This window comes from Homo sapiens, chromosome 21 (assembly GCF_000001405.40).
Source record: "Homo sapiens chromosome 21, GRCh38.p14 Primary Assembly".
In the NCBI taxonomy this organism is placed as follows: domain Eukaryota; kingdom Metazoa; phylum Chordata; class Mammalia; order Primates; family Hominidae; genus Homo; species Homo sapiens.
In genome coordinates, this window is record NC_000021.9 from 7,047,796 (window position 1) to 7,119,884 (window position 72,089).

The 72,089-nt window shown below is 41.5% G+C and overlaps 1 long non-coding RNA gene across 1 annotated transcript; it reads left to right on the plus strand.

Moving 5' to 3' along the window:
• Positions 1-1,063: 1,063 nt before the first annotated feature.
• Positions 1,064-39,435, plus strand: LOC102724843 (uncharacterized). Its single transcript, NR_170986.1, has 3 exons — positions 1,064-1,265; positions 33,254-33,418; positions 37,450-39,435. It is a non-coding gene; the product is annotated as an uncharacterized LOC102724843 (long non-coding RNA).
• The last annotated feature ends 32,654 nt before the right edge of the window (positions 39,436-72,089 follow it).

A 72,089-nucleotide genomic window follows, 5' to 3' on the forward strand; every position in this document is an offset into this window, starting at 1 on the left:
ATAAATAAAAAGAAAAGGAAGAAGGAGAAGAAGAAGAGGAAGAAGAAGAAGAAGAAGAAGAAGAAGAAGAAGAAGAAGAAGAAGAAGAAGAAGAAGAAGAAGAAGAAGACATTTATGTGGTCAACAAACACACAAAAAGGAAAAAGAAAAAAGCTCATCATCACTGATGATTAGAGAAATGCAAATCAAAACCACAATGGGATACCATCTCACACCATTTGGAATGGCAGTTATTAAAATGTCAGGAACAACAGATGCTGATGAGGCTATGGAGAAATAGAAACGCTTTTACACTGCTGGGGGCGGGAGTGTAAATTACTTCAACCATTATGGAAGACAGTGTGGTGATTCCCTAAGTATCTAGAACCAGAAATACCATTTGACCCAGCAATCTCATTACTGGTTATATACCCAAAGGAATATAAATCATTCTAGCATAAAGACACATGCACTCATATATCTATTGCAGCACTGTTTACAATAACAAAGACTTGGAACCAACCTAATGCCCATCATTGATAGACTGGAAAAAGAAAATGTGGCACATATACACCATGAAATAATATTCAGCCATAAAAAGAATGAGTTCATGTCCTTTGCAGGGACGTGAATGACACTGGAAACCATTCTCTTCAGCAAACTAACACGGGAACAGGAAACAGAACACCATATGTTCTCACTCATATGTGGGAGTTGAACAATGAGAACACATGGACACCGGGAACAAAACATCACACACTGGGGCCTGTTAGGGTGTTGAGGTCAAGGGGAGGGAGAAAATTAGGACAAATACCTAATGCATATGGGGCTTAAATCCTAGACGTCAGGTTGATAGAAGCAGCAAACCACCATGGCACATGTAAACCTATGTAACAAACCTGCACGTTCTGCACATGTATTCCAGAACTTAAAGTAAAACAAACTAACAAAAATGCACTAAGGCTGAGGGGGAGTGGGGGTAGGGGCAGGAGTCAGGCGGGGGTGGGTGAGTCCTGGAGTTTTATCCAGTCATTGACACTGATGTGGGAACAGCCCAATCAGGCGCGCAGTTGGAGAGGACAGGAGAGGAGGGCGTGGCTTCTGGCGTTTGGCGGGTCTTTGTCTCTTGCTGGCGCTGGCACAGGAACTTGGGATCCGTCTCCTCTTTCGCCTCCTCCGCTTTGGGAGCCCCGGGCTACTCTTTCACAGCCCCTGTTGCCCTGTGATCTGTAGGTCCTTGGGGACGCACAGTTAAGATGACAGGACATCCTGGAAGCTGGGAAATGGTGAGTATACGGGGTTCGGCATCCCGAGAGGGGACAGCAGGCTGTGAAACCGGCAGGACCGGCCCCCACGGTTAGCTCCGAGTCTCCCGCAGCTTGGCCCTCAGTCCCCTGTGGCTGCAAGATGGCCGCTGGGCCAGCATCGAGGACCCCCACATCCGGCCTGGCCCATCCGGTGCTGTCCCTGGGCAGCGCCCTGCTCTGCGCCCACAGCCATGAGTATTTCCCAGATTGTTCAGGGAGGCCTGGTGGGTCATCAGGGAAAAACTGCCACTGGGTGTTTGCGTGGGAGGAGCTGCGGCCCGTGGGGTCCCCAGTCTCTCTTGTTAAAAATTAACGGGAGTCTATGTTAAAACGTTAACCAGTTTATCTGAACAAACAGTGATTGGTGAAATGGAAAGCACCCAGCCATGATTTCTGGTCCACCAGAGGGGCATAAAGGAAAGGCTTTCATAAGATGCATGAGAAAGCAGCCCAAATTCAAAAATTGGTTCCAGTTATGTAGTCACCTTATTTGAACTATCCAGATGGAAATGTCCTGGTTACATATTCAGAGGTTAATTGCATGTTTGCCATTGGTTAAACGTGCATTTTGTTTCAGGCTAAGATAATGCTTTATAGGAAATGTATTTGAGTTAGGTTTTAGTTTTTGTTTTTTTTTTTTTAACCTATGAACCCAGGACACTAGAGCCACTTTAGTCTAATTTTCTGCTCTTTAATTATTTTAACACTCCAGAGGAGGACTGGTTTTCTCCTGTGTTTTTTTAATATATGGCAAGTGGAACCTCTAATCGACCACCCTGTTTTTCAGCCTAACTCAGGCTTGTGGTAAAATTATCAGTTCCCACTTTCTTTGCTGCATTCTCAAATGCAACACAGGAGAACAGCTTTCCCTTGCAAATTCACAATGCTGTTAACTATTTGTCCTTTATTATACATTTCATTAAAGTTTTCTATTATTGGATTTCTTTCTACTTCTCCCTACAGTTCTGCCCATATTTGCTTTTTATATTTAGAAGCCTCCCTTTTGGGTGCATAAATATATATAGCTATATTCACTTGACAAATTAACCTCTATTATTATTGTATGGTAAACTCATTTCATGCTTGTGAGAGACATTGCTAGAAAGTCTATTTTGTCTAATTTAAGCATAACTACCATTGAACTCCTTTGGCTATTATTTGCATGGAATATCATTTTCTATCCTTTCACTTTTAGCCTATGCTCTTAATTCATAATTGAGTCTCTTGTAAGCAGCATATTACGAGGTTTAAAAGTTTCATTTATCCACTCTGTCTGCTTTAGTCTCTTTTGGCTGTTATAACAGAATATCACAGACTGGTAATTAATAAAGAACAGAATTTTATTTGACTCATGATTCTGGAGGCTGGGAAGGTAAAAGAACATGTTACTGGTATCTGTTGAAGGTCTAGTTGCTGGATAATAACATGGCCAAAGATGTGAGGGAGAGACAGCTTTTTTTTTTTTAATATATAACAGATCCATTCTTGTTAAAATTAGCCCATTCCCATAATAAGAACATTAATCCATTCATGAGGGCAGAGTGCTTATAGCTTAATTAATTTTTAAAGGTTCCACCTCTTAATTCTTTCACATTGGCCATTTTATCCTAAATTTTGGAGATGACATTCAGTCTACAGAAGTATCTGTTTAGTAGATAATTTAATCTTTTTATTTGTAAGGTAGTGATAGGTAAGCAGTTACTATTGTACATTTGTAGTTTTCTGTCCATTTTAAGTTTGCTTCTTTTTTTTCTGGTTCTGTCTTTCCTGTGGTATTGTTCATTTTTGTTGAGACAAAGTTATGCTTTCTTGCTCAGACTGAAGTTCAGTGGCATATCACAGCTCACTGTAGCCTCAATCTCCTGGGCTCAAGCAATCCTCCCCCCTTAGCCACCCAAGTAGCTTGGACTACTTGGACATGTACCACAACACCCAAGGAGCTTATGATTCTTCCACCTTGGCCTCCAAAAGTGTTGGAATTATAAGCAGGAGCCACTGTATCCAATGTGTAATTTTTGTTGTTTGTGTATGCTTTAATTACTTTCTCTTTTTCTTTACTATGTTTTTTTTTCCCCCAGTGGTTATCATGAGACTTATGTAAAACCTCTTGTATTTTAATAGTCTAGTTTAAGATGATAACAATTTAGAGTATTCTGAATTTCAGTATGTATTTACCATTTTTAGTGACATTTATACTTTAGTATTTTTCATATTGTTAGTTAGCATTTCATCATATCAATGTGAAGATTTCTTCCAGACCTTGGCTGGAGAAGGAAAGAAGGTGTGTTTTGCCTGATTCAGGGACTATAGAGAGAACCAAGTTCTGCAGGCCTGTCACCTAAGTCTCAGATGAGTATGAATTCTTTTGTGTTTTTCACAGATTTTTGCAGTGGCAGGACCAAGTTCAAATGAGTCATAGCCAAGTTTACAGTAAGATGTGGTAGTATTCTGTTTTGAACCGAGGACCATGATTGGCAAGCTTGCCACTTGGTCAAGTGCTTACCCTCTAAAGATGTCTTCCTTGGTCTTTGCCTCCAGCTGGGTGTCACAAACTCTGAACTGGATTCTAAGGCTTTCATGAATGCACTTATGTTTCCCGTGGCAGCTGCATTATGTTGTGGGGGATGTGCATGCCGAACCTCCCATTCTGTCGTCTTGCTTATGTTACTCTCCTTTATGTTTCACTTTCTCAAATGAATGTCAAGCTGGTGATTTTTAGATTCAAAAATTCTAAAATAAATTGCTCAAATTTCCACATTATGTAAGCTATTAATAAAATGTCTTGTAGGTGCTACATATTTATTAAAATTTTTGGTTGTAATTTTAAGCTCACTGCAGGCAGAAAGGAATCATTAACATTTATATTCTTTTTTTTAGTCTGTATCTAAATGATGGTATATTTTAATTCCAGATATTTACTTTATACTGCAGTAATGCTCGTCATATTTTGCAAAATTTATGTTGTTCTTTTATTTGGAAATATAAGGCTTTTTTAGCTCTTGAAATCTATATTATAGTCATATAATTTTATTATGTTTTGTGGTAAGAAGTGCAGCAACATATTGAGAACATAATAAAATTATCCTGTATTTTTAATGATTATTTATTAAATTCCTCTCATTAGAGCCTGTTATTAATGATTGTAATGTATTTTCTGTATAATTTTACTGCAATTTATTAAATTCTAATGACTTAAATTGTCTGCTTTTCATGAGTGCACACAGTTGAATGCTGTAGATATCTAAAGAATTATTTTTCGGCCGGTTGTGGTGGCTCATGCCTGTATTCCCAGCACCTTGGGAGGCCAAGGCGGGTGGATCACGAGGTCAGGAGATCGAGACAACCCTGACTAACATGGTGAAACCCCGTCTCTACTAAATATACAAAAAATTAGCCGGGCATAGTGGCAGGCGCCTGTATCCCCAGCTACTCAGGAGGCTGAGGCAGGAGAATGGCGTGAACTCAGTGGACAGAGTTTGCAGTGAGCCGAGATCGCGCCACTGCACTCCAGCCTGGGCAACAGGGCAAGACTCTGTCTCAAAAAAAAAAATAAAAAAAAAAACGGTTATTTTCCATTGTAAATCTATGTTGTATTCAGGATTTTATGCACGAAAATCTCTCTTCTTATTTTCAAGTCCGTGTTATTGTGTTTCTTTTCTTGGGAGTTATGTTTTCTCAGATCAGTTAAATGTATTTTTATTTTAAAGCTTGATATCATCAGTTGAAAGATAATTTTTAGCTCGGTACACTTTATCTCAATGTGATGTTTAATATATGTGTGAATTAGCTGTGTTTGTTGCTTATAGATATATCTGTATGTTTTTCACTTATGTAAGTATGACATCTTTTTCCTTGTTTTTTTGTTTTTTTCTTTTCAGTTTCAGATAGGCTTTTTTTTTTTTTAAGAGAATTTTAAAACAGAGTCGAAAGAAGAGAAATCAGTTATTTGTCCTCTTGCAGGGTGGGGAGACAACTTCCTTCCCCACAGGTTTGAGGCTATGCCTAAGTGGTGAGTCTTGAGGAGATGCAGAAAGGATCCATCCCAGGCACTTGGCTGGACTTAAGTAAGCATAGCCTTTAGGCCACAAGACCTGATGGTTTGGGTACTGGTCTGGACATAAGTCCCCATCTTCCCAGAAATATCATCTTTTGTCTGCAACAACTGGCTGGAGAAATATTTCAGAAAGATGTGTGTCTGGAACACCCAAAGACATACTTTTCCTTTCTCCTTGGCATAGGCCTTGCAGCACTGAAGAAAGACCAGGTTTGCAATGGAGCCTTCAACAGTCTTCATCCCTATGGAACTCAGGGTCTCATAGGGTGACAGGAGAGGAGACAAAGCTAACTTGGGAAGAGTCTCTGTCCTTCAGCTTCTCCCCTACTGAAACACTATATATTGGGCCCACAGTTCATCACAAAACACACATGCTCTCTTTCTTTCTCTCACACCCAATCTTGGGAACCCAAAAACTTGATGGCAGGTAGCTCTGGGTATCCTTGGTCTGGCATTCACCCACTGGGAATCTAAGCTGTCCTAAAGCTCTTTTCAATCACTTCTCACTGTTTCCAGGCCCATGTGGGTAGGTGTTCCAGGCTTCATTCTTTCAGGCTGATCATAAAGGCACAGTGTGGGAAAATCCCCTACTGTGATGGCCATTGCTGGGAAGCAGGAAAGGCTAAGGGCCCACTGCTGCCCAAGGCTAGTATAGATGCCCTCTGCTCCACTCATGTCCTCAAAGACTGATATCAGGTGCAGCAGCTGCTGTCTGGAATGTTATCAAACCAGGACTGCACAGGCACTGCATTCTCTGTGTGGAAGACGTAAGAAGCAGGCGAGTTGTCCAGGATGAGAGTTTTCCTCAGGTCCCTCCCCAGATGGCTGAGGTCATTGACATAGCAGCCCTGGTGGAACAAACGTGACTCATGGGCTAGGCAACCCCAGAACACCTCACACTGGTCCAGCACACCCATCACAATGTGTCTGGAATTGGTGGGTTCTTGTTCTCACTGACTTCAAGAATGAAGCCACAGACCCTCACGGTGAGTGTTACAGTTCTTAAAGGTGGCATGTCTGGAGTTTGTTCCTTCTGACATTCGGATGTGTTGAGAGTTTCTTCCCTCTGGTGGGCTCGTGGTCTCGCTGGCTCAGGAGTGAAGCTGCAGACGTTCGCGGTGAGTGTTACAGCTCTTAAGGTGGCACATCTGGAGTTGTTCATTCCTCCAGGTGGGTTCGTGGTCTCGCTGGCTTCAGGAGTGAAGTTGTGGACCTTCACAGTGAGTGTTACAGCTCATAAAGGCATTGTGGACCCAAAGAGTGAGCAGCAGCAATATTTATTGCAAAGAGCAAAAGAACAAAGCTTCCACAGTGTGGAAGGGGACCCGAGTGGGTTGCCACTGCTGGCTGGGGCAGCCTACTTTTATTCCCTTATCTGGCCCCACCCACATCTTGCTGATTGTTAGAGCCGAGTGGTCTTTTTTCACAGGGCGCTGATTGGTGTGTTTACAATCCCTGAGCTAGACACAAAGGTTCTCCACATCCCCACCAGTGTAGCTAGATACAGAGTGTTGATTGGTGCATTCACAAACCCTGAGCTAGACACAGGGTGCTGATTGGCATGTTTACAAACCTTGAGCTAGATACAGAGTGCCGATTGGTGTATTTACAATCCCTGAGCTAGACACAAAGTTTCTCCACGTCCCTACCAGACTCAGGAGCCCAGCTGGCTTCACCCAGTGGATCCCCCACAGGGTCTGCAGGTGTAGCTGCCTGCCAGTCTGGCACTGTGCACCCGCACTTCTCAGCCCTTGGGTGGTTGATGGGACTGGGTGCCGTGGAGCAGGGGGCGACACTCATCCAGGAGGCTTGGGCACACAGGAGCCCACCGATGGGGGGGAGGCTCAGGCATGGCGGGCTGCAGGACCCAAGCCCTGCCCTGTGGGATGGCAGCTAAGGCCCAGCGACAAATTGAGCACAGCAGCTGCTGGCCGAGGTGTTAAGCCCCTCACTGCCTGGGGCCGGTGGGGCCAGCCGGCGGCTCCGAGTGTGGGGTCCGCCGAGCTCGCGCTGGCCTTCAAGCACTGCACGCCGCCCTGGTTCCCACACGCACCTCTCCCTCCACACCTCGTCGCAAGCTGAGGGAGCCGGCTCCGACCTTGGCCAGCCCAGAAAGGGGCTCCCACAGTGCAGCGACAGGCTGAAGGGCTCCTAAAGTGCCGCCAAAGTTGGAGCCCAGGCAGAGGAGGCCCGGAGAGTGAGCAAGGGTTGTGAGGACTGCCAGCACGCTGTCACCTCTCAACAGGATCTGCATACTTGTTCAGTCTGGAATGAAGAGAGCAATGAAGAAAACACATTTAAACAGTTCCTCCAGTCATCTCAGGAACTCATCCATATAAGGCCTCATGGTCCCCTCAATCTTTACAGTCACTAGGCAGTCAGCATTGCTGATTGGCTTAATGGAGCTATGCACAAGGGTTTCATCCATGTCAGTGACCATACAGATCGTTCCTTGATTTTTCTCTGTCACCTCTGGGAGCAGGCAGGTCCCTGGGATCTGATAAAACTGATACTGGAGACACTTGAGCTGATCCGACTTAGCAATGGTGTTGACTCCCTCCTTATGTGTGGAGAACTCAGTGGGGGAACTTGACTTGCCAACATGCTGGGTGCAAGAACAGCAGAAAGGTACCTTCTAAGATGTCACAAACATGAGGCCTCTTCGGAGAGCACTTTGGAAACCAGGCCTTGCTTGCTAAGGACCAGGGCATCTTCCCTCCATGCCTGGGTGGTGATGGAGCCTGGTTCCATCTAACAATCCTGAGGGCTCGGCTGGCTGGGTGGGAAGACAGCGGGCACGTTGGCTGGACTGGGCTGGGGGGCATGGGCTGGGGCCTGATTCAGTTCCCGAGAGTCTGACTTCCACAGCTGTTCACATACCCCTTCTCCTTTCCATCACAGGCCGGGAAGAGAGGCGGCCTGTAGGGACGGTGGATGGCCTTGGCAGCAGCTCCCCAGGGTGCCCCCAGCCCCAAATCCCCCAGCAGGAGCTTCAGGATCTTCAGTTTGGGTCTAACCTAGGGAATCCACCTCATACTCATGTTTTTTCAAGTTTTATTTTAAGTTCAGTGGTCCATATGTGATAAGCTTTTTTTTCAACTTTTATTTTAAGTTTAGGGGTCCATGTGCAGGATATGCAGGTCTCTTACATAGATAAACGTGTGCCATTGTGCTTTACTGCACAGATCATCTCATCACCCAGGTACTAAGCCCAGCATCCGCAGCTATTCTTCCTGCTGCTCTCCTTCCCCTCCCCCATGCCATGAAACAGGTGTCCAGTGTGTGTTGTTCTTCCTGATGTGTCCATGTGTTCTCATTGATCTGCTTCTGCTAATAAGTTAGAATAATAATAGGTGGTGTTTGGTTTTCTGTTCCTGCATTAGTTTGCTGGGAGTAATGGCTTCAAATTCCAACCATGTCCCTGCAAAGGACATCATCTCATTACATTTTATGGCTTCATAGTGTTCCATGGTGTATGTGTACCACATTTTCTTTATCCAGTATATCATTGATGGGCATGTAGATTGATTACATGACGTTGCTATTGTAAATATTGCTGCAATGAACATATGTATACATGTTTATTTAAAATAGATTTATATTCCTTTGGGTGTATGCCCAGTAATAGTATTGCTGGGTCAAATGGTATTTCTGCTTCTAGGTCTTTGAGGAATCTCCACACTCTCTTCCACAATGCTTGAAATAATTTACAATCCCACCAACAGTGTAAAAGTGTTCCCTTTTCTCCACAACCTCACCAGCATCTGTTTTTATTTCTTTTTTACTTTTTATTAATAGACATTGTAATTGGTGTGAGATGGTATCTCATTGTTGTTTTGATGTGTATTTATCCAGTTATCAGTGATGTTGAGCTTTCCATGTTTGTTGGGCACATGTATGTCTTCTTTTGAGATATGTCTGTTCATGTCCTTTGACCACTTTTTAATGGGGTTGTTTGTTTTTCTCTTGTAAATTTTAAGTCCCTCATAGATTCTGGGTATTAGATATTTGTCAGATGAATAGGTTGCAAAATTTTTCTCCCATTCTCTAGCTTCTCTGCTCTGATGATAGCTTCTTTGGCTCTGTGGAATCTCTTTAGTTTAATTAGACCCCATTAGTCAATTTTTGCTTTTGTTGCTATTTCTTTTGGTCTTTTTGTCATCAAATCTTTCCTCATGACTATATCCTGAATGGTATTTTCTAGATTTTTTCTTCTAAGGTTTTTATAGTTTTGGGTTTTACATTCAAGTCTTTAATCCATCTTGAGTCAATTTTTGTCTATGGTGTTAGGAAGGGTTCCAGTCTTAATTCTCTGCACATGACTAGCCAGTTATCCTAGCACTATTTATTGAATAGGGAGACTTTTCCCTAATTCCTTGTTTTTGTTGACTTTGTCAAAGATCAGTTTGTTGTAGGTTTTTGGCTTTATTTCTATGCTCTCTATTTTGTTTCATTTGTCTATGTGTCTGTTTCTATACCAGTACCATGCTGTTTTTGTTACTGTACTCTTCTAGTACAGTTTGAAGTTAGGCAATGACCCTTTCAGCTTTTTTTTTTTTTTTTCTTAAGGTTGGCTTGGCTATTTGGGCTCTTTTTTGGTTCCATTTTAATTTTAAAAAGTTTTTTTTTTCTAATTATCTGAAGAATGTCAGTAGTTCAATGGGAACAGCATTGAATCTATAAATTACTTAGGGCAATATGCTCATATTCGTGGTACTGATTCTTTCTCTCCGTGAGCATGGAATGTTTCTCCATTTGTTTTGTGTCCACTCTGATTCCTCTGAGTAGTTGTTTGTAGTTCTCCTTGAAGATATCCTTCACTTTCCTTCTTAGCTGTATTCCTTGGTATTTTTTTCTCTTTATAGCAAATGTGAATGAAAGTTCATTCATGATTTGTCTCCCTGCTTGCCTGTTGCTTGTGTATGGGAATGCTAGCTACTTTTGCAGATTGATTTTATATCCTGAGATTTTGCTACTGCTGCTTATCACCTTAAGAAGCTTTGGGGCTGAGACGAAGAGGCTTTCTAGATATAGGGTCAGGTCATCTGTAAACAAAGATAATTTGACTTTCTCTCTTTCTATTTGAATACTGTTTATTTCTTCCTCTGGCCTGATTTTCCTGGACAAGTTTTCCGAATGGGAGTTGTAATGCGAGTGGTGAGAGAGAGCATACTTTTCTTGTGCCGGTTTTCAGGGGGAATGTTTCCAGCTTTTGCATATTCAGTATGATATTGGCTGTGGGTTTGTTGTATATGGCTCTTCTTATTTTGAGGTATGTTTCTTCAGTTCCTAATTTATTGAGAATTTTAAACGTGAAGGAATGTTGAATTTTATTGGGTGCTTTTTCTGCATCTATTGAGGTAATCATGTGGTTTTTTTATTTAGTTTTCTTTATGTGATGAGTCACATTTGTTGATTTGCATATGTTGAATCAACCTTGCATCCTGGAGACAAAGCCAATTCCATTGTGGTGGATGCACTTTTTAATGTGCTGCTGGGTTTGGTTTGCCAGTATTTTATTGAGGATGTTTGCACAGTGTTCATCAAAGACATTGGCATGATGTGTTGTTGTTGTTGTTGTTGTATCTATGTTAGGTTTTGGTATCAGGATGATGCTGGCCTGATAGAATGAGTTAGACAGAACTTCTTTGTCTTCAATTTTTTTTGGATAGTTTTAGGAGAAAATGTACTATCTCCTCTTTACCTCAAGTCAAATTCAGCTTGCTTGGTAGGCTAGTTCTTACTGTCTCAATTTCAGAACACATTATTGATCTATTCAGGGTTCAGTCTTGTAGAGAGTTTATTTTGCAAGGAAATTGTCCATTTCTTCTAGATTTTCTGGTTTATGAGCATAGAGGTGTTTATAGTATTCTCTGATCGTTGTTCTTATTTCCATGGGATCAGTGATGATATCTCCCTTATTATTTCTATTTGTGTTTGGTTCTTTCTTTTCTTATTTATTTGCCTAACTAGTGTTCCATCTAGTTTATAAATTTTTTTTTTTTTCATAAAAACAGCTCCTGGATTGGTTGAGTTTTTTTTTTTTTTTTTTGGAAGAGTTCTCAGTGTCTCTATCTCCTTCAGCTCTACTCTGATCTTGGCTATTTCTTATCTTCTGCTAGCTTTCAGGTTTGTTTTCACTTGGTTTTCTTGTTCTTTTAACCAAGATGTTAGGCTGTTAACTTTAGATCTTTCTAATTTTTTTTTTTCTTGTGGGAGAGTTTCACTCTGTCACCCAGGCTGGAGTACAGTGGCATAATCTCGGCTCACTGCAACCTCCACTTCTCGGTTTTAAGTCACTTCTGCTGTCTCAGCCTCCTGAGTAGCTGGGATTACAGATGTGAATCACCACACCTAGCTAATTTTTGTATTTTTTTGTAGAGATATGGTTTTGCTGTTGGCCAGGCTGGTCCTGAACACCTGGTCTCAAGTGATCTGCCTACCCCAGCCTCCCAAAGTGCTGGAATTACAGGCATGAGCCACCATGACCGGCCCTTTCTAGCTTTTTGATGTGGACATTAGTGCTATAAATTTCCCTCTTTTCTTGGTTTCTAGTGATTATTTTATTCTATCTTGGTGAGTAGTCAGGGAAATAATCTTAAATTTACAATCAACTTATAGTTTAAATCTAAATAATTAAGTGAGAAGAACCCTTTGTTATTTGAAGGGGATGTTTGAAGATTTTGTAACCGTGCCTTTTAGGTAGTCCTAAATTTCTAATTGTAGTTAAAAACATGCCATTTTCATTTCTAACATTTTAAGTATATGGTTTAGAAGTGGTAAGTATAGTTCTATTTTTTTTTGCAATAGGTTTTAGATAATTTTTGTCTTACAAAAGTAAAAGTGAATACTCATTAATTCTGAAACAAGTTAGTTAGCTTGCTTTAGTTAGATAGCAAGAGAAGGGTCCCTGGAAAGTCCCTGGCCCTTGGGTCAGTGTCTCATCCCTGCATAATATAAAAGGAATCCTGGAAAAAATCAAGCTGCAGACACTAACAAGGTAACTAGCACATGGTGTTGTGCTTGGAGACCTGCCCATGGCTGCACAGACAGAAAAACCTCTGGCATATTTGGATAAAAACTTGTACAAACCTCCAGCTCACTGAGATAAGGGAACAAGACCGACCTGGCATAGAAATGCCTTTGTTTGTCCAGGCACAGTGGCTCATGCCCGTAATTCCAGCAATTTGGGAGGCAGAAGTGGGCGGATCACCTGAGGTCGGGAGTTCGAGACCAGCATGACCAACATGGAGAAAAATACAAAATTAGCCGGGCATGGTGCCTCATGCCTGTAATCCCAGCTACTTGGGAGGCTGAGGCAGGAGAATCACTTAAACCCAGGTGGCGGAGTTTGCTGTGGGCCGAGATCGCACCATTGCACTCCAGCCTGGGCAACAAGAGCAAAACTACGTCTCAAAATAAATAAATTAATAAATAATAAGAAAGTACATCTCAAAAACAAAAATGAAAGAAAGAAAGAAAAGAAAAAGAAAAAAAGAAACGCCTTTGTACTTTGTGCAGTCAGTGGGCTCCCAGGAAAATGTTTCTTCTCCTTTTGTGGGCATAAGCACAGTGGGCTCTGGTGCATTCCGGTCGACACTCTCCTTTATTTGGACTGTAAGTCAGACCTCTGTGAATAATTACTTCAGCCCCTGATTGCTCCCGGGACAAGCTCCTGCGCCAAGCTTTCACTTTAGCTTCTGATAAGTCCTGGGCCAATCTAAATAGCATCTATGAATCATCCCTTCAGCTCCTGATTGGTCCCGGGTCAAAGTCCTGGGCCAAGCTGAGCCACACTTTTTTCAAGACAGCCTGTTAACTAGGCACATTTCCTTCTCTTCCTTTCCCAGTCCATAAAAACCTTGGGCCCCAGCCTCACAGAGGTCACCCCATTCAGAAACTATCTCTGCTGGCAAAGAGCTTTCTTCTCTTGCTTATCAAACTTTCACTCTAACCTCACCTTTGTGTTCACGCTCCTTAATCTCCCTAGAAGTAGAACAAAGAACTTTCGATGCTATCTCAGACTATGAGAGACTGTTACATCTTGGTGCACTGCTGAGACTACAACACTTGGTTTCTTTGAGTTTGACTAAATATTTTACATAGGTGTAATTATACAGTTTTCCTTTTTGACTGTCTTGTTTTACTTAACAGAATGTTTTCGAGATTTGTCCTTATTGTAGTACTTTTCAAGATTTCCTTATTTTTAAGGCTGAATGCTATCCAGTGAATATACGTGCCCTGTTTGTTGAATCTACTCATCCTTAAAGGTACATTTGCTTCCAGGTAGTATGTTTGTGAGTAATGCTACAGTGTACATAAATGTGCATATATCTATTCCATGTTCTGCTTTGCCTGTTTGGGATATTTTTCACACACTGATTTAGTACCATGTGTATTCCCTTGCTTTTGTTGTCTGATTCGTTGATGTTACATCCCCCAAATTATTGCCGAGACCAATTGTCATGAAGCTTCACCCTTCTGTATTGTGCTAGGAATTTTACAGCTATAGATTTTACATTATAGTCTTCATATTTTAAAATTGACACATGTAATTGTACAAATTTTGGGGAAACAATTATGTATATATGTTGTATAGCAATAAAAATCAGAGTACTTAGTGTAATTATTGCCTCATACATTTGTTATTTTTGTGGTGAGAACATTCAAAAGCTTCTTCTCTAGCTATTTTTTTATATCTTTATATATTAACTTTTTTTAGAGACAGGATCTTGCTCTAACACACAGATTGGAGTGCAGTGGTGCAATCCTAGCTCACTGTAACCTCAAACAATCTTCTAACCTCAGCTTCCCAATTAGCTGAGACTACAGGAACCTGCCTCCATGCCTGGATAATGTTTTAATTTTTCATAGAGACAGGGTCACACTATGTTGTCCAGGCTCATCTTGAACTTCTGACATCAAGTGATTCTCCTACCTCATTCTCCCAAAATGTATGGATGGCAGGAATGTGCCACCACAACTGGTCTCTTTTAGCTATTTTGTAATTTGAGATAACTTTTCATTAATTATTATTATTCTGCTGTGTAACAAAAAACAAAAACTTATTTCTCCTATCTAATTGTAACACAATACTTTTGAAGCTGCCTTTTCCCATCTCCCTGCTTCAGTCTCTGGGAACCCCTGTTGTACTCTTTGCTTATATCAACCCTTTTTTTCAGGTTCCTCAAATGAGTGAGATAATAAGATCATAAAGTATTTGTGTTTCTCTATGTGGCTTATTTTACTTAACATGGTATGCTCAAGGTTCATCCATGCTCTTTTAACTGACAGAATTTTATCCTTTCTTATAGCTGAATAGTATTTCACTGTGCATATATAGTACATTTTCCTTATCCATTTATCTGTTGCTGTACATTTGAATTGATTCCATATATAAGCTATTATAACTAGTTCTGTAACTAACATGGAAATGCAAATATCTTTTTGACACAGTGATATCCTTTCTTTTGTATATACATGCAGGAGTAAAATTGCTGGATCATGTAATACATCTATTTTTAATTTCTTTCAGAAACCTCCATAGTATTTTCTATAGTGGCCATACTAATTTACAATTCCACCAACAATGTATACATTCACTCATTTTATATCCTCATTAGTACTTGTTTTATTTATTTATTTATTTTTATTATAGCCATTCTAAATGGGAGTGAGGCGGTACCTCATTGTGGTTTGGATTTTCATTTCCTTAGTGATTAGTAATGTAGAACATATTTTTATGTTCCAGTTAGCCATTTTTGTATCACTTTTTGACAAACATCTATTAAGATCTTTTGCATTTTTTTAATTAGATTATAAGTGTATTTTATTTTGAGATTTTAAAGTTTCTTATTTATTCTGAATATTAGCCTTTTGTCATATGTATAGCCTGAAAGCATTTTCTTTTATTGCCTAAGCTGTCTCTTCAATCTTTTAGTTTTTTTAATATGGAAAAGCATTTTAGTTTGACATAATGTTGTTTGCTTATTTTTGATTTTGTTGCCTATGTTTTGACATGTTATTTTAATAATCCTTTCCCCGTCGAATGTTATAAAGCATTTTTTAGTTTTTCTCTAATAGTTTCATAATTGATAGCATTACATTTAAGTCTTTAGTTTGAATTGATTTTCATATATGGCAAGGCACAGGGGTCTAGTATAATTTTTCTGAATTTAAATATTTAAATGGCCCTGCATCATTTATTGAAGAAATTAGCTTTTCCCTAAAGTGTGTTCTTGGCAATTTTGTTGACAATCAGTTGGCTTTAGGTGCATAAACTAACTTCTGGGCTTCTTGGGCACATTAGTCTATGTGTTTGTTTTTATGCCAGTACAGTGCTCTTTTGGTTACTATAGCTTTGTAGCAAGTTTTGAAGTTTGATAAAGTGATGCCTTTAGCTTTGCTTATTTTGCTCAAAGTTATTTGTCTATTCAGAGTTTTTTGTGGATCCACATAAATTTAAAATATTTTTTCTATTTCTGTGAAAAAATGTCATTGATATTTTGATAAAAATATTACCTCCCACAGGGTCCCTCCCAGGACATGTGGGGATTATTACAATTTAAGATGAGATTTGATTGGGGACACAGAGCCAAACCCTGTCAATTACTTAAATCCAGGAGTTCGACACTACCCCGGGCAATATTGTGACAAGCTATTGGTAAAAAATATTTTCACAGATTACTCAGGCATTGTGGAATGTTCCTGTAGTCTCAGGAAGTTGGAGGCTGACGTAAGATTATTCCTTGAGTTCCCCAGGAACTTGAGGCTGCATTGAGCTATAATCATCGTATTGTATTCCTGTCTGGGTGAGAGAGTAAGACCTCTTTTTAGAATTTCAAATTTATTTTAGATTTAGGAGGTACCTACACAGGTTTTTTACATGGGTATTTTGTATAATGCTGAGGTTTGAAGTATGAGTAATTCCATCAATCAGGTAGTGAGCATAGTACTAAGTAGACAGTTTTTCAGTTCTTGGTCCCTCCCTCTCTCCACCCTCTAAGAGTTGTCTATTATTTTTGTTTTTCTGTCCATGTGTACCCAGTGTTAATTTCCATTTATAAGTGAGAATATGCAGTATTTTCATTTTCCATTTCTGCATTAATTTGCTTTGTATAATGGCCTTTAGTTGTGTTAACGTTGCTGCAAAGGAGGTTTTTTTTGTTTGTTTTTGCTAAGTAGTATTGCTGTACATGTGACACTTTTTAAATTCAATTTACCATCAATAGGCTGGACATGGTGGCTGATGCCTGTAATCCCAGTGCTGTGGGAGGCCAAGGCGGGTGGATCATGAGGTCAGGAGATCGAGACCATCCTGGACAACGTAATGAAACCCCGTATGTACTGGAAATACAAAAGTTAGCCAGGCTTGGTGGCATGCGCCTATAGTCCCAGCTACTCGGGTGGCTGAGGAAGGAGAATTGCTTGAACCTGGGAGGTGGAGATTGTAGTGAGCTGAGATCGTGCCACTGCACTCCAGCCTGGGCAACAGAGTGAGACGTCATCTCAAAAAAATAAAAAATTACCATGAATAGGCACGTAGGTTGATTCAGGTCCTTCCTCTTATGAATAGTGTAGTGATGAACCAACAAGTGCATGTGCTATTTTGGTAGAATAGTTTATTCTCTTTTGGGTATATACCCAGCGGTGAAATTGCTGGGTTGAATCACAGTTTAACTCTCAGTTATTTGGAAAATCTCCAAGCTGTTCTCCACAGTGGCTGAACTAATTTACATTCCTATTAACAGTGTATAAGTGGTTTTTTCCCTCTAAAACCCCATCAACATCTATTATCATTTTACTTTTTAACAAAAACCATTCTAACTGGTGTACAATGGTGTCTTATTGTGGTTTTTATTTACATTTCCTTGATGGTTAGTGATGATAAGCTTTTTTCATGTTATTTGGCCACTTGTATGTGTTCTTTTGAAGAGTGTCTGTTATTGCCCACTTTTTCATGGGGTAATTTTTTCCTTGTGAATTCTTTAAGTTTCTTATAGATTCTGAGTATTAGATTTTGTCAGGTTCATAGGTTATGAATATTTTTGCCATTCTGCTAGCTTTGGGGTAAGTTAGTTTTTATTTTTCTAGTTTCTCTAAGTGTGATGTTAAATTGTTAGTTTGAGATCATTCTAACTTCTTGATGCAGGTATTTAGCACTCTCAACTTTCCTCTTAACAGAGCTCTTCCTACAACCCAGACATTTTGTTATATTGTGTCTCTTCTATTTCAAAATCTTTTTAATTTTCTGCCTTAATTTTTTTGTTTATCCAAAATTCATTCAGGAGCAAGTTGTTTAATTTCAATATCATTCTGTGATTTTGTGAGATTTTCTTGGTATTGATTTTTATCTTTGTTCCATTGTGGCCTGTCATATTCTGTGAGCAGATGAGAAGAATTTACTTTCTTTAGATGATGTGTTGCATATACTATAAATGTCTATTAGTTTCAATTGATCAAGTGTCGAATCAAACTCCAGAATTTCTTTGTTAAGTTTCTGCCTAGATAATCTGTCAAACACTTAGTGGGGAGTTGCATTCCCCTACTATTATTGTGTGTCTACTTGAGGCTTATTGTAGTTCTAGCAGTAATTGTTGTATAACTCTATGTTCCCCAAAGTTGGGTGCATCTACATTTACGATAGTTAAGTCTTCTTGTTGAATTGAACCCTTTATCGTTACGCAATACCTTTCTTTGTTTTATTTTACTATTAATGATTTAAAGCTATTTTTTCTTAAAAGAGAAACAATTCCAGGTATGGTAGCTTGTGCCAGCACTTTCAGACTGAAGCAGTCGGATTGCCTGAGACCAGGAGTTTGAGACCAGCCGAGGCAACACAGCAACATACTGTTTGTACAAATTTTTTTAAAGAAACTATACAGGAGGGGTAATGTGCACAACTGTGGTCATATTTACTCAGGAGACATAGGTGGCATGACTGCTTGACTTCCGAAATTTGAGGTTACAGTGAGCTGTGATTCCACCAGTGTACTCTGTCCCAGGAGATAAAGTAAGATCCTCTGCATAAAATGAAAAAGTAAAGAAAAATAAAAAGATTTTAAGTTAAAAAAATAATTCCTAGATCTCCACTTCTTTAGGTTCACTTGAATATATATTTTTCTCCTTTGATTAGGTTATATTTCCTGGTTGCTTTTACTTACTGTAGTTTTGTTAAGGTTTTGATCAATTAAGAAACCACTACCTATTTTATCCTTTATGAAAGAGCTTTATACATGGGAAAATTGACAACATTCAGCCACAGTAGTCATACTGGGAGCTTCTCCAATCTGTTGTCAAAATGTGTCTTCTTTGGACTACTGTATGTATTTTCTTGTTAATAAGGTTTACCTCTGTTTCCTCTTAGGAGCCTTTAGTCTCTTCCCTTCGTCACTGTTGTAGGCACTACAGTCTCTGTTGTTGTAAGAAGCATTTATCTTTATTCTCAGTTGACCCAAGCTGTCATTTAAACTCAGTCTCTATTCTCATCAACACTAAATGTTAAAGGAAGCAATTTCCAGTCTTTAGATAACCCCGGTATAACTCAGTAAGTCAGAAGTTTGCATACGCATTTCACTCTTTTTTCTTTCCCAAAGGAGAATCATGGAATGGACAGATTTTTATCTAACTGCGCTGTTCTGTAGTGCACAAATGTGACCAAATTTTCTTCTAAATGTGGTTATGGTTGGCTTTTTTCTCATGTGGGGTGCTACAAACTCAACTGGCTTTGTTCGCCCAATTGTAGTTAAGTTCATATGTCAATGGAGAGAAACAGGATCTCAGGTTCTGCTTCAACTGTCATTGTCTTCTCAGCTGACCTCATTTTGTACATTAGATTTATAAAATATATTTACTTTAATCTCATCACCGAATTTTTAAAAAAATTATTATTTTTCAGCTCTTTTAGCAATATATCCAATCAAGACCCAGAGAAAACAGTACATAGAAGCTTCTTTTCAAAAAGTAATATTGGGAAGATATGGGAGCTCTGGCCTTGAACTTTTACACTTAGGAGAGTGGGAAATTGAAGGATAAGTGTAAACGGCACAAAGTATGCTATGATGAATATACCAGATACACAGCAATTACCTACAGCAAAAATGTCACTGCTAGAAGAGCTCAAAACCATAAAGTATTTTGGAAAAAGCATAATTAATGTTGATTCTTTTTTCTGAACTATATATTTATATAATTACATACCAATAACAATTTTTGAAACATATCATGTTTTTGAAACAAAATTTAGAAAATCGCAATAGTGGCCTAGGCCAGGAATATTTCTTCTAATGCTATCCCTCCCATAGTCCCCCACTTCCCGACAGGCTCCAGTGTGTGATGTTCCCCTTCCTGTGTCCGTGTGTTCTCTTTGTTTAACTCCCTATTATGAGTGAGAACATGCGATGTTAGCTTTTCTACTCTTGTGTTAGTTTGCTGAGAATGGTGGTTTCCAGCTTCATCCATGTCCCTGCAAAGGACATGAACTCATCCTTTTTATGACTGCATCGTATTCCATGATGTGGACATGCCAAGTTTTCTTTATTCAGTCTATCATTGATGGTCATTTGGTTTGTTTCAAAGTTTTTGCTCTTGTGAACAGTGCCATAATAAACATACGTATGCATGTATCTTTATAATAGAATAATTTATAATCCTTTGGGTATATACCCAGTAATGTGATTGCTGGGTCAAATGGTATTTCTCATTGTGGATCCTTGAGGAATCACCACACTGTCTTCCACACTGGTTGAACTAATTTACACTCTCACCAACAGTGTATAAGTCTTCCTATTTTTCCACATCCTTTGTTGTTTCCTGATTTTTTTAATGATCACCATTCTAACAGGTGTGGGATGGTTTCTCATTGTGTTTTTGATTTGCATGTGTCTAATAACCAGTGATGATGTCCTTTTCTTCATTTGTTTATTGGCTGCATAAATGTCTCCTTTTGAGAAGTGTCTGTTCAAATCCTTTGCCCATTTTCGATGTTGTTGTTTCTTTTTTTCTTGTAAATTTGTTTAAGTTCTTTGTAGATTCTACATATCAGCCCATTGTCAGACGGATAGATTGCAGAAATTTTCTCCCATTCTTTAGGTTGCCTGTTCACTCTGATATAGTTTTTTTTGTTGTGCAGAAGCTCTTTAGTTTAATTATATCTCGTTTGTCAATTTTGGCTTTTGTTGCCATTGTTTTTGGTGTTGTAGTCATGAAGTCTTTGCCCATGCCTATGTCCTGAATGGTACTGCCTTGGTTTTCTTCTGGGGTTTTTATGGTTTTAAGTCTTATGTTTAAGTCTTTAATCCATCTTCAGTTATGTTTTGTATAACGAGTAAGGAAGAAGTCCAGTTTCAGTTTTTTGCATATGGCTAGCTAGTTTTCCAACACCATTTATTAAATAGGGAATCCTTTCCCCATTACTTGTTTTTGTCAGGTTCATCAAAGATCAGATGATTCTAGATGTTGAGTGTTATTTCTGAGGCCTCTGTTCTGTTCCATTTGTCAATATATCTGTTTTGGTACGAGTACCATCCTGTCTTGGTTACTGTGGCCTTTTAGTATAGTTTGAAGACAGCTAGCATGATGCCTCCACCTTTGTTCTTTTTGCTTAGTATTGTCTTGTCTATGCAAGACCTTTTTTGATTCCATATGAAATTTGAAGTAGTTTTTTTTCTAATTCTGTGAAGAAAGTCAATGGGAGCTTGATGGGGATAGCAATGAATTTATAAATTACTTTGGGCAATATGGCCATTTTCATAATATTGATTCTTCCTATCCATGAGCATGGATTGTTTTCGTTTGTTTGTGTCCTCTTTCATTTCCTTGAGCAGTGGTTTGTAGTTCTCCTTGAAGTGGTCCTTTACATCATTTTTAAGTTGGATTCCTAGGTATTTTATTCCCTTTGTAGCAATTGTGAATGAGAGTTAACACATGATTTGGCTCTCTGTTTGCCTATTATTGCGTATAGGAATGCTTGTGATTTTTGAACATTGATTTTGTATCCTGAGACTTTGCTGAAGTTGCTTATCAGTTTAAGGAAATTTTGGGCTGAGATGGTAGGGTTTTCTAGATATACAATCATGTCATCTGCAAACAAAGACAATTTGACTTCTTCTCTTCCTATCTGAATACGCTTTATTTCTTTCTTTCTTTTGCTGATTGCCAGAACTTCCAATACTATAATGAATAGGAGTGGGGAGAAAGGGTGTTCTTGTCTTGTGCAGGTTTTCAAAGGGAATGCTTCCAGTTTTTGCCCATTCAGTATGATATTAGCTGTGCATTTGTCATAAATAACTCTTATTATGTTGAGATAGGTTCCATCAATACATAATTCATTGAGAGTTTTTACCATGAAGAGGTGTGGAATTTTATTGAAGGCCTTTTTTGCATCTATTGAGATAATCATGTGGTTTTTGTCATTAGTTCTGTTTATGTGATGGATTTTATTTATTGATTTGCATATGTTGAACCAGCTTTGTATCCCAGGGATTAAGCTGACTAGATCGTGGTGGATAAGCTTTTTGATGTGCTGCTGGATTCGGTTTGCCAGTATTTTATTGAGGATTTTCGCATCGATATTCATCAGGGATATGGGCCTGAAATTTTCTTTTTCTGGTGTGTCTTTGCCAGGTTTTGGTTTCAGGATGATGCTGGCCACATAAAATGAATTAGGGAGGAGTACCTCTTTTTCTATTGTTTGAAATAATTTCAGAAGGAATGGTACCAGCTCCTCTTTGTACCTTTGGTAGAATTCGGCTGTGAATCCGTCTGGTCCTGGACTTCTTTTTGTTGGTAGGCTACTAATTACTGCCTCAATTTTAGAACTTGTTATTGGCCTATTCAAGGATTCGACTTCCTACTGGTTTGCACTTGGGAGGGTATATGTGTCCAGGAATTTATCCATTTCATCTAGATTTTCTAGTTAATTTGCAAAGAGGTATTTATAATATTCTGTAATGATACTTTTTATTTCTGTGGGATCAACGGTTATATCCCCTTTATCATTTCCTATTGCATGTATTTGATTCTTTTCTTCCTTATTAGTCTGGCTAGAAGTTTATTTATTTTCTTGATCTTTTAAAAAAACCAGCTCCTGGATTCATTGATTTTTTGGACGGGCTTTTTGTGTCTCTATCTCCTTCAGTTCTGCTCTGATCTTAAATCTTGTCTTCTGCTAGTTTTTGAATTTGTTTGCTCTTGCTTCCCTAGTTTTTTTAATTGTGATGTTACGGTGTCGATTTTAGACATTTTTCTGCTTTCTCTTGTGGGGATTTAGTGCTGTAAATTTCCCTTTCAGACTACTTTAGCTGTGTCGTATTTTACTTTTTAAGCCCTCAATCTTCCTTTTTCATCGTGATAGTCTTTACTGTTTTATGTTTATGTAATGTAAAATTGACTACACAATTTTTACAAAGATTTTATGAAAATATTTTATTGAGAATGTACAAACCGTCAGTCAATTAGAGGAGAAGTTACACTGTCATAATAAATAGCCACAAAGCAAAACGCCAAAAGACATCCAAATCAGAATAAAACAAAACATTTTAACAAAAACAAAAAGAACAAACTGGCAACAAATATGTGAAGTTTATATTACAAAGATGCTCACTTATCCACTCTAAAGAGAGCTTTTAGAATTTGATTTAAAATACGGCAAAGACATTATCCCACACTTCACAGAAAAAATAAATTTAAGCAGCTGTTAACACATGAATGTATTATCAAGCTCAGATATAATCAAAATTAAATATTTGACAAGAGATTCTACAGTTTGGGAGAAATAGAAGTGTTTTTTTCTTTTCCCCAGGCCCACAAGTCTAGTTTCTTGTTCTTCTTCACTATAATGGGGTTTGTCATCAGCTCCCCAAAATATGGGAAGCACAGAGCAGGTGGTGGCTGAAGGTGGGGTATCCTGTGAAACCATATTTAAGATCAGAGCCCTTGGTCCATTGTGTTGTAATCAGCTGGCTCAGGAAAGAACACCTGGCTGTCCAGAGCTCTACACCTACTGCACTGGGTGTGAAAGGAGGCCTGAGAACCCATGGGTCCCAAACCCACCCCACTCCAAATTATCATCCAGTATTGAGAACTCTGACACCAAATTCTCACAGAGCATATGTTTATGCAGTTTTACATTTAATTTCTCATTACATTACAATTGGGAAACTGAGGCCCCAGAAGAGGCAGAGACTGGTCCAGATCTCAGGAGGTGGGCAGGCTCCAGAGCATTAGAGAGGGCTCCAGCTTCCTAGGCCTTGGCACCGTCCCACTTATCAGGTTTGTTTTCGAAATTAGAGTCTGTAGCTACACATTCAGGAGCACAGAAAATGAGCAGATTCAGGGTTCTGTTCACATGGGGTCCTCTCCATGTCAGTTTCAAGATAACAGGACTGGGGTTCTGCATCCAGCTCTGAGGGCAACTGGAAGTAAAATGAGCTATGCTCCACCTCAGCCTAATGTAGACAGTGCCTACAGGAAAGCTTGTTTTCTTCCTCATAAATAGGGGTGCCTGAAGTGGGTGACCTTGATGATTTCACATACTCATAAGTGTCTGCCAGCCTGGATTCTTGCTCTGAGACTGCAAAAATGCACCCACTCTGCAGATCCTTCAAATCAGAGGGAGGCATGGCCACTTGAGAGGCATCTTGGGTAGATGAAGATGAGACAGAGTTAAATGTGCCAGAGCACTGGACTCTGAGGCTGAGGTCCACGGAAAATCTCAGCTACTGTTGCGTTCTTAAGGTCCTCATTTGAAAGTGGTAGAAAATAATTTCACTGGATAAGGGGAGGATACCTCATGAGTAAATAGCACAACCAAAAAGGTGGAGGCAAAGAGAGGGCAAAACGGGATTCCTAGTTCACTCATTATACTTGGGGCCTTCAGATCCTGCTACTTTATCCCCTAGGACCTTGAAGAACCAGTGTCTTGAGGACAGAAAAATCAAGGTATCAGATTTGTTCAGTAGTGCTCCTGCTTGGGGCTGTAGGGTTAGTGATGGCCAGGAGGTGGTTACAGCCTACTGTGTTTCTGGTGCCCACTGAGCTTTGCTGGAGCAGCTGGAACAAGTAACAGTCACACACCTCATGTTGTTATCAGTGATGTCCACATTATCAGGTGGTCAAAAGGGGAAGGGATATTAGGGATCCCCCATATAATCACTTAGCCAGTCTTTTTTCCCTTGCGCTCACCATTTGCCAGCGACCCTGGTGGGTCCAACATGTGGTACAGAAAATTATTACTTCATGTCTGCACCCCCCAACCCAGGACCAAACAATCTGAGGACCGCTGGACAAAAGCACTAAAGCAAGTATATGTGAAAGAAAAGAGCAAGGACTATAATATAAAGTAGATTATTGAGAAGAAAACCTGGAAAATTATTGCATGGGAGGACCTCAGGCCTCACTGAGGTGACTTTTAATCCATGATGAGGATGACAGCAGGGAGGCATCTGCACAAGCATGTGTCAGGGAGAAGCCACCCTTAGTGAAAAAACTCATAGGTGTGAGTTTGGCAGAGGTAAAAAGGGACTAGTTTGGCTGCAGACAGCCTGAGAAAGAGATAAGCAGAGGGATGGAGAATCCTAGGGCCTGGGAGATGAGGTTAGATATCTGCTCCTTTCTGACAACATTGCCCTAAAAGTCAGCACTTTTCAACAACATATAATATCTCATAATGTGTGTGGACCAGAATCTGGACACAGCTCAGCTGGCTACCTCTGCCTTCAGGTCTTTTATGAGACTGGGGGCTGTGGTCTTAACTGAAGCTGGACTGGGAAAGCATGAGCCTTTAAGCTGACTCATGTGAAAATTGACAGGGTTTAGTGTGGCTGGAGAGCCTGACTTTCCTTCTCTCTACTCGTCTGAGCACCCTCTCACCCTTTGTTATGTGGGTCTCTACATGGAGCATCTCATAGCATTGGAGCTTGCTTCCTGTGTTTGAGGAATACAATAGACAGAATTAGACAAAAAGGTTTACACAAAAAGAGACAGAAAGATCGAGGGCGCAAACGAGAAAAACCCAGTAGGAGAAAAATTAGAGCTTTAAAAACATCTTGACAGGGTGCGGTGGCTCACACCTGTAATCCCAGCACTTTGGGATGCTGAGACGTGTGGATCGCCTGAGGTCAAGGGTTTGAAACCAACCTGGACAACATGGTGAAACCACCGTCTCTTCTAAAAATACAAAATGAGCTAGATGTGGTGGCGCATGCCTGTAATCCCAGCTACTTGGGAGACTGAGGCAGGAGAATCAATTGAACCTGGGAGGCAAAGGTTCCAATAAGCCGAGATCACACCACTGCACTCCAGCCTGGGATACAAGAGTGAAACTGTGTCTCAAAAAAAAAAAAAAAAAAAAAAAAAAAGAAAGAAAGAAAGAAAGAAAAAAAACTTGAGAGTTACTATAATTTTTCTTCTATATTTGTGTTAAAATTGTAACCCCGGGCGTAATGCTATAAGGAGGTAGAATGTAATTAAACCCTTAGGGTGGGACCCTCATAATACAGATTACTGGCTTTATACAAGAAACCGCAGAGGGCTCTCATCCTCCTGCAAAATGAGGGTAAAACCTGAAGTGTGCAGGCTGAAATTCAGAAGCCAGTCATCACCAGATCTCAACCATGCTGACACCCTGATCTCAAATTTGAACCTCTGGAGGTATGAGAAATTAAGTCCTGTTGTCTATATGCTGCCTATCTATGGTTCTTTGGCATAGCAGCCTGAACTAATACAAAAGTGATATCCTTTTCTGTGTTTCATTGGAGAGAAGCTGAATTTGTACCCCCTATACTGTTAAAAAAAAAGACTTAAAAAATGGATCTTCAGAATGAAAGATAGGAAACGGCTTGTTGAAACACTAAAAATTTAACTGCTATAAGTTTTTTAAACATTGGCTGAAATTGTTGGAACCAATATTGCCAACTGAAGTCCATGAAGCATCACTTTGCAGACTTTGGAGCCCAAATTTCCATTGTGTGCTTCATACTAACTCTCCCTGAATTTGTATGTGACCTGTGAGGAAACAAGAAGAGATGACTGTATATGTCTCATGACTTTCCATATTCCTACTTTCCTTCCAGCAATCCCCTACAGAACCCACCTATTAGGCCTTTTCTAATCACTGCCTTAAAGCCAGTATGACAAAACAAATTTGATTTGAACTCCTATCTCCTTGTTAGCCAACATACAAGATGATATTTTCCTCAAAACCGAAGGGCCATAGTACTGGCATCAGGAAGTATTCCATTTTATTCAATAAAAAACTGAGTCACTCAATACCTAGTACTGGGAGACTTTGTGAAGACTTCCTCTGTCATAGACGTGATAAGGCACATGGATATGATTCTAAATATAAAGAGAAAGCACTAGAAAGTTGAATTCCTGTATTAGATCATTCTCATACTGCAATGATGGAGTACCTGAGACTGGGTAACTTATAAAGTAAAGAAGTTTAATTGACTCACATTTCCACATAATTGTGGGGGCACCTCAGAAACCTTCCAATTACAGTGGCTGACAAGTGAAGTGAGTGAGAGCATGGGATGTACCAGATGCTTATGAAACTATCAGATCTCGTGAGAACTCACTATCACAAGAACAGCATGAGGAGAACCCGTCCCCATAATCCAATCATCTCCCCTCAGGTTTTCCCTTAACACCTAGGGGTTATAATACACAATGAGTTTTGGGTGGGGACGCACAGCTAAACTATATGAATGCCAGAGGACAGTATCTACATTTAATTTCAACTTCATACTGGAGCAGAATGAAAATGAGGCCCAGTGGAGAAGTGATATTTCCAAGATCACCCTGGCAGACACCAGGCCTGTTTGAGTTGTGGCCCATGCTACCTCCCACCTATTCTCCTAATGCTTCCATCTCTAAGTGTATGCATTATCTACAGGTGACACTACATCATTATTTTTATGTCTTATCTTATATACACCTAATACATTCCCTAGGAAGTAGATGTTAGCATCATCACCAGTGTGCATGTTAGGAGGCTGGGGAAGCCTTGAATACAGTGACTTTTACTGGGTCCCAGAGATGGTAAGAAAAACAAGGTTATGTTCCAGCTGTCTCTTCTATCCTGGAACCCAGGTTGCATTTAGGTCTTTCCAGGGAATTAAGGGGAAGTTGTGTTTGCATAATTGTGTACAAATAAAGAGTTGACATGGAAGAGGAGACTGAGCAATCAGTAGCATAGTGGGGCCTTTCGGTATGTCTTACAGAAACATGGGGCCCAGTAGATGGAACCTTGAAGAGTTTAACATACTTTCTTGGTGTCAGAACCCAACAGCAGTTAAGAAACCAGGAATCCACATTCTTGAGACAGCTCTGTATCCACCTCTGTTTGTGAGAGTTGCTCAAGAGAGTGAGATGCTCTTTCATTGTGCCCTGAAATTTCTGAGTTTCAGCCTTACAAAGGCTCAATGTAAAAGTCTTATCTGATAACACAGATGTCAACTGAGCCCTCATCACTGATGTCCCTGGCTTTTGGCCGGGTGCACCTACAAATAACACAGGGCAGCCCAGGACAGGCCCCTCCACGCCAGCCTCTCTTGTCAACTCATCTGGGCAGTCCCACACCACTTCTTAGTACCATGAGTTGGATGGGGAGCAAGAGGGAGGGCACTCTTCTTGGACTGAAGTAGATTGTCGGGTGTTGGAACTCTTGTGTACCTGTCATGTTCATACCTAGGCCATAGCTGGCAGAATAAAAAGAAGAGGGTTGGAGAACGAGTCTGTGTACTCAGATGTGAATTCCAAGACTTTAACTTGTCCTCTGGTTTCCTTCCTTCATGGAGATTTATACAGATTCTCCTTATGTGCCTAATCTGAAGAGAAGAATTTCTTTTATTTTCTTTTTTCTTTTTTCCTTTCTTCTTTTCTTTTTTCCTTTCTTCTTTTCTCTTTTCTTTTCTTTCTCTTTCTTTCTTTCTTCTTTCTTTTTTTTTTCTTTCTCTTTCTTTCTTTCCATCTCTCTCTTTCTTTCTTTCCTTCTCTCTCTCTTTCTTTTTTATTTATCATGAAGTCTCACTCTGTTACCCAGGCTGGAGTGCAGAGAAAAGCAGAATTTCTAATGGAGGTGTCACATACGGTCAAAGCAAGGAAGAACACAGACTTTTCTTTGCGTGGTTTCTAGGCACATTTACAAAGCTGCATTCAGATTGATGAGGAGCTTCATCATTCAGTTTAATGTGGCCAACTCCTCCCTCTTTTTGGAAAAAGAGCAGGTGCACTAAACCAGCAAACACAGCCAGCACTGGGCTGTGCTGAGAGCAGCCACATAGGGGTCTCTACAGACAGAAAGCTGAGAAGACAGGGAAAGAAACAGGACCCAGACTCAAATATGAAAAATCTCTGGGCTTTGTCCTACGGCCTTCCCATGAGTAACTCATAGCCTTGTTCCAGTGGAATCTGGCCTTCACTAGTCTCAGTGGCAAGTTGGTTATGTGGAAAGTCTCTCTTCACACACTTGTGCGAATAACGGTAAAGAATTTTGTATAGTTTTCACTTTACATTAGGCCATGAGTATTTATGCCTGTGGCTGCAGTTTGTGTTAGTTTCCGGCCCCACGTATCTCCTGCAGCATGCAGCTTCAGTCCTATCGGACCCTCAAAACTTAAAAGCTAACACTATTACTAGGGAGGATTTCGCAGGAAAATGGAGAAAGGGTTACACACAAAAAAGGTTAAACTACTCTATGCATGTTTCTGCAATGTGTTATCTCAGGAACTCATTTCTGTAGCCCATCAGGGCAGGAGCTGGGCTCTCACCTGTTGATAATATTCCATAAGGGAGGTTCTTCCCCACAGTGTTTAGTCTCCCGACGCTGGTACAGCCTGACATGATGACATTCTACTTTCATGTCGGTCATGCTGCAGGGAAAATTCTGAGTGTTCTAATAGGCTGGAATCATTTGCTAGGGTGAACCCCATCTTTGGTTCTCACTTTTCTGTTATCTTGTAATTAGCTTTATTCTCAGCAAATCCATGTCTATTTTATTTATCTGTTTATTTACTTATTTTTATGTATGGAAAAACACTTTTTTTTATTTACTTATTTATTTAGAGACAGGTCTCCGTCTGTTACCCAAGCTGGAGTACTGTGGTAGAGTGCTGTGATCATGGCTCATTGCAGCTTCAAACTCTTGGGCTCAAATGATTCTCTCACCTCAGCCTCCTGTGCCACCATGCCCTGCTAGTTGATTTTAATTTTTTATAAAGAAGGAGACTCATTAGGCTGCCCAGGCTGGTCTCAAACTCCTGGGCCCAAGCAATTCTCTCATCTCAGCCTCCCAAAGCACTGGGATTAAAAACATGAGCCACTGTACTGAGCTGTGCCTACTTCAAAAGACTGAAAATAAAAAATCAATAAATCTTTGCCAAATTAAAAAACAAAACAATAGTTTCCAGGTCTTAGACAAAGACAATTCTGTGTCATGAAGAGTGGCAAAAGGCTTATTTAGCTGTTAAAATGATTTGCTTATATTTCAAAGAAGCAGAGAAAAAAAGATACATATAAAAGTTTTCCAGGCCAGGCACGGCTGTTCATGCCTGTAATCCCAACATTTGGGGAGGCCAAGGCAGGAGGATCTCTTGAAGCCAAATGTTTGAGTCCAGTACAGGCAACATGGTGAAATTCTGTCACCATAAAAAAATAAATAAAATAAATATGGCTGGACATGGTGGTTCACGCTTGTAATACCAGCACTTTGGGAGTCGGAGGCAGGTGGATAATGAGGTCAGGGGTTCGAGACCAGCCTGGCCAAAATGGTGAAACCCTTTCTCTCCTAAAAATAATAACAATAAAAAATTAGCCAGGCATGGTGCTGTGCGCCTGTAATGCCAGCTACTCAAAAGGTTGAAGCAAGAGAATTGCTTGAACTTGGGAGGCGGAGGTTGCATTGAGCTAAGATCATGCCACTACACTCTAGCCTGGCCCACAGAGCAAGACACTGTCTTGAAAAAATAAATAAATAAATAAATAAATAAATAAATAAATAAATAAATAAAAAGTTAGCTAGGCCTGGAGGTGCATGCCTATAGTCCTAGGTAATTAAGAGGTTGAGGCAGGAGGACTGCTCAAACCCAAGAAGTTAAGGTTATAGTGAGCTATGATTATGCCATTGCACTTCAGACTAAGCAAAAGAGTAAGATTCCATTTCAAAAAATTACTAAAAAAAGTTCTCTAAATTACATTGTTTAAGAAAAGGGAAAAGAAAAAATATCTTTTTTAATTTTCAAATGGGAGAATAGAGCCTCTCATTTCTAATATGTATTTCCTTCTGCAAAAACATGGTCTAGGCCCATGGTCTTGAACTACTGGACATCTGAATTTTAGTAGGTGCTGGATTCAGGCAACTGAGGGGTGGCTTGGACACACTAAGTGCACGTAAATAAAAGGTTTGAGGTGAACTAAAAGGTAAAAGAGGGGAAGGTGCTATTAAGAACCCACAGTTGGGAGACAGTACAGGGTTGGTGGAAGGACTGGTTCATGCTACAGATACTGACCCAGGTGAAACTTTACTCTGACTTATTTCTGTGTCCATGCAGGAAGACGAGATTATGATCAGGTGGCACAGAAACCTGGGATGGTGAAAAAACCAGGTTGCCCCTGCAGATTCGGTGTCTGAGGTAGAACGTATGCCAGGGGTCTTGTAGGCACATGTGTGGGTTTTTGGTGGGAAAGTCTATGAGGAAAGGTAGCATGGGCAACAATCTTGATGCCAAAGCCTTGTCCTGAGAGGGGCTTGGCCACATCAACATGCAGTGTGTATGTTCAGTGGGTGAAAAACCTGTGGTGGCCTCAGGTTGGCAGGAGGGTAGAAGGCATCTGTTCTCAGAACTTCTTCCCTCAGAGTCGTCGGTCCTTCTTACCATGGGAGAATGCCTGGAACCACAGGGCAGTGCATGGTGTAGCAGCCTGTGTGCAGAGCAGAGCCTACCTTCCCCGAGACACCTGGAGTCTCTCTCCAGCAGAGGCCCCCACATTGTCTTTCTCCTTACAACACTTTTGATCCTAAATGTGTAAAGTTCCCTGAAAACCCACTGCTTCTCCAACACCCATTTGTTGCCCCAAAATTTAATTCTGACACAACTTAGAGTTCACACAGATCCCAGAAATTCAGGGCTCAGTCCCACATCACCCCTCTCACTGTAGAGGAGAGTTACACATCCCTGAAGCCCATCTACACTTCTGAGCTACCTCCTATAAATCTGAGACTAGCATAAACCCCTTTTCAAGTTAAATAATTTGATAGAATTACTAAAAAGAAAACCTCAACAAATAACTGTAATTATATTTACTACTTTATTATAAAAATATAACTCAGAAACAGCCAAATGGAAGAGATGTCTAGGGCAAGGAACAGTTGTGGGTGAAGGCAATCCTGGAAATAGCTATATTTAAAGAAATTCCCCCATTCTTTGCATTCTCAAAGAACAGCTTAGTGAAGAGAAACGTGCTTCCCCTGATGACTTTGAGGATGCTCCCTGCTGTTTTTTTAACCTATCACAAAAATGGACACAGATTGCAAATTCCCATTTTTAAAAATGAACAACCATTCAGTAATTTAGTCTTCAGTGGTCCAAATAACATACTCTTAAAGAAACTTTGCTTGTTTCTCTTCTTCCAACCAGCCCCTGAACTTTGACTCACCCACAGCTTCAGCAAACCTACAACCCTTATTTATACATACCCCTCCTAAGAACAGGCTGAGTTCAAGGTGAAACATTATCTTATCTGGGATCGCATTTTGCTACCCTCCATCGTGTGCTTCCTTTCCAACCTTCTTTGTAAACTTGTTTTCTCCTCCCTATGAAATAAGGCCCTTTTCCACCTAACCTTAGAGATACTCAAAGATCTAATCATTTGTACTTTTTCTTTGTTGCAATACTTCTTAGGTAACTTCTTAGACCAAGTCTAGAAACAGTCTGAGGACAATAACAATTCCATTCTAAAAAGAATCTCCCAACATTTCTTCTATCTCAACCTCAACTGCATCTGCCTGTGAACTTCCAGCTTACCAAGGCTCTATATCTTCTGGCAGTGACAAAGGCTCCTTCCATGGTTGGTGTGAGTAGGCTTGGACACCTGCAGGGCAGACACCCAGGAATAATCAACTGGGCCTTCAGTGGTCCTCTTTTGCAGGGTCAAGGTGGGCCTTAGCTTTTAGTCAATGGTCTAAGACTTCTATTTACCAGTTAGTCATTCAGTTAGTTTTCAATTCAAAAAATACTTCATGTTTGAAGAATCCAGCAAAAATTATTCAAATCTAAGATATAAAAGAGAGGAAATTACAGCCGGGCATGGTGACTCATGCCTGTAATCCCTACATTTTGGGAGGCCTAGGCGGGCAGATGACCTGAGATCAGGAGTTTGAGACCAGCCTGACCAACATGAAGAAACCCCGTCTCTGCTAAAAATACAAAATTATCCAGGTGTGGTGTTGTATGCCTGTAATCCCAGCTACTCGGGAGGCCGAGGCAGGAGAATCGCTTGAACCCAGGAGTTGGAGGTTACAGTGAGCAGATGTCTTGCCATTGCACTCCAGCCTGGGCAAGAAGAGTGAAACTACATCTAAAAAATAACAGAATAAAATAAAATAAAAACATTATAAGGGGCTTATATCTTATAATTCATCAAGAAAAGCCAAAGTATCTATCCCTTTCAGAAAATAAACATGTAATTTAATTATGTTCAAAACAAATCATTTAGTAAACAATTAATCATATGTGAACACTTCCAGGAGGTGCAAAGTCCCAGCTCCTAAAACTTAACATTACCCTCAAACACCCAGATGGCAGCATATGGAATAGAGTTATTCACTTTCACAAGTTCTCTCTTTTGAAAAAAAGAATAACTTATGTGATAAATTTATGTAATTTGACAATTAATCTACCTCATGTGCTTGCAGATATGTATTCATTTCCTACCACCGTAGTGGAAGAGAGATTTTCCCTATCTTTACAACTGATAGCATTTCCAACAGTAAGCTGTGAGATTCTGCTTGAAATCACCTCTCAAACAAATAAAAAACAGACCTGGGAGACATGCTACACTCATTCTGCTGAGGAAATAGGTAAGTAACAATTTTTAACAAATGAAATACATTACTACTTAATTTTATTCAAAATTCACCAACTTAATGTGCTTTATAAATATTCTCATACCTTTGAAGCTCTACTGATAAAACATAATTTACAGTTAATGAAAAAGTGAAGTTAAAATAAATACAATCATATTTTCAAGGTGACAAAATTAGAAGGTGACAATGGTGATTGAAACACAGACATATCTGACCCAAGGGTCAAGTCAAGCCGTTCTATTACTTGGGATATTTTCCCTGCTTCTATCTGGTTCAGTGATGTGGGTCATGAGCGTCCTACCAGGAGCTGCTACGCTCTGCTCCACTGTGTCTGTGAGGTGCATTTTACTTTGCAGGTTTTTGCACTGCCTCACTAGGTTGGGTTTCTTTGTCCTTTGAAATATTTTCTCTCCCTTCACCAATCTGAGGACATTTTTTCCTCACTATTCAGCATCCAGTTGCCTGGCATGCAATGTGTCTCTAAGGAATGGAAACTAAGCGTTGGGGTAAGAAATTCTTAATGTCCTAAAGGGTTTGCTTTTAGCGCAAATGTATACGTGGAGATTCCTTCCAGGTATAGTGCATCCAACCACTCCAAAAAGAGGCTGCATTCCCATACCTTGGGCTGTTCCCTGAGAGGAGATGACACAAGGGATGTTATTTACTAGACACTTCAAGAGTCATGGCCAGTGTTGGTATCTTGGGGATTCTCAAACAGTTTTGAAACCCAAAACCAAGAAAATAACACAAGATGGCTGAGGATGTATTGCCCTGTGAGGTTTCTGAAATGAAACCTCAACCCAAAAACATTCTGATGGGGTGTCTGTGCCAAGGGAAGATTAAAGAAAGGGGCACAAATATTTTCTTTTCTTTTCTTTTCTTTTTTTTTACTGTGGATTGTCAGGGGATTATTATCTGCTTTCATGTCCTGTAAAATGTTTACAAATGAAAAATATTTTTTTAAGTGTCATCCACTGCTTTTTGAAAAAATGCAGAATTAAAATACTGTGTCTAAAATGTACAATAAAGAACAGTTGATAATGTTGTGAGTTACACAAGGTTAGTTAGTGTTGGTAAGTGTCAGGAAAGAACTGGAAATTTAAACTCTGACAGCAAGCCAGAGTTAGGCTGGGGTAACAGGGTGGTAGATTTGAGGCTCTTCTTGCCACACATTTGGAAAATGCATGAGAAAACTAATTCTCTTTTGGAGCATTAAAACAACTAAAAAACAGGCAATTGCGTTGAGGTGGCTCTAGTGTCCTGAGCTCTGAGTAGAGAGACAGGCAAAGGCATCCCTAGATCCAAAAAGCTGCCCATTCTTCTCCAGCTGTGCACCTGATTAGATAATTTCCACTCCAGCACCCATGATTGGATATAGTTCAATTCCCCACCAAGCCCCCTCAGGCCATGAGTGACATATGTGATTTGACACTGGATTGAATAAAGCAAGAATTATAAGTTTTTCCTGGATCCTTTTCTGGCAGGGCTTCCTTCATGCACTGGACACTGGCCCTGCCTGTAAAATACTTGCATTTTCATTTGTGTGTAAGATTATTTGTATTTATGAAAAATATATATGTGTTATTCATACATGGAAGCAATATAATGACAATTGTTTTAAAATTTCAGATGTTTTACTTTCCTGGCACATCCAGGTTTTAGAGCAGGCAGCCTGAGATTTCAAAAATGAGGCAATTCTCTAAGAAATAATATGTGAGGCACATGTGAATTTTAAATATTCTAGTAGCTACATTTTAATAAATACACCAGGCATGGTTGCCTGTTCGTGTAGGTTGAACTGTTTGGGAGACTGATGTGGGAGGATCATTTGAGGCAAGGAGTTTGAGACTAGCCCAGGCAGCATAGAGAAAGCCATCTCAACAACAACAACAACAAAATTGAAAAATTAGCCATGCCTGGTGTATGCCTTCAGTCCCAGCTACTCAGAAGGCTGGAGCTGGAGGATCACCTGAGCCTGGGAGGTCAAGGCTGCAGTGAGCCATGATCACACCACTGCACTCCAGCCTCACTGACAGAACAAAACTCTGACTCAAAAAACTGATCTCTGGAAAGGCATTTTCTTTTTCTGCAACGTAGCCAAATAGCTAAATTTGTATTGAAGCCATCCTTTAATTTTTAACAGGGCAAGAATATTTTCTAAGACCCCGAACTCCAGATATGCGATGGGGCAAATCCTGAAGCGTACATGGCTATCTCTCACAGCTAAAGCACCCCTCACCCCTATCCAGCGCTTCTTACCCCTGGCGCAAGAGAGTCACCTGCGGGGAGGAAAACTATCAAAATCCCTTAAACCCAAGTTGTAACCGCACAACTAAATCAGAATCCTTGGAGCTGGATCTGAAAAAAATACGGTTGAAAGTTGTGCAGGTGATTACAATGTGTAGGCAAGCCAGAAAACCATGGCTTTAACGAGCAGCTTTTGTTAGAAATGATTTCTCAAATGAATGTAAAAACGTTTGCTGCTGAATTGTGACCTTTCAATTTTACCTGCTTTTCCTGCAAAGTATATTTTGCAGACCCAGGCTGGCTTGTCCTTCTGTTCATGGTTCACCCAGTGCCGTGTGTGCTCAGTGCATCCTGTGCACGGGTCACTGTGCTGTGTGCGCTGGCCGGGGTGAGCATCATTCTTCGGGGAGAACCTTTCTGAAAACAAAGCTGCAATCCAAAAAGTTAAAACCATGCTACTTACTGTACTGAGGTAAAAATTAAAAGACCTAGGGGACTCTTCCAAAAGTTAAAACGTAAATAAATATCTTGGAACATTAATATACACCTGACGATGTCCTGAGTGAACACGCCCCACTTTAAAACAAAACAAAACATTACTATTATTCTAAAATATTAATTTAGGATTGTTATGCAAATATGTACTATTTAAATATTTATTGATGAATAACATGCATACAGCAATATAGGAACAAAATATTTATGGAATGCTTGATGAATTATTACTAAATAAATACACTTGTGTATGTAAGAATCAGATTTGCTCATGCCCTTGACACTTTCTCCTTCCCAAAGGTAACCAAGACCTTAAGAGCTAAGTGTAGATAAACTTTGTCATTTTCTACACGTGTTTTATTACAGAACATTAAAAACGTATACATAATACAAAAAAAGGATAACAGACCAGTCACCCAGATTTAACAGCTACTAGTCATGTGTCATTTTTGTTTCACCTATACTTCCAGCCATTTCCACCCCAATTTCATTATTTTTTAGCCTTTTTGGATAAAATGTATATTCATTGCAAGGTACAATGTGAACTGTGAATAGTAGAGAGATGGGGTTTCACCATGTTGACCATGCTAGTCTTGAACTCCTGTCCTCAGGTGATCCACCTGCTTCGGCTTCCCAAATTGCTGGGATTACAGGCATAAGCCAATATACTCAGCCTGAGAATTTTTTCATACTTCTAAGAAAGTACAAATCCATAGGGCACATGAGAACTGCAATGTCTATCTACAGTAAATACAGTTTGATAAATAAAATGAAAGGCAATTGACCTAAGGTGAAAAGAAAAACAAAAAACAATCAAAGCATGGGTACTATGTGTCATCTGTAAGAGCATTTGGTTAAGAATAACAAACAAACCAGTTTTATCGTTTTAATAGCCGAAATTGGCAAAATTTCTAGTTTTTCTTTCATAGGAATGCTCTTTGCAAGAAAAAATTTTCATATAGTGAGAGCAAAAATGGCAACCATTTGCAAGTAAATGTCTTATGAAATTAAGTAGCAGATATCAAGCTCATGACCTTCAGATAGTTACCCCTAACTCAATCACTTACATAGCAAGTGCAGATAATTTTCATAGCTCCCTATTAAAATTATATTTGAATGCCCTTACAAATTGTGACTGTTTTTAAATAAAGTTGACCAACTAAAATTTTGTATATGACATATGATAAATTCCCCTTCAAGTCACCTTACATTTACTTAATTTTATTAGGCAGTGTCTGTCTACCACCCAATAATACTTGACGATTCTCCCTCCATTTGCACAGGCATCATAGCTGGGAAACGGATTCACAAGACCCAGGCTGTTCCCTACATATGTTTCCTCCTCCGACATCAGTTCATCAGTCAATCAAGCCATGTGAGAGTGGAGGCCTTGTATTCCCTATTATTCTTGGGCACTCTACTCCAAGTAGGAAAAGGCCAGGAGGTCCTGTTAAAGGATGCACTCAGAGCCCGGGCTCCCTAACATATGAGAGTGCTAACCAGCAGGTGTAGACTTTTCAGGAGTGAAGAATGAGGCAGGCATTCCAAACCTGGACCTTCATCACCTTTTGTTTCATCTCAAGACAATTCTGAGGGACTGTTTTGGAGCGTGTCTGGAAGGTGAACCTTGAAGAAGAGTGTGGGCTTTGATGTGACTCAGTTGAGATCTTTCATGGGGAGGCAGGAATTCAATGCCCAGAATCTGGGCTGGTGTCTTTGAGGTCAGTAGGTTGCGTCTTTGTATCCAAGTCCATTGTTACTAGGTTGGAGGCTGGAGATTCTAAATGGCTTCCAGACCATCTCTCTGATTCTCTTTGGGAGATGGGGTCTGAAAGACAATGTCAGTAGTTTTGGGAAATTCTAGAAAGTGTGCTTGGAAACGTGGGAAGAGCTCTTGCCTAGTGCCTAAATGCTCCATTTGCAGCTCTAGCCAAGTAGATACTTGGTAGGTATAGAGCCGGGTTTGCGTTTATATCAGCAAAACCTATGTCAGAGTTGAAGAAGTAGTCAGGAAAAAGCGTCTTGGTCGCAGGCCGGGGAACATCTTAAAAGCAAACTTCTAGCCTGCTGACTCTTGGCAATGAGTGTTGGATCCTGGCTAAAGTGCCTTGAATGCAGCATGAGGCCAATCCATGAATCCAACTTCTCATGGAGAAATGTTAATATTTTTTCAGTTTGAATCAATCAGGGTGAAACTACCATGCTATTGGTTTGCTTACTTTTTATTATTTCATGTAAAATCTAAGACAAAATACATTAAATGCTTATTGACATATGTATTTATTCTTCACCAGGCTGATAATATCTGCCTAATTTTAAACTTTCTTCCATTTTGTAGGTTTCAACTTATTCTATTGTAAGATACTGTTAAATCTAATAGAGGCATTGTCACTTTTACGTATAATTTTATTTTATTTCATATATTTCCTATTGGCTTTTTACATTTAAATTATGGAGCACTTCATCATATAAAAAACTTCAATTATATTTAAACAGTAAGTCTTTGGATTTTTTTGCCTTGTAATTTCCATATTACATAATAATGAGATAAACATTAATGTTTTCAGGGTACTTTAAATTTTAGATAATTACTCATTGTATTCATGTGAAATTTGTTTTTACTGCATGTGTGGGTTGGAGGACTGTTTTCACTTCTGATTCATCTTTACTCTTATCTCATCAGAGCTCATACCTCTTGTAGTTGGGGGATTGCAGTTTATAATTCCAATAAATGGGGCAAATTCAATAATAACATAATACAAATGAGTTTGAATGCAGGACAGGTCTTCAAAGCATACACAACATGGGCCTACATATGTACAACAATAATAATTTATAAGTTACTGTTTGGATGGAAAGTAAAAGTACAGAAAATTTGTTAAAGGAAATTAAAATGGAGATCATGTCTCAATAATCTCTGAGCAGACAAAATTAGTTAGGTCTCATAAGTGATCTCAACCTCGCTTGATTTGCAAATACAAACAAAACTTAAATTATTTCTTGTAGCTGCATATTGAAAAAAGAGAAATGAAGCTCAACCAGTCAGAAGTAGCCAACAACCTTATATAAATAGAAACTGTCCAACAAGGTAAACAGACAAACAAAAAACAATAAAAAAAGTTGTGCTACCACCAAATGATTTCTTTGTTTCTACATTTTTCAAATAAATACTTGCTTCTTACACTGTCAATGAAGCACTCAATATCTTTCCGTCTGATATTTTATAATTTATCAATTGCTCTTACTCAAATAAACACTTTGCAATTTCATTGTGTCTCAAATTACTTTTTAGCAGAATAAACTAGGAATAAATATTACAAAAATATCTACGGAATATGGAAAAAACATAGAAAGTTTATGAAATATATGAATGTAGACATAAGCAAATAGACAATTTGTATCATATTCTTAGGCAGAAAAACTCAATATTATCAACATCAATTGTCCTTATAGTTATTTATAAATTCAATTTTGTTCCTATACTGATACCATTAAATATTGCAAGTACACGTTACTATAAAATGTTATATAGATGAAAACACAAACAAGAATAGACAAGAAAACTCTGAAAAAAAAAAAAACCACTGGCAAGCCCTGTGTAAAATCTTGATTGATTAAAAAACTCATGGATCACTGAAACTAAAAATTCAGAAATAAACCAAAGTGTCTAAGAAAGTGTCATAGTGCATCTTGGCTGCTATACCAAAATACCTTAGACTGGGTAAAGGATAAATAAGAGAAATGTATTTTTCACAGTTATGGAGTCTGGAAAGTGCAAGATCAAGGCAGCAGCAAATTTCGTATATGGTGAGAGCCCTATTCCCCATAGATGGTACCATCTCGCACATGGGACAAGGGCATTCCCTTCAACTTCCTTTGAAAGAGCACTGATTCCATTCATGAAGATGAAGAACTCTTGGCTTCACCACTTTCCCAAAGGCCTCACGCCTAAAATTATACACATGAATTTGAAAGGGGACATAAACATTCAGGCCATAGCAATAAAAACTACATGGGTGATGGCATCATTTATACATGAGGTGTAAAAATGTGATGTTCTTATCACAAAGGAAATAAATGATTTATTCTTCATGGCATATATCAAAATGAAGGTCCAATGAAAATATTTTTTATGAAGATAAATCTATATGGCAAAAAATTAAGTATTGATAAGTTTAACCCTACAGGTTGCATCAGGATTTTCAAGGTTTCCAGGGATGAGCAAGGCCCTGGAGTTTCCTCCTGTGACATTTTCCTGAAAGTTGCTCATGCTGTTATTCAATTTGAAAGTAGATAATATTGTTTGTTTCTCTTCCAATATTTACTAAATTCAAAATAATATAGGGCTCTTTACTCATAATTCTCAAACAATCATTCAGTCAGTGGGGCTCTGCTGAGGAAGAGCACAGACACATCCACACAAGTATAATGTTCCTCAAATAGAGGACTTCTCCTTGTGCTGGAGCCACCTATGTTGCACTCGATCAGAGGCTTTCCCAGGATAGCATTTCTCTGCAGCCCTACCTCAGTCTTAACCCTGAAAATCCCACTCAGAAGGCGACGGATGAACACCCACCCTAGCATTCTAATCTAATGGATCCTCTCTTAACAATCCCTTCCAGGGATCTGGGATCTTTCCTGGATTCGTCGGCCACACACACCTAGGCTCAAAAATTTGGACAGAAACTTTGATCCTCATTGGCCCTCCTGCCCTGTCCTACCAGCTTCTCTAGAAGTATGCTTCTCTAATTGCTCCTTAGAGACACTATCTAAGGGTATCAACCTGTGCCAATATAATTGATCTCATAAAGTGAGAAGGGAAATAGGCAAGAGTCCAGCTAGCCTAGAAGCAGTGTCTAGGGTTCCTTACCTGATTTATGTCTCTGATTTACCTAAATATTGACAAATACAGATTCACCTCTAGGCAGTAGAAAAACAGAAGGAGAAATCCCAGTTCGTAGAGGAAGAAGAAAATGCAATCAATGCTGTCTAGAGTCCCGCTTAAGCTCAGCCACAGGGTACTAAGTCTCTTCAGGAAAAAGCAATTGTTGTCCATCATCTGAAAAACTGTGGCCTGGAACCATGGGCACCGAGAGTGCACACTGCCCACTAGAGTTCCATGCCTACATCACGGAGAGATAGAATAGTCTCAAAGGATTCTTAAGAGTAATGTGGGGACCAAAAGGAGATGAATCCACAGCCTCTGCCTTACCGTCTGATCTAACTAATAGTATTTCCAGACCTTTCTGTGGGCTGCACCAGGGGTTGTTCAGAAAGAAAAAAAGTTGTTAATGTCCCACCGTTTCCCGTAGCTTCCGAGGTCTGTGTTGTTCATACCCCAGGTTCCAGGTTGTTCTCCCACTACTTCCACAGAATCAGTGTGTCTCATTCCGGTACCTATAATCTCATCTTTATTCTAGTCGCCCTCTACTTTTTTCTAGACACTTTATCTACTAGAGCCAGGTAAAATAGAGACAAGAATATTTACATAAAACTTAGCTGGAACTAAGTTGGAGTCCCATAACTGCTACTAGGCTGAGATGCAACTCAGAGGATACAAAAGCCAGGCTTGCCTAGAATTGCAGTTATGGGAAAGAAAGTCACATTTCACCCAGGAATTATTAGCACGAAATTCCAAGTTTGTGAAATAGATTCCTAGATGATTCCTAGATCCCCCAAACATTTCATCCTTATCTTGGAGGCAATCAGGAAGAGAAAATAAACCATACCTAATCAACAAATTATCTAACCAGCATGTGTGGAAAAGGAGGGAACATCATAGAGTTGGCTTGTTTTAGTACGTGTGGTGAAAAATGCCGCGAAGTCAGAGCTCAATTGGTCTCAAAAGCCTAAAAGATGGCACAGATTAGCTTCACGGGACACATGGTATGGATGGTGTCGGCATACTGTTATGCTGAAGATGTCAAGAGTGGTGACTGATATCTCAAGAAGTGGGCCAAAAGTCCACTTCTGGTTACTCTGCTTGGTATGGTCTAGGAATTCTTCAACCATGAGACAAATAGGTCAACTTTCACCAGCAACCCCAAGTCTGGTTTGCAGTATTAGACTCTGCGTTAGACACAGATTTAGGTTCAATCTGCAGCTTGATTGTTGTCACTCTCTAGAAAACAAACCCTTACCATGGACTTCTAGATGAGTGATCCAGTTAGATCAGCATCTGAGATTGTCTCCAGTTTGCAGCCCAAAAGATATTCAGACAGTCTACAGTTTCCATTGTAGATAACCAAACAGATAGAATATGTGCCATTATCCCAAACCCTGAGTTCTGACCTTTGAGAGGAGCAACCACTCATGTCAGGTTCTGTATGGCTGGCACAGGTTAAACAGCCACAGCAGCCCAGTGGACATCATGAGGTTTCACCTTCCCTGACTCATCTATGAACCAGGACCAGTCATATAGGAAACACTCAGTAAATTGGGGGCCCCACAGAGACAGCATCTTTGCTTCAGAGGATAGAAGGAGGCATAAAATTTCAACCAGCTGGGGATGCTCTAGCCCTCTATGGGTGAAACTGAGTTTGTCAGGAGTTCTGCAGCAAGCTCTTAGCTGACTTTCAAATCAGTGTAACCAGTAGTGTGTCACTGAGTCCAAAAGCCCAAAGAACACCTCTGGGAGGAGGCTAGTCCTTTACTAGAGGCTCCAAATGCCAAAATCAAGATTTTCTTGACCTCAGGATGAATTGATCAATGCAAATCTCCCCAAATATTTTCACTAAACCTTAATTGGAAAGTAAGACTCCAGATTTTTTAACTCTCACTAAACATAAATATCTGATTTTTTCACCTGAGATCTATGTATGTGTGTTGGAGCATGCCTTTACCAATCAGCATAAAGTTACATCTCTCCTTGAGCCTCTACTTTCTACTTGTGCAGAGTTTAAAATGCAGAGGTGAGAGCTTAGGGTTTTCTGGGTCTTTTGCTAAGCATGTACCTGACCTTGAGCATCCCCAATTCCCCATTTCCTTCTTGATCCCAAAGACCGTTATCACAGTCTTAATTCCCAGCAGCTTTTCCTCCTAGAGCTTTTTGACATGATTATTCTTAGACCCAACTGATATCCTTCGTTCCTGGTAGACTGCGTAGCTCATTTCCATTTAAATGCTTTTAGAAATATTAAACTATGGATTTAAGATTTATCTGCTTTTTAAATTAAGTAATGCTGCTCTTAGCCTTCCACAGGACTTGAGGGTTATAAAAAAAAAGGAAGAAAATAATTATTTTATACCAATAGTATGAAAAAGAGACTGGGAATGACTATATTAATAGCAGACAAAATAGACTTAAAAACTTAAAAGAGACAATAAGACATTATATAGTCATAGATTGTCCATTTGGCAGGAAGATAGAAATAGTTTAAACCCATACCTAATAATAAAACATTGAGATATAGAAAGCATAACTTGACAGAATTAAAGGGGCAAAAAGGCAGTTCTAAAATAATAGTTGAAGATGTTAATACTCCACTCTGAGTAATGAATAGAAAAATGAGATAGATGATAAATTAGGAAATAGAGTTCTTGAATAACTCAATGAACCAAATTGATCTAACAGATATATACAATATACTCCATCCAACAAAAGAGACTACACACTCTTCTCAAATGCACATGGGGATTTCCCCACGATGGGCTGTGTAGTAGATCTCAAATTAAATCAATAACAGAAGAAACGTTAGAAAGTTTACAAAACTGTATAAATTAAACAACATACCCTTAAACAACAAATAAGTAAAGGAAGAAATCACAGAGGAAGTTGGAACATACTTACAGAGGAAGAAAAATGAAAACAAAACACATCAAAAGTTAAGGGAAACAGCAAAAAGAGTGCTAAGATGTAAAGTTTGCAGCTAAAATGCATTTAAAAAGAACAAAGATTTCAAATAAATAATAACTTTATCACCTAGTAAATTAGAAAAATAACACCAAATTAGATGCAAAGCAAAGAGAAAGAAGAAAATATTAAAGCTTTTAGCAGAGATAAATGCAATGGAGATTATACAAACCACAGAATTCCAAAAAACCAAAAGTTCATTCTCACTTCTTCAAAAAATTAACAATTGGCAAACTTTCAGCTACACACACAAAAAATTAACAGCATATTCACATACTAAAATGAGAAATGAAAGTGGGACATTACTACTAATTCAAAGAATTAAAATGTTTAAAAAACTGTACTGTGAACTATGATAGGATGATAAATTGGAAAACGTAGATAAAGTGGGCAGATTCCTAGGTATACAAGACTTGATTACAAAGAAATACAAAATCTGAATAGATACAAAACTACTAAGGAAATGGAATCAGTAATTAAAAGCCTCTTCATAAAGAAAAGCCCTTATTTTGTTGGCTTCACTAGTGATTTAGATCAAGCATTTATAGAACAAAAATCCTTTCCAAAGTCTACCAAAAGCCTGAAGAGAGCAGTTCCAAACTTATTCCATGAAGCCACCATTAGCTCATACCGAAGCCAGACAAAGATACTACAAAAACCCATAGACTAATATCCCTTATGAACACGGATGCAAAACTAGTCAGCAACATCCTAGCTAACTACATTCAGCAGCATACTAGCAAGATTACAACCCATGACCAAGGGGAGTTTATTATTGGAATGAAAGGAAGTTTTAGCATATGGGTGGTTTCAGTGCAGTGGTGTTTACAAATAATTGATCACAACCAGTATAGATTTCTTTATTCTTTTTCCAGTCTCACTGGTTCACTTAGCTAGCCTTTCTTAACAAAAGTTTAAGCATATGAAAATTAATCAATGCATATGCCACATTGACAAACTTTTTAAAAAGTATTCTCTCATTAATACAGATAACGTATTTTACAAAATTCAAAATATTTTATAATAAAAACAATAAATTAGGAATAAAAGGAAACCAGCTTTGTAAAATTCACATATAAAAACCCACAGCAAACAACATATTCCAGAGGAAAAGATCAAAAGTGTTTCCTCTAAGCTCCGAAGACAGAGTGAATATCTGCTCTTGCTAGCCACTTTTATTCAACACTGTATTAGAAGTTTCATTCAGAGAAATTAAAAAAGACAATGAAATAAACTGCATCAAAATGTGTACAGAAAATATATTCTTATATGTAGAAAATCTTTAAGATTCCACCAAAAAATATTACAACTAATAAATTCAGCTGAATAGTAGCATACAAAATCAACATACAAAAACAAACTGCATTTTATGTAGTAACATGAATAATCTGAGAAGAAAACTCTGAAAACAATTCAATTTACAATAGTATCAAAAGAATAAAGTAGTTAGGAAGTAACGAAGAAGTAAAATGCCAATTACTCTTGTGTAGATATTAAAAAATCAATTTTTAAGTTTATGGGGAATCTCAAAGATCTTTAAATTGCAAAAATAATTTTGAAAAAAATACCAAAGTTAGACAAGTCACACTTAATGATTTCAAGACTTACTACAAAATTCCAAAATAGCATGCTACAAAGAGACTAATGGAGTAATATAGAAGGCCCATATAAATAAACCCTCATATATAAGGTCAAATGATTTTTATGGGAAATGAACTGCCTTTACAACAATTAGTGCTGGGGAAATTGGGTGCCCACATGTAAAAGAGTGAAGCTGGGCCCTTAACTTCTACTATAAGAAAAAATTAACTAACTGGATCAAAGACCTAAATGTAAGAGCTAAAACTACAAAATTCTTAGTATAAAATGTAGGTAAAACACGTCATAAGGCTGGATTTCGCAGTGATTTCTTTTAACAGGACACCAAAAATGCAAGAAACAAAAGAAAAATAGATAAAGAGGACTCTATCCAGAATATACAAAGAACAATTCAGCAATAATAAACTACTTGTTTAAAATATGGGCAAAATACTTAAACAGATATTTCTCTAAAAATTATGTGAAGTGGCTTATAAGCCCATGAAAAGGTACTCAACAAAACCTTTTCATTTTCATTAGTAAAATGAAAATCTAACCCCAAATGACATATCACTTAATGCACATCAGCATAACTAGTACAAAAAGAAAAAAAAAACAGAAAATCACAAGTGTTGGTGAGGAAGTGGAGCAGTTAGAACCCTTGTACACTTGGTGGAAATGTAAAATGCTGCAGCTGCTATAAAACAACACCATAGTAACGAAATAATTTACACTCAAAATCACCGTATGATCCAGCAATTTCACATCTTGGTATGTTGCAAAAGATGTGAAAGCGAAGACACAAAATAATACACGTACACCTAAGCTCATAGCAGCATGACTCACATCACTCAAAAGGTTTTTGAATTACCTGTGTTGTTTGAATTATCATCAATGAATAAATAGATAAAATGTGATTTATACATACAGTGGGATATTATTCAGTTATGAAAAATAAGGAAATTCTGACACATGGTACGTCATGCATGAACCTTAAGGACATTGTGCAAAGTGACATGAGCCAGTCATAAAAGGACAAATACTGTATCATTCCACTTATGAGATACTTAGAGTAGTTAAATTCTGGAAACCCACGTAGAAGAGTGGTTCCTAGGAGCTGGAGGGGGAGTAACAGGGAGCTGTTATTTAATGTGTATTGAATTTTGGTTTGGAAGTTGAAAAAAGATCCTTATGAATGGGAATAATAGTTGCAAAACAATGTGAGTGTAGTTAATTTCTCTGAGCTGAACACTTAAAATAGTTAAGATGGTTAATTTTATGTATACTTTGCCAAAATGTAAAAAATATTTTTTAAATAAACAAACTATAGCTATCTGCAATAGCATGAATTAATATCATAAATATAAAGTTGCCTAGAAGAAAGTAGATGTAAAAGTATACATATTATATAATTTCACTTATATAAAATCCAGAAAGTGAACACAACTGAGGTTCTGGTTTCCAGTAATAATGAAGTAGACTAGTTCGTTGAATAACTATTTCACAGATAACAATAATAAAGCTTAATAAAATACTATATTTTGCTATATAGAAAGGCACACTGTTTAGAAGACTGAATGAAGATTTTATCTATGCCACTGTGGAAGAGATAAGGATTGGGGTTTGAATCTATTCAAATTAACTCCCTCTTAAAATAATAATTTTCAAAGAAATACAACAGAATCCAGAGTCCCTGTAGTTCCTATCACACAATTTAAAAATTCATGAGATGTGTGAAGAAGCATGAAAGTGTAATCGATTCACAAGATAAAAAGCAGACAATAGAACCTATTCTCAAGATGTGCAAGATGCTGTAATCAGTAGATAAGATTTGAAAGAAGCTATGGTAAGTACGTTCATGGGGGTAAAAGAAAACAGTCTCATGACAAGTGAACAGAAGCGTAACTGTACATTTCATGCGCGTCCGTGTGAAGAGACCACCAAACAGGCTGTGTGTGAGCAACATGGCTGTTTATTTCACCTGGGTGCACGCGGGCTGCGTCCGAAAAGAGAGTCAGCGAAGGGAGATAAGGGTGGAGCCGTTTTATAGGATTTGGGTAGGTAAAGGAAAATTACAGTCAAAGGGGGTTTGTTCTCTGGCGGGCAGGAGTGGGGGTCGCAAGATGCTCAGTGGGGGTGCTTTTTGAGCCAGGATGAGCCAGGAAAAGGACTCTCACAAGATAATGTCATCAGTTAAGGCAAGGACCGGCCATTTACACTTCTTTTATGGTGGAATGTCATCAGTTAAGGTGGGGCAGGGCATATTCACTTATTTTGTGATTCTTCAGTTACTTCAGGCCATCTGGGCGTATACGTGCAAGTCACGGGGGATGCGATGGCTTGGCTTGGTCTCAGAGGCCTGACATACACTCCCAGTCTTTTGGTCACAGGGCTGTGGGACTGAGGAGGGAAATTAAAGAAAAATAAAATTAAAAAGAAAGAGAAATAAATTTTCTTGTATTGGGCTGACTTGTCCCAGAGGCTTCAACAGGCACAGCCCAGAACCAGGAATAGTCTTGATAATATTATCTAATGTGCTCTGGAGGCTCTCCCAACGCTCCCCCAACATCGGGAAAAGAAAAACAAATTTCCTTTTTTTACGGAATGAGTTTATAGATTCTTGTTCTCTGTAACTAGTGACTTCAAGTATTCTGTTTTATCTAAGAAGTACAATGTAAGTCATGAGAAGCCTGAGTAGGCTGAACTACAGCTGTTTGGGCACCATAGTGAGGGTTATAGGATAAGCCCATGCCCAGGGAAACCTAGAAAATGGACATGTGGGTTGCTTGGCAACGGTCATGTGCAATCCTGTCTGTCCTGCCTCTGTATCCCTGCTTTCACGCCACTGTAAACTTGCTTCAAGCTAGCCCACCACCTTTTGTGAAATGTGCATAAAAGTCAGGTTCTGTCTTTGTTCCGGGCCCAGTCTTTTTGATGTGAGTTAGCTTGTCCTCAGTTTCATGGGGGTCCGTGTGAAGAGACCACCAAACAGGCTTCGTGTAAGCAATAAAAGCTTTTAATCACCTGGGTGCAGGCAGGCTGAGTCCGAAAAGAGAGTCAGCAAACGTAGATAGGGATGGGGCCATTTTATAGGATTTGGGTAGGTAAAGGAAAAAGGGGGATTGTTCTCTGGCGGGCAGGAGTGGGGGGGTCACAAGGTACTCAGTCGGGGAGCTTTTGAGCCAGGATGAGCCAGGAGAAGGAATTTCACAAGACAATGTCATCAGTTAAGGCAGGAACAGGCCATTTTCACTTCTTTTGTGGTGGAATGTCATCAGTTAAAACAAGAACCGGCCATCTGGATGTGTACGTGCAGGTCACAGAAGGTACGATGGCTTAGCTTAGGCTCAGAGGCCTGACACTGAGTGCACTCAATAAAAATTCTCCTGTTTCAACCCGGGGTCTCTCTCATCCTCCTGAATCCCGCAACGGGAGAATTCCAGCATGCACCAGGTTCACGGGACAGTGCGCGGTCACTGAAAGAAGAGTGGGGCGGGGAGGGTGGTGTGCGGCTGTGAGCACCTCTTGTGCTTGCTGGGAGATGTAGTCTTATAAAGACTCCCAGCCCTTTGGTCACAGGGCTGCAGCACCCCAATTCCAGCATACACCGGAATCAGAGACAGTGCGCGCCGGCAGAGGAAGAGGTAGAGCTGTGCGTGACTCGCTGGGCTTGATGGAAAATGTAATCTCATGAACACTCCTTAATGAACAGTGCGCCTCACTGGAGGAAAAGGCGGGGCTGTGCAGGCCTTGCTTTGCTTGCTGAGAGATGCTGTCTCATAAACACTCCCAGCCCTTTGGTCACAGGGCTGCAGGACTACATTCCCATCATGCACCGGGATCAGGGATAGTGCATGTGCCTGGGTGAAGAGACACAGTTTTGCGCGCCTCCTTTGGCTTCCTGGGAGATGTAGTTTCATAAAGACACCCAGACTTTTCATTACAGGGCAGCAGGACTACAATCCCAGTATGCACCAAGATCAAGGATAGTGCGCGTAACTGCAGAATGAGGCGGGATTGTGCACGCCTCGCTGGACTTGGTGGGATATGTATTCTCATAAACATACCCAACCCTTTGGTCATAGGGCGGGAAGACTACAATCCCAGCATGCACCTGGCTAAGAGACAGTGCCTGTCACTGGAGGAAGAGGCGGAAGACTACAATCCCAGCCAGCACCGGGCTCAGGGAAATTGTGCGTCAGTGGAGGAAGAGGCGGGGTTGTGTGCTACTCGCCAGGCTTGCTGGGAGTTGTATTCTCATAAAACCTCCCAGCCCTTTCATCACAGGCCTGAAGGACTACACTTCCAGCCCCAGCATGCACTGGGCTCAGGGACAGCGCGCGTCACTGGAGGAAGAGGGAGGGCTTTGCGCTTCTAGCTGTGATTTTTTGGGAGATGTAGTCTCATTAACGCTCCCAGCCCTTTGGTCACAGAGATCCAGGACTGCAATCCCAACATGCACCCAGCTCAGGGATAGTGCGCTAATCACTGCAGGAAGAGGCAGGGCTGTGTGCACCTCCTGGGCGTACTGGGAGATGTATTCTCATAAACACTCCCATCCCTTTGGTCATAAGGCTGCAGGACTACAATCCTAGCATGCACCCAGCTCAGTGACAGTGCGCTAGTCTAAGGAGAAAGAGGCAGGGCAGTGTGCGCCTTGCTGGGCTTCCTGGGAGATGTAGTCCCATGGCCTCTCCCTGCCCTATGGTCACAGTGCTATAAGACTACAATCCCAGCATGCACGGGGCTCAGGGAGAGTCCACATCACTGCAGAAAGAGGGGCAGGTTGTGCGCACCTCGCTGCGTTTGCTGGGAGATGTTGTTTCATAAAGACTCTCAGACCTTTTGTCACAGGGCTACAGGACTACAATCCCAGGATGCATCGGGATCAAAGCAGTATGCGACACGGGGAAAAGATGCGGAGCTGTGTGCGTCTCCCTAGGTCTTCTGGGAGATGTGGTCTCTTGGCCCTTTGGTCACAGGGCTGCAGGACTACAATGCCAGCATGCAGCGGGTTCATGGACAGTGTGTATCACTGGAGGAAGACGTGGAGCTGTGCGTGCCTCGCTGGGCTTGCAGGGAGATGCAGTCTCATAACTACCCCAGTCGTTTGGTCGCAGGGCTGCAGCAGTACAATTTCAGCATATCTCTGGCTCAGGGAGAGTGCACTAGTCACTGGAGGAAGAGGTAGGTCTGTGCGCACCTCTCTGGGCTTGCTGGGAGAGGTAGTCTCATAAACACTACCAGCCCTTTCATCACATCGCTGTAGGACTACAATTCCAGCATGCACGGGGCGCCGGGGCAGTCCGCCTCACTGGAGGAAGAGAAAGGCGTGTGAGCGCCTTGCTGGGCTTTCTGGGAGATGTTGTCTCTTTATTTCTCCCAGCCCTTTGGTCACAGGGCTTCAGGACTACAATCCCAGCATGCATCCTGCTCAGGGACAACGCGCGTCACTGTAGGAAGAGGTGGACCTGTGCTGTTCTCGCTATGCTTTTTGGGATACGTATTCTCGTAAACACTCCCAGCCCTTTGGTCACTGGGCTGCATCACTACAATCCCAGCATACATCGGGATCAGGGAGAGTGCGCTAATCAGTGGAGAAAGGGGCGAGGCTCTGCACACCTCGCTGGTCTTGCTGGGAGATGCAGTCTCATAAACACTCCCAGCCCTTTGGTCACTGGGCTGCAGCGCTACAATCCTAGCATGGACCGGGCGCAGGGAATGTGCGCGTCACTGGAGGAAGAGGCAGGGTTGTGCACGCCTCTCTGGGCTTGGTGGGAGTTGCAGTCTCATAAACACTCCCAGACCTCTCATCACCGGGCTGCAGGACTACAATCCCAGCATGCACCCGGCTCAGGGAGAGTGCGCATTACTGGAGGAAAAGTCTAGGATGTGGATGCCTCCTTCTGCTTGCTGGGAGATGTAGTTTCATAAAGACTACCAGAACTTGTGTCACAGGGCTGCAGGACTACCATCCCATTATGCACTGGGGTCAGGGACACGGCCCGTCAGTGGAGAAAGAGGCGGGGCTGTGTGCGTCTCCCTCGGCTTGCTGGGAGATGTATTCTTATAAACACTCCCAGCCCTTTGGTCAAAGGGCTACAGGACTACAATCCCAGCATGTGCCAGTCTCGGGGGCGAGGTACAGGCCTGGAAGAAGGGGCCGAGTGGTACACGCCCTACCTAATATGCTGGGAGCTGTAGTCTGTTAACTGCTCTCAGCCTGTTTGTCGGTAGGCTTCAGAACTATAATCACAGCATGTACCGGGACCCGGGGTGCATAGCCCTGGAGGGAGGGGCAGAGCGGTGTGGACTTCCCGGTGTCCAAAGCACTGCTGAGTTCTTATGCTATGCCGACTCTTTGCCAAGGAGAATGAGTACATAGGTGGACCTAGAGGACAGGTCTGCGCTGAGCATTGAGGAGGGTATTACCCTACATAGGCACCTTACCTTTGCCCAAATCGGGCGGGTTGTCCTCAACTGATTGGCCCTATCCTTCTCAAGTTCCTCTTTCAGCTGCACCCAGGGTTCTTCCCAGAGCATTGCGCCTTCTGCAGCCCAGGGCGCTGCCTTCTTTCCTAAACTGCTGTGGAAACTGTCCTGATGTCTGAGACACTGTCCATTGTGCCGCAGCCCTCTTTTTTCTCTAGCCAAGCCTCATGCTCAACAGCTTTTGAGAGAAATCTTCCACGTGGCCTGCTTATGAACAGCTTCAGAATTCTGTAGGGGGTGACAAGGTCTGTGGCTTCCTGGAAATGTCACTGTCAATGGCGCCTTTTTCACGAATGTGAAAGTTGAGGCATCAGGAAGGTTAATTATTGGGTTGCACAAAATCTGCTAAGAGCAAAGGAGAAAACCCCATTTCCGAGGCATGAGTCTTGTGAGCCATTTTCATCAACCCATTTAAGTGGACAAGCTCCAAAATGAAACCTGAAGCTGCTGACTATTTAGGCATTTTACACTTGAAATCATCGGTCTCATCTCAAGTCACTCCTGACTTGCCAGTGTCTCAGAAACACAAATGGGACCGGATCCCTCAGGAGCAGATAGTGTTCCAGCTTTGTTGGAGCGACATTTAAGATGTGGAGCACTTGGGGTCGTTTGAAACCCGCTATCTTCAGTAGGGACTTTTACTTCTAGAGAACATGTGCATTTTGATTTTATCTGTCCTCAAACTGAACTTTTGCTCATTTTAATAGTAAAAACACATTCCTAGGTGGAGACTTAAGATGCTAATGAGACATGCAATGTATGCACAAATATGTACAGTTAGTGCACATGTGCACCCAGAAGACCACTCAAAACATGCTTACACTAACACTTCTTTCCACCTTCTTATGAATAATCGTGCAAAACCCCCAGAAGGAGGGTTTCTCCAGTAACAATTAATGGTGTCTCACTCTTATGAGCAGCCTGCCCTGGAATCTCTTTCTCAGAATGTACCGTCTATTCTGCACTTAATTTTCAAAGTAGTCTTTTCTTTTTTTGTGTGCAATAAATTACTCTATGCTGTACTTCTTTTGCTGTGTGTTTCTTGTTTGAATTCTTTTAAACTAAGAAAATAAGAATCAAGGTATTACATCAGCCATCAACATTTCTTTTGCCATGGCCTGGAGAGAGGTCTGTCCGCTTCACTGATTTCACTTTCCCTTTACTTGCCGTGAATACTGTGGCACTTCCAGACTACCTGGTTAACTATCGCTGGTTCTTCCAGCACTGTTTCACTAAAGTTCTGGGGAAACCCTGTCCCTTTAGGCTTTATGCATTTCCCAGCTCCTTGAAATTGTTCTTCAACAGGCTTTCTTTGCTGAACAAAAGATGCACAGTCATGGATAGGCCCAGTCATAGGGATTGAATCTGAGCATTGCAGGTGTTATAATTGGGCATCATAAATGGCAAACCACTGAATTAGGGAAAGGCTTGTCAGCCAGACATCTGCCCCCCAGCGAGCAGTGGGGGTCATCTCGGCAGGGCTGGAGATGTCCAGCGCTGGTGAGAGCTAGGACGGTGCATGGCAAATGCCTATGACCTCCTAGAGCTTCAGTTAATGGGGTTTCAAGGGGATGAGTTGGACAACTTGGTGGTTCCACTTGGCTCATGGGGCTGCCCACAGCCTCCTGGACTTTAGTACATGTTCTGTCGTTTGCAGGATTCTCTCGGCACCATGGGAATCACTTCCTCTACTGTCACTGAAACACACCTGGGATGTATATTTAAAAATTGAAACAGCTTTTGGCTAAATGAAGCAAAAAAACAATTATCTTCTTTTGTAAAACTATTTAGCCTGCATACAGATTAGCTGACAAAACATGGCTGGAGAATGAGACTGTGAAATTTAACACCATCATACAGCTAGATCTTTTCTGTAGTAATCAGGGAAAATGGTCTGAAGTATCCTATGTGCAAGACTTTCTGGCCCGACAACAAAACCCAGCTCCATGCAGCACCTGTGGGCTAAAGCCTAGTAAGCCACAAAGCCCCTCAGATCCAGTAGAAGATCATTTGTTTTATGGACAAGTGACCCCAGACCCCACAGCCTAATACCAGCTCCAGATAGGGGCCCTCAGAGGCCTACACCTGCTTTAGAATCCCCAGCGTCCCCACACTATCAGAGTCTTCTGTAGAATCTAAGCTTGTTTCACCTCCTCCTTATGCTCCTCTATCAGCCTTTGCCAGTTACAATAGAGACCAGTCCAGCTGCAGTTACTCACAGTGGAGCTTCACACCATGCAGGGCCAGAGAATTTGATCCGCTTACAGAAAGTCTCAAATGGAGAGAGGACCATCAGAGTGCTTCTTCTCTTCCCAGTAAATGATCTAATCCAATGTAAGCAACAGCTCTGATGGCTCTCAGACAACTTCAGCGCGTTTACTGAAGCCTTCCAGTCTCTAACTTTGACCACCATTCAACTTTACCATCCATAAATGGACCCAATGACTGCTGCCAACTCAGCTGCACAAAACTTTTTCTTATTTGCGAAAAATAGAAAAGACTTAAAACTTTTGCTGCTTTCACCATTTTAAAGCAGAATACTTTTGCAGCACAAATGTCACCATAAGGTGGAGCCTTGGGAATCCAGTATAAACTATCTCAGAAAATCTCAGTGTGTCCCCAACAGGCAGCAGAGGGCCTCAATAGACTTCAACAACATCTGGACTCCATGGCCACTGCATTCCAACAAAATCAAAGAGCCTGGGATCTTCTCCCAGCCAAGCAAAGAGGAACATGTTTATATCTAAAAGAAGAATGCTGTTTTTTGAGATCAATCATTCTGGTTTATTCCAAGAAAATATTAATAATATCATCACCCAGGCAGACAAAATTGAATCTCTAGGAACTTCCATGGGAACATGAAAGCAATGTCCATTGCCTGCCTTGCTCTCTTTAATAGTACCCGTCATTATTATATTTTCAACTTCTACTTTTGTTCCAATTTTGTTTAAAATGTTAACTGATTTCCTGCTATGTTGCTTGTGGCAGCTCCATGTTTGCATGATGGTTTGCAAGGCTTTCAATCTTTGGCTGCCAACATCTTCCCACTGGTTCCACGAATGACATGGTTTACACCCTGTTAGATCACACAGGAAGAAACTTTAAGGCCCAGGCTAGGCAGAAGTAACACCCACTCAGCAGGAAACAGCTCCAGAAAAAGTGGTCTAACCCCTCAACCTCCAATATGGTTATTGCCCTAAAATCTCTTAGGGGGAAATTGAGGCAGAATAGATAGTACAGAAAATGACCATGATCTCAGGATACAGAAACCATGGTGACTGTACAGCCAACACAATAAGCCGTAGCATTCGCATTGTAATTGGGCTTATTCGAGCAAAGCTATCCTCATTAAGGACTTTCTGTTCTAGAGAGCATGTGTATTTTGATTTCACCTGCCCTCAAACTTAAATTTTGCTTATTTTAATAGCAAACAATGCACCCCCTAGCCAGGCACGGTGGCTTATACCTCTACTCTCAGCACTTTGGGAGGCTGAGGAAGATGGATCACTTCAAACTAGAAGCTCGAGACTAAACTGGCCAACATAGAGAAACCCCGTCTAAATTAAAAATACAAAAATTAGCAGGGTATGATGGTGCATGCCTGTAATCCCAGATACTCAGGAGGCAGAGGCACGAGCATGGCTTGAACTCAGGAGGCAGAGGTTGCAGTGAGCAGAGATCACACCACTGCACCCCAGCTTGGGCAACACGGCGAGACTCTGTCTCAAACAAACAAACAAACAAACACACAGAAATACACTCCTGGGTGGAAATATAAGATGCTAACGAGACATGCAACATATGAACAAGCATGTACAGCTACTGCGCATATGCACCCAGAATACCACAGAGAACATGTTTACTAGCAACTCCTCTTCCCTCCTCCTTATTAATAATAATGTAAAACTGCCATAAAGGGGTTTCTCCAGCGACAGTCCACGCTGTCTCACTCTTATGAGCAGTCAGCCCTGGAGTATCTCTCTCAGGGTGTACTGTATTCTGCACTTAACTTTCAAATATTTTCTTTTCCAATAAATTATGCTGTACTTTTTTTCTTTGTGTCTCTTGTTTAAATTCTTAAAATCTAGGAAGACAAGAACAGAGGTATCACATCAGTTGTCAACACAGCAATAAGTCAGCCTCCTTCTTGTAAGCATAGCCCATGCAGAAAAGGAGAGTCGCATCACCTCGGTGCTGGATCCAGAGGTATGTCACAATTTATCCCATGCACAAAGTTAAGGTCATTGAGGAGAGTCGTATTAAATAATTTCTGGGCCCAGGGATTTGTCACAACAGCTCCTGTGAGAAGAGATCAGGCAGCATAATCACATAACCGGTGTGCTGGACACAGCGATAAGCCACCTTTCATCTGTGGGCATGACCCAGGCAAGAAAGAAGAGTCACGGCATTTAGGTGCTTGCTGCAGAGGTACGTAACAATCTCTCTTATGGGCAAAGCTCAGGTAAGAGAGAAGAGTCAAATATCCAAGGTGATTCATGTAGAAATTTGTCACAAGAGACTTTTTAGGCAGGGCCCATGTTGGATCTTCTTATCTTCCAGAAGTTAGGTACAGGGATATGTCAGAATACCCAAAATACACAGGGCTCAGTCAATAAAGAAGAGCCACATCACCCAGGTGCTGGGTCTAGACATATGTCACATCTCTTTTATGGGGAAAGCTCAGGTAAAAAAGGAAGGTCATATCAAATAGTTGATAGACCCAGAGATATGTCACATTGCCTCCTGCTTGAAGTGTCTAGGCCAAAGACTCACATCACATTGGTGCTAGGCCTGTGTTCATATATAAACATTCAACCAGAGTTAAAATGGTGGCCCACATCTAAACTCAGCTCATAGGCAAGGGATGAGTCTCCTATCCTGACATAGTTAATTGTAATGATGTTGACTCTCATCCCTGGGCCTAATGCTACAAGTATGATCATGGGTCCCTACCATTAGGAAGGTCTCAAAGTTGATTACGACTCTCATGCATACTGTATAGGGCCATTGGGTAGTACACAGAGCGTGCTAACTGGGCCGAGCACACAGGTGAGATTGTCACACTCATATGCACACCCAGCCAACAGTAACTATTGTCATCCTCTCACGGGAACACAGGTCAGTCTGCAGAGGAATTGAGGCTGTCATGCGCAAATCCAGTCTGGTGTTGAGATGGTTACTCTTGGGCTTAGACCCAACATACAGGAGGTGTTGAATGTCATGCCTACCACTGAGACAGCTGTGGGATTGTTAATCTAATTCCTGGACCATTCTGCAGCTTCCATTGTGAAATTTCCCAGTGCCTAGCACCTAAGTGACTTGACGGGCTCGCATGGACCCAGCCCACAGATGGGATATTAACATATTGCTGGATCCAGCACATTGAGGATGTAACTCTATTCTCCTTCCTTGGCACTGCCCACAGTGAGCAGTTTGACATATCGCTAGACCTTACACCCAGGTGATGTGAGTCTCCTCTTCTGCCTTGGCGCTGCCCTCAGGAAGCGTTGTTATATATAGCTTGGCCTCGCATCCAGGTTATGTGACTCTCCGGCTTGTGCACTGCCCATATGGGACACTGTGTTAATATTGCTGGGTCCACTACTCAGGCTATGTAACCCAACAGCCTGGGCCCTGCCTTACAGGGGCATTGTGACATATCTCTGTGCTCATCAGCCAGGTGATGTGATTCTCTTCTCCTGCCTGGTCCCTTTACACAGAAGGGATTGTGACACGTTGCTGGGCTTAGCACCAAGTTGATGTTGATGTGAATCTTCTGCCTGGATCGAGTTCACAGAAGGCATCGTGACATACTTCTGGGTGCATCACCTATTTGATGCAACTCTCCTCTCTTACCAGAGCATTGCCCATAAGAGAGATTGTGACATATCCCTGGGTCTAGCACTGGGATGATGTGAATTCTCCCTGCCTGGGGCATGCCCACAGAAGGAAGTGTGACTTATAACTGGGCACAGCACAGGGGTGATGTGATTCTTCTGCCTGGTCCCTACCTACAGGAGTCATTGTCAAATGTCTCTGGGCCCATCATCTAGACTATGTGACTCTCTACTTCTTCCTAGGGCCTGCTCACATAAGGATTGTGACATATTACATGCCCTTCATCATGTGACTTTTCTCTCATGTCTGGGCTCTGTCTTGGAGATGAATGTGACACATAGCTAGGCCTAGCCCCTAGGTTCTGTAACTTCTCGTTTTTCAAAATCCTACCCACCAGGGGCATTGAAACATCTCTCTGGGCACTTCACTTAGGTAATGTTGCCCTGTTGCCTGGAGCCTCCCCTCTGGGGGGTATGGTGACATATTGCTGGACACAGTACCTATGTGATATTCTCTCCTTTCTTGCCTGGGCCTTGTATACATTATGTATTCTAATATATGGCTGGGTTCAATGACTAGGTGATGCAACTCTTATGCATAGACCCTACCCACAGGGACATTATGACATTTCTTTAGCTCTGACTCTCCTCTTTTTCCTTAGCCCTGCCAAAAAGGGAGGTGGTGACATATAACTGGACCTAGCAACCAGCTAATATGAGTCTCCTCTTTTGCCTGCACCCAGCATATTTTAGGTGTTGTATCATATCCTTTGTCTCAACACCTGCAGGATGAAAGGCTCCTGCCTGAGCCCAGCCATCTGTCAAAATTGTCATTCTCCCACACGAACATGGACCATAATTGAGGTTCTGAAACTCACACCCAGAGGCAGTCAAAAGTTGGAAAATTGGCTCTTAAAAGTGGATGTTGTCCTTAAGTGGGTTTGTGACTCCCTGACCAAGATCCAAAACACTTGTGAGGCTGTGAATCCACTAAGATAACTCCGTTTTCAAAAGGGATTAAGGCTCTCATGGAAAAAACCCATTCCTCCATTGAGATTGTGACTTATGCACATAGATGCAACATACAGGAGGCGTTCACTCTCATACCCAGAACCGGAACTTATGTGGGATTGTTAATCTCATCCATGGACCTTCCTGCAGGTGTGATTCTGACGTACACCTCTAGCCAGCTCCTGAGTGATTTGACATTTTTGCCTGGGTGTAGCCCACAGATGAGATTGTGATATATCCTTGAATCCAGCATCTAATTAATATGCTTCTATTCTCCTGTCTTGGCACTGCCCATAATGGGTATCCTGACCTAACACTGGTCCTGGCACTTTGTTATGTGACTCTGTCCTGTGCTTTGCCCACATGAGCCATTGTGACATATTGCTGGGTCCAACACCCAGGTGATGTAACTCTTGTCTAGACTTTGCCTACAGGGGGCATTGTGACATATCTCTACACTGACCACCCAGGTGATGGCACTCACTTCTCCTGACTGCTACCTGTTTATAGCAGGGATTGTTACAAATCGTTGCGGGCAGACTCTAGGTAATGTGACTGTCTTTTTACAGAGTGCTACCCACAGGAGCCATTGCAAAATATCTGTGGGCCTCTCACCTAAATGTAGTGACTCTTTGCCTGGGCTCATTTCTCAGGGGTATTGTGACATATGGCTGACCTCAGCACCGAGGTGAACTGAGTTTCTTCTACTGTAGGGCTCTGACCAAAGAGAGATTACAATGTATCACCGGGCCCAGCACCTGAGCTATTTGACTGTCCGCTCTTGGCTGCGCCCTACATTTATTGTGTATTGTGACATATCACTGGGTCCAACACGTAGGTAAGGTGACTCACCTGCATGGGCCATTTCCCCATGGGTACTATGAAGTATTTTTTGTTCATCACTTAGGTGATGCAACTCTCCTCTTTGCCTTGGGCCCCACATAATTTAGCTATTGTGATGTATCACTGTGCGAATCACCTAGTCAATAGGAAGCTTCTACCAAGACCCTGACTACTGAGGGCCTTGTGACATAGCTCTGCATTTATCACCTAGAAAATATGATCCCCCCCCATTTCTGCCTGAACCCTGCTCACAAGAAAAATTGTAGCATATTTCTGGGCCCAGCAAACAGGTGATGTGTTTCACCTGCCTGTGCTTAGTTCACAGGGAAAATTGTGACATATCACTGGGCCCAGAACCCAGGTGAGGTGACTCTGCTGCATGTGTCGTGCTTTCAGGAGGGAACAAGAACATATCCCTGGCAGAACTCTTAGGGATGTGACTCTCTTGCCTTGTCCCTGTCCTCAGGGAAGACTGCAACATGTCCCTGACACAGACCCAGGTGATGAGACTGTCCTGCTTCTGACTACCCAAATGTGAGATTGTCACATATATTTTGGCTTAGCATGTAGGTGTGACGATGACATTCATACCTTAAACCAACCAATAGCAGAGATACTTTCTCTCACAGCCAGGCTTAACAAAACTTGCAAAATTATGGGTCTTCTCTTACTATGAAGGTCAGAGAAAGTAAGCACTCTTGCATATCCTGTAAAGCACTCAGATGGTACAGTGTCATCACAGGGCCCAGAACACAGGTGAGATTGTGTTCTCTGTGTGCACACCCACCAATCATCAGAATTCTCATTCCTACACAGGAACAGAGGTGATTAGGGAGGTCTAAACCTCATACCTGAATGCCGTCCACAGTTGGAATTGTAACTATCATTTGTGAACATCCAGTCACAGTGGGGATAGTGACTTATTTCTGAACCCAGTTTACAGCCAAGTAAAGATCCTCTTATCTGGATCCAGCCAGCTGGAGAGATGTTGACTCTCATACCTGGACTTATGGCCACAGGTATGATCATAGGTTCATATCAGCATGAAGACCTCAGAGTGGATTATGTTTAATGCATACTCTACAAGGCCCACAGGAGGTACATAGTGTCCTAACAGGGCCCAGCAAACAGGTGAGATTCTAACACTCATGCACACTCTGGTGACAATAAAAGTTGCCATCCTCAAAAATGGGCACAACCGGCGTGGCTCAGTGGCTCACACCTGTAATCGCAGCACTTTGGGAAGCCGAGGCGGACAGATCATGAGATCAGGAGATCAAGACCATCCTGGCCAACATGGTGAAACCACGTCTCTCTACTATTTATGATTATGATTATGATTATGATTATGATTATGATTATGATTATTATTTTGAGACAGAGTCTTGCTCTGTCACCCAGACTGGAGTGCAGTGGCACCATCTAGGCTTACTGCAACATCCGCCTCCCGGGTTCAAACAATTCTCTTGTTTCAGCTTCCCGAGTAGCAGGGAGTACAGGCTCATGCCACCATTCCCAGCTAATTTTTGTGTTTTTAGTGGAGACGGGGTTTCACCATATTGATTAGGCTGGTCTCAAACTCCTGACCTCAGGTGATCCACCCAACTCGACCTCCCAAAGTGCTGGGATTACAGGCATGGGACACTGTGCCTGTCCACCCCATCTCTACTAAAAATACAAAAATTAGCTGAGCGTCATGGCACATACCTGCAATCCCAGCTACTCGGGAAGCTGAGGCAAGAGAGTTGCTTGAACCCAGGAGGCAGAGGTTTCAGAGAGCCGAGATCGCCCCACTGCACTCCAGCCTGGCGATAGAGTGAGACTCCGTCTCAAGGGACCGAAAGAAGAAAGAAAGAAAGAAAGAAAGAAAGAAAGAAAGAAAGAAAGAAAGAAAGAAAGAAAGAAAGAGAGAGAGAGAGAAAGAAAGAAAGAAAGGAAGGAAGGAAGGAAGGAAGGAAGGAAGGAAGGAAAAGAAAGAAAGAAAGAAAGAGAAAGAAAGAAAGGAAAAGAAAGAATGAAAGAAGAAAGAAAGAGAAAGAAGGAAGGAAGGAAGAAAGAAAGAAAAAGAAAGAAAGAAAGAAGAAAGAAAGAAAAAAGAAAGAAAGAAAGAAAGAAAGAAAGAAAGAAAGAAAGAAAGAAAGAAAGAAAGAAAGAGAAAATTGACTCTCATATATGGATCTTGTCCACAGGTAGGTGGGTGACTCTCAAACCAAAATTCATTACATCTGTGAGACTGTAACTCTCCTAAGGGGAGAAGTTCTTCTCAGCCAGAGAAGACTCATTTATGAATCCAGTTCACTGTTGAGATTGGGACTGTTGTACCTAGGCCAAACATACAAATTCTCATACCTGGAATCCGGACATGTGTGGAGTTGTTCATCTCATCCCTGTCGCTTTCTGCAGGTGGGATTGTGACATACATCTCTGCCCAGCTCCTGAGTGTTTTAGCTCTGTTTCCTGTGTCCAGCTCACAGATGGGATTCTGATATATCACTGAAGCCAGCACCTAAATGATGTGACTCTTATCTCCTGCCTTGGTGCTGCCCACAGGGGACATTGGGACATATCACTTGGCCTTGCACCTAGGTAATGTATGTTTTCTGCCTTGCATTAGTGCTACTCACAGGGGTGTTGTGATGTATTGCTGGGTCCCACATCCATGTTATGTGACTCTTCTGCCTGTGCCCAGTCCACAATGGCCATTTTGACATATTGTTGCATCCAAAACCTAGATGATTTACCTCTCCTTCCTGAGCTTTGCCTAAGGGGACATTGTGAAATATCTATGAGCCCATCACCCATGTGGCGTGATTTTCTTCTCCTGCCTAGTCCCTGCTTAAAGAAAGGATTGTGACATATCACTGTGCCCAGCACCTATCTCATGTTACTCTTCTTTTGTTTTTTAGGATTTGTTTGGAAGGAGATTGTGATACATTGGTGGGTCCAACTTCTCAGTGACATTACTCTGTTGACTGTGCTCTGCAAGCAGAAAGCACTGTGACACATTATTGGGCCCAACACCAAGGTGAGTCTCCTGCCTGAAGCCTGCCTACAGCAATTTGTAACATATGGCATTGGGACATATCTCTGAGCCCATCAACTATTTGACAAGATTCTCCTTTTTTAACAAAGGCTTTGCCCATAGGAGAGATTGTGACATAATTCTGAGCCCTGAAAATAGGGGATATTTCTTTTGTTTTCTGCTTGAGCCCCACATTGTGATGTATTTCTCCTCCCAACAACTGAGGGAAGGGAAAGTCCTGCCTGGGTCTTGCCTATGGGGAGCCTTGTGAAATCTTTCCGTGTTCATCACCTTAAATATGTGACCCTCATCTTCTGCCATGGCCATGTTTACAGAAGGGAGAGTGGGTTATTCCTAGACCCAGCACACAGGTCATGTGATTCTGCATCCTGGTGTCTCCAGAGGGGTCATTTTGACATATCTCTAGACTCATCAACTAGATAATGTAATGCTCCTCTTCCCCCTGAAACCTATCCATAGTGGAGATTGTGAAATACAGCCTGGCACAGCACCTACATGATGGTACTCTCTTCTCATGCTTGGGTGCTGGCCACAGGGGTGATTAAGACTTATAGCTGGGTACAGTCTTCAGGTGATGTAACTCTCCTCTATTTTTGGGCCCACACACACAGGGAACTACCATATAGCTCTGCTCCTCAGTCTTAGGTGATGTGACTCTGCTGTCTGTTACCTCCTCTTAGGGGGAATTGTGATATATTGCTGGGCCCAGAACCGAGGTGATGTGGCCTTTTCTCTTGCCTGGGCCCTGCATACATGGTGTACAGTAACATATATCTGGGTTGAACACATAGGTGATGTGACTCTTCTGCATAGGTCTTGCCAACAGGGGTATTATGACATACTCTTCTATTCATTGCCTAGGCGATGTGACTCTCCACTCTTACCTGGGCCCTTCCAAAAGAGGGGATTGTGACATATCACTGACCCTAACACCAAGGTAATGTGACTGTTCTCTTTTGCCTGGGTTTGCATATTTTGGGTATTGTGACATATCCCTGGGCCCAACACTTAGGGAATAAGAGGTTTATTCCTCTACCTTACGTGCAGTGAAGCTTGTGACATATTTCTGCATTCATCACCAAGAAGATGTGACTCTTCTGCCTGCATCCTGACCACAGAGAGGATTGTGAAATATTGCTAGATCCAGCATGCAGGTGATGTGTCTCTGCTGCCTCGTTCCTAATGTGAGGAGTGGATTGCAACATACCAATGCCTGAACATTCAGGTAATGTGACTGTTGACTGGTCCCTGTCCTCAGGGAAGCGACATATCACTGACCCAGCATCCAACTGATTTTACTCTCCTGCTCTCTTCCTATATGCAGGTGTAATTGTTACATATATCTTGGAACACAACACACAGGTGCAATGATGACATTCATATGTCAAACCAGCCAATAGAAGAGATACTGCTTCTCCTAGCTACACTTAGGGAAATGAAAAAAAACCCTGGGTCTCCTCGCTAAGATCATCCACTCTCTCATATATTACAGAAAGTCCTCAGGTGGTAGAGAGTCTTATCACAGGGCCCAGCACACAGGTGAAATTTGTTACTCCTATGCGCACCCTGAACCCTCCTGACCATTATGATTTTCACCCTCACATATAAACAGAACCCACTGGTGAGGTCCTGAATTTCACACATGAATGCAGTTTATAGTTGGAATTGCGAATCTCATATGTAAAGATCTGGCCAGAGTTGGAATGGGAACTTCGTTATAAACCCAGCGCATAGAAAGCTGATGACTCTCTTATCTGGACCCCGCCAATTGTAAAGATGTTGACTCATATATAGGCTTAGGGCCACAGGTTTGATCATGGGTCCATACCAGCATGAAAATCTCTGAAAGAATTGAGACTGTCATGCATACAACATAAAGCCGTCAGGTGCAACACAGAAAGTCCTAATAGGGCTCAGCACACAGTAATATAATGACATTGGGATGCACACCCAGCCAACATTAAAGATTGTCGTTCTTTCACATGATCATAGTTCACTTTTGAGGCTCTGAATCCCATACCCAAAGGCAGATTGAAAAGTTGAAAAATTGACTCTCATATTTGAGAGTCACAGATGTGTTGATGACTCTCAGATCATGAGTCAGCACACCTAGGAAGCTGTGATTTCAATTAGGGGACAAAGTACGCAAGAGAAAATGGGGCTGCCATGCACAAATTTAGTCCACTATTGAGATAGTGACTTGTGTACTTAGATCAAACATACAGAAGGTGTTCACTCTCATGCATAAAACCAGAATATGTGCGGGATTCATCCCATATCTGGACTTTCCTGCAGGTGTCATTGTGACAAGCATACACATTTGTCCAGCACCTGAGTGATTAGACTCTTCTGTTTAAGCCCAGCTCACAAATAAAATTGGGACATATCATTGGACCTAGAACATAGGTGATGTGGCTCTATTCTCTTGACTTCGTGCTGCCCACAGGGAGCATTGTAACGTATCACTGAACTTAACACCTAGGAGATTAGAGGCTCCTGCCTGAACTCTGTCCACAGTGAGCCTTGTAGCATATTTCTGCTTCCAACACCAGATGATGTGACTCTCCTTTCTGCCTGCACCTTGCCCACAGGAAAGATTCTGACATATCACTGGGCCCAGTAATCAGTAATCAGGTGATGTTTCTCTCCTGCTATGGCCTTGCCCACAGGGAGTGTGGTGACATATCACTGAGCTCAATATTCAGGTGATTTGACTCTGCTGCTTGTACTCTGATTTCAGGAGGGGATTGTAACATATCCCCTGTGAGCACACAAGTGATGGGACTCCCCTCCTAGCCTCTGACCTCAGAAAACATTGTTACATATCCCTGGCCCAGCCTTAGGTATGTGACTCTCCTACCTGTTCCCTGCCATCAGGGAAGATATTGACAGATCTCAGGCCAAGCATCCCGGTGACGTGACTCTCCTGCTCACTCCCTTCCCACAGAAGAGATTGAAACATATATCTTGGCCAGCTCACAGGTGTAATAATGACTCTCATACCTCAAACCTGCCACTAAGAGAAATACTGTTTTTCATAGGGAGGCTTTGGAAAACCGGTAGGTCTTAACTCTTCGTTTTGTATGAAGGTCTTAGAGGAATACAACTCTCTCATATTATATAAAGCTCTTAAATGGTACAAAGAGTGTTATCACAGGGATATGTTGCATAACCTATGGGAGGGGCCCAGTTATATGTCACAATTAACCCAGGGGGCAGGGCACAGGCATGAAAAGAGAGTCACACCACATATGTGCTGGCCTAAGTGATACATCATCATCCCCACTGTGGACAGGTCGCAGTAAGAACAGGAGAGTCACATCATTCTAATAATGGTCTCAGAGATACATCACAATGACTCCCCTGGGCAGAAACAAGGGATAAGGTTCACATCACCTGTGGGCTAGGCCCAGAGATGTCACTCTTACTTCTGTGGGCATGTCTCAGGCTGGAGAGGAGAATCACATTACCTAAGCACTGGACCAAGAAATACTTCACAATCTTTCTCATGGCGAAAGCCCAGGTAAGAGAATAGAGCCATATCAAATAGTTCATGGGCTCAGAGATATGTCACAATGCTCCCTGTGGGCAGGGTTCAGGTAGGACAATCACATTACCTTGGTGCTTGTTCAGCAATATATCCCAAAGCCTTCTGAGGGCAGAGCCAAGATAAAAGAGTAAAATCATTTTGGTGTTTTACAAATCGATATGTCACAATCTCCCCCGAGGGCAGAACCTGAAAAAAGGGAAGAGTCACATTAGCTAAATGCTGCGCCGGGTGATAAGTCACAATTCACCCTGTAGGCAGAGACTAGACAGAAGATAGAGTCACATCATCTAGTGGCTGGTGCAGAGATATGCCACCATGCCCTCTCTAGGCAGAGTTCAGACAGGAGAGTTATGTCACCTGTGTTTTGGACCCAGAAATATGTCACAAAAGCCCATGGACAGAGCACAGGAAAGACAGGCACATAACCTGAATATCAGCTTCAGTGGTATGACCCAATGCCTCCTGTGAGCGTTCCAAGGCAGGAGAGGAGACTCACATTACCTGTGTGCAAGGCCCAGTGATACGTCACACGGAGGAGTACCACTGTCTTGCATATTGTGTAAACTATGGTAGAGAAATTGTCACCACAGGGCTCGCCACACTGGTGAGATTATACTTCTCAGATGCACACCACACCAATATTCAGGATGGTCTCTATCACACGTGGAGAGAGCCCACTCTTGAGGTCCTGAATTACACATGCAGACACAGTCCACAACTGGGATTGTGACTTTCATATGTGAACATCCAGCCACAGGTGGGATGGTGACTCATTTTTAAACGCAGCTCATAGGCAGTTAAGAACTCTTATTTGGACCCATCCAAGTAGAAAGATGTTGACTGTCATACCAGGGCTTAAAGCTAAAGGTACAAGGAGGGGTCCGTGCCTGCTTAAGGTTTCAGAGAGAATTGTTACACTCATGCATACTCTATAAAGGCTGCATATGGTGAAGAGAGTGTCCTGACAGGGCCCAGAACAAAAGTAGATTGTGACACTCATATCTACGCTGAGCCAAGAGTAAAAATTGTCATCTTTTCACATGAACACAGCCCATTGTTGAGGTTCCAAATCTCACACCTGGAGGCGGTTGAGAGATGAATAATTGACTCTCATAAGTGGATGCGATCCATGTTTGAGTCAGTGACTCTAAAACCAACATTCAGCAAACACGTGAGGCTGTGACTCCATTAAGGGGCCACGGTCCTCGGGAAAGACTGAAGCTGCCATGCACAGATCCAGTGCACCATTGAGACTGTGACTTCTACACTTAGACCCAACAAACACAATGTGTTTGCTCTCACACCTAGATATGGGACATGTGCAGGATTGTCAGTCTCAGCCCTGGACTTTCCTGGAGGTATAACTGTGAAATATATCTCGGCCCAGCTCGTGAGTGACTTGACTCTTCTGCGTAGCCCAGCCCATGATAAAATTGTGACATTATTGAACCCAGCACCTATGACCCCCCTCTTCTGCCTGGGTCCTGTCAAAAAGAGAGATTGTAACAAATCACTGGGACAAGCACCCACATGATGTGACTCTCCTCTTTTCCCTGGGCCCTGCATATTTTGTATATTGTGACATACTGCTGGGCATAATACCTAGGGAATTGATGGCTACTGCCTGAGCCCTGTTCACAGGGGGCCTTGGGACATCTCTCTGCATTCACCACCTAAAAAAAGTGTGTGCACCCTGCCTACAAAGAAGATTGTAGCAGATCACTTGTCTTAGCAACCAAGTGATGCGAGTCTCCTGTCCTGCCTTGGTGCTGCTCACAGGGGACATTATAACATATACTTGGTGCTGCACCCATGTTTTGTAATTTTTCTGCCAGGGGTCTACCATATAAGCTATATTGCTGGGTCCAACACCCAGGTTATGCAGCTCTCCTTTCTGTGCTCTGCCTACAGGGGACATTGTGACTTATCTCTGCACCCATCACTCAGGTGATGTGACTTGCTTCTGCTGACTGATTCCTGTTCAAGTGGAGATTGTGACATATCAATGGTGGCACCATCTAGCTGATGTAACTATTCTCTTCTGCCTAGGTTCTTCCTGCAGTGGAAATTGTGATGTATCACTGGGCTTAACACCAAAGTGACATTAATTTTTTGCCTTGGTTCTTCCCTCAGAAGACATTGTAATATATTGCTGGGCTCAGCACCAAAACGATGTGGATTTCCTGTCTGGACCCTGCATACAGGAGTCCCTGTGACATATCTCTTGACTCATCAACTATTTGATGTGACTCTCCTCTGTTCCCTGAGCTTTGCCTATAGGAAAGCGTCAGCCTGGACTCCAGAGTCAGCCACCCACCCCTGCACAGACAAGGAGAGGTCTCATTAAGCTTCAGCACAGTCTGGGACCATAGCTTTTTTTGTAACGATTTGTTCGGCATGAGGCCCACTCACAAGGGCCCTTCGTGACTGGACTCAAGGAAAACGAAAAGGCCTACTTGTTTTTGCGATTTTCTGTTGTTTTTCAATAACTATTTCTCAGAAACAGTGCTGGATGAATTCCACAAGGGGTTCACACAACCTGTTCCAGGACTTAGTGACCATTGTTTCTGTCCATGTTCATTGAGTTCAAATTTAATATTTAACTTTTCCTCCTCATTCAGCCTCAATTTGACACTGAATCATAGGAAAATATTTTTACAGTTATACGGGGAAGTCACAACTGGTATAGATTACAGATAGAGCAGAGGAGAATTAAAAGCACAATTAATAGAAACCACACCCACCACGGCCAACGCCAATGCTAGTTTGACAGCCAGTCCATGATGGGGTCCTGATGGTTAGATTCTAACTGTTTTACTTGTCCTTGCATGTCTTCGGCAAGGAGAGTAATACTGCGAGAACTGTCAGGGATACACACAACATTCAGAATGCAGCAAGACTCAAACCCCTCCTTGGGCTGCGGTAAACATACCTAATGCCATTCGATTTTGCAACACAACAGTACACAGCTGAACAAGTTCTTCTGATAACAACAGAAGTCCAGTGCTACTATCTTAGGAGCTTTTACTATATGTGGACTTAATATTTTAATTTGTTGCTGAAGCAGGATTGTACGAGGGGCAAGGGAGAATACTGTGATAGTTTTCCACCACCAGGGAGTCTGGCACGTTCATAACCAGCTACCTTTGTAAGCATCTAGATTATTGGGGAAGGGAATATTATCCCGGATGGTGAATGGAATTAATGGCACCCCCAAGTGAATCTCCCCATCCAATAAGGGGGCAGATAGGCCACCCATAGGGTCTGCATACCCAGAGGGCCCCCCAGGGGACAGCAATGGTTATACTACAATTATAGTGTATTAAGATGTTATTAAAGTAGCAAAGGAAGTCCAGGTTGGATTGCAAGTGTTGTTGTTTTGGCCCCATTTGTAGTGACAGAGCCATTCAGAAATATTGGCAAGGACAACTCTGCAAGGCAGTCCATTTCCTGTGGCCTCTGGCAATTTGATGCATAGCCAGCATTGACTGCGGTTAGCTTCTGTCGCAGTGGTTGCTGCCCAGTTGATGAATTCACTCTCCACCTCAGACCTGATGACCCAGGTACTGATTACTAGTAGACAGGTTATTCTCTGTAACAACAAAACTGAAGGGGAACATAATATTGTTTTTCATTTTTAGGAAACTGTACTACCCTTTTATTTTCTGCTCCCATACCTACAAGGTCACAGCCTTAGGGGCGGGATCTGATGGAGGCTGTATCCATATTTTCGTTCCAGGATTTAAGCTACCTATACCAGTGGATCTTAATTTCCCAGTTCTGTACGTAGCCTCTGTTGGGGCAGAGATTTCCTCAGGGGTTAATTGTTAACAAGGTACCAGGTACCACTGACAATTGAGCAACCCGAATCTGCGGTCTTGTAACAAAAGAATGTGGAGTGGTATTGTGTAAAGTGAACTTTAACTGTTCCTGGTAATCATTATCAATTATACCACCATACATTATAATGTGTCTCATCGCCAGGCTTGAATGTGTTGTAATCCATTCACCCACATTCAAGTTTGCATTTATGCTGGAAATTTTGGCCTGTTGATCTACCTGCTGTTTAGTCTGTCAAGAGAATGCAGAGATGCATGAGAATCAATATGAAAAACAGCAATAATAGTAATGTGCATCAGGATTCAGGTATCTTCCTAGTATTGTTTTCTCCAAACCTCTTTATTCATTATTCACTATTTGTTTCATTGCCATTCGGGCAACTAGGTAGTAAGACCATTTTCTGCTGACCAACAGTCGGTATACAAGCAACAAATTGCTCTGGCCTCCTCCTGAATAGTTCGGAGGATGGCTTCTAGTTCAGCCAGCTGGCTGCTCACACCCCTCCCTTCATCAGAAACGCTTATGTTTTTAACAGGATTATAAGCCACGGCCTCCCAGCATCAGGTCCCATCAATGTATTTGGTGGAACTATCAGTAACCAAGCGTGTTTCTGATCCTCTGGGCTTAGTTCTTTAAAGGATTTGCCCCATTGGGCAGGGGAGGTTTCCTTCCCTATATGCAGGACTTGCCCTGTGGTTTCCTGAGTTGGCAAGTTTTGCACATCTTCAAGTAAAAATGATACCGCTTTTAGTTCTGGCTTATCCTGGTCTTGTATGTACCATTTCCATTTTATGATACTACATTCTTGAGTGTACCCTATCCAATGGGTTTTGAGGGAGCTCATGACCCAAGTCATAATAGGAATTTGGGGCCTCATAAAAACATCATGATTAAAACAAAGGTGTTCTGCTTCCTTCAAGCGCAGTAGAAGGCCAACAGCTGCTTCTCAAAGAGTATAAGCTTTGCCAGCCTCTGGCAGCTTCTGGGTCTAAAACTCCAAAGGTATCTTCTTCCCATCTTGTTTCTACCTAAGGCTCCAATTAGCATGTTGATGTAGGACAGTTACTTGCAGTTCTGTTGACTCATCCTATAAGGGCCATAGATCCAGGGCCAGTTGCTCAGCTTGTTTTGCTTGTTGAAAAGCCAGGCTGTCTTTCTCTCTCCAGTGATATTCATAGTGTTTTCTAGTGACTGCATGCAGAGGTTGTAATATGTTACCCAAGTGGGGAATATGATGTCTCCAGAATCCAAACAAGCCAATACAATTTTGGACCTCCTTTTCAGTGGTAGGGCTGCAAATTCTAGTATTTTAGCGTTAGCCTTTGGTAAAATGGACTGTTTCCCTGCAGTCCATAGGATGCCAAGGAACTTTACACTTTGTGCAGGCCATTGAATTTTATTAGAGTTAACTTCCCATCCTTGAGATAGGATTTGGGTTTTTACCCTCTTCTGCCCTGAAAACTGACTAGTTATTCAGTTTTACCCTGACTGGGCAACTCGGACAGCTGCTTTTTCAGCAATAGGCTGATAGCTTTGAGCCTGATCAGTCAAGACAGGCCTGGCATGGTACCAGGGTCAGTCTGGAAGTCAGATTAAAATTTTCCTTTTCCAGCTTACATTTCTCTTGTAACAACCAGTCCCTACATTGACACTTTAACTTATAAGAAGTAAGCAAGCATCATCAATGCTGGGAAATTCCCTCAGCATTACAATTACCAACTGGGACTCCCTGCTGCACCTCACGCACAGCCAGTGATTCAAACAAACTTTATCCCACTTAAATGGCAATGCAGATATAATAAGCAAATATATAAGCAAGTTGCAATGGGACGGGGAGAAGGGAAAAGATATATATATATATTTAAACTCACCAAACT